Source organism: Pongo abelii, chromosome 8 (genome assembly GCF_028885655.2).
Source record: "Pongo abelii isolate AG06213 chromosome 8, NHGRI_mPonAbe1-v2.0_pri, whole genome shotgun sequence".
In the NCBI taxonomy this organism is placed as follows: domain Eukaryota; kingdom Metazoa; phylum Chordata; class Mammalia; order Primates; family Hominidae; genus Pongo; species Pongo abelii.
Window position 1 is genome coordinate 47,341,437 of NC_071993.2, and position 72,089 is coordinate 47,413,525.

The 72,089-nt window shown below is 38.4% G+C and overlaps 1 protein-coding gene and 1 non-coding gene across 2 annotated transcripts; both read left to right on the forward strand.

Moving 5' to 3' along the window:
• The first annotated feature begins 32,535 nt into the window (after positions 1-32,535).
• On the forward strand, positions 32,536-58,804 carry LOC100443300 (putative ankyrin repeat domain-containing protein 30B-like). Its single transcript, XM_063727536.1, has 7 exons — positions 32,536-32,994; positions 43,057-43,171; positions 43,334-43,507; positions 45,698-45,804; positions 46,774-46,911; positions 49,478-49,542; positions 55,740-58,804. The coding sequence occupies exons 1-7, from the start codon at positions 32,777-32,779 to the stop codon at positions 55,844-55,846; spliced, it is 924 nt and encodes a 307-aa protein (XP_063583606.1). The 5' UTR covers positions 32,536-32,776; the 3' UTR covers positions 55,847-58,804.
• Positions 48,107-48,213, forward strand: LOC112131503 (U6 spliceosomal RNA). Its single transcript, XR_002913559.1, has one exon. It is a non-coding gene; the product is annotated as a U6 spliceosomal RNA (small nuclear RNA).
• Positions 58,805-72,089: the final 13,285 nt, after the last annotated feature.

Genomic DNA, 72,089 nt, shown 5'->3' on the forward strand with positions numbered 1-72,089 from the left:
ACGGTTGGAAACATGACTGCTGCACAAGTGTAGAAGTGCTTCCAGAGACAGTGGGCTAAAGCAAGGCTGTTGCTGACTTATGCTGTCTGAGTCAGGATATCTACATTGCAAATTTCCTTGGTCATTAAAATCCATTATCCCCACATCCTAACCCCACCACAGCACACACATATTTGTCCAAACAGGTTCTTCATACCAGCACTTCCAAAATTCCCATGAGCCTCTCTTTTCCAAGGGGAATCTTAGAAAAGGAAGTTTAATGAGACCAACTCTAGCCCATGCTATAGCAGTTGGTCTCAGAACTGCCTTTGAATTCCCAGTTGTGTGAGGGGGAGAGAGAGAGAGTATGGGAGTGAGGTGTGTGCGTGTGTGTGTGTGTGTGTGAGAGAGAGAGAGAGAAATTATCTCTGCTTCTTTTGTAGAAAAGTATCCCTACCTCCTCCTGATAATCAGTGTGTATTCATCCTGCCCCAACGCTGATATATTTCTTGTCTTTTGGTTACTGGACCTAAGGAATCTAAAGCACCCAACAGATAACCTTCTTTAGAGAGCAGGACTTGCCTGCCTTCCAGATCTCAGAGCTGCAGTGATAAGAAGCACAGGAAAACCTTAGAAGATTATTGGGAACGCTTGTAATTAGGGACATTCCTCTTTCTACCTCTTGTTTTCTGAACCTGTAGATTCTTCCTATGGAAGATGAACTACTATATAAAGATCTGTGATAGAATATGAATAAAAGATGTTGCCTCCTGCATTCAGAATGTCTCCTTTAGCATAGTGCCTTAGTTGCATCTTTAGAATATTTCTCCAGGGCTCATGAGTCTAGCTGCTCCTTGAAGAGTGTATGTAACACGAATAGTAGATTACATGGTCATGGACCCACTTCTGCACATACTTTGCTGTGAACAAGGAACCCTGGTCAGATGCTGTACCATGTGGGATTTTATGCCTGCGGATCAGGAATTCTGGAAGCCTCAGAAAAGTGGTCCTGGCTCAGGCTCTGTGAACAGAAGTGCCAAACCCAGCCCTGGAATAAGGATATATCCCTCTGAGGATGAAAAGGTGGTCATTCAAGGTCAAAAGACTTGCCATATAAGAGTCTCATTATTGATTTATGCTGCTGAAAAGTAGGACAGTCAGAGGCAGCAGTAGTTAGATCAACCTTTATGCATAGAAGTCCAGGCTGTGGGGCCCATATGTATCATCCATCTCTGCCAGCGTGGTCATATGAGTGACTCCATACGTGTGACTGTTGTGCTTGTTGTGGGAAAGCCAATCTCCAAGGCTGGCAGCTTGTCAAGTCATTTTGTCTGATTGGTTATTGAGTGCCTCTTCTCTGGTGAGTGCTTTCTTGTGAGTGTTAACGTGCAATACAAGATTCTTTACACTCCATGCCTGCTCCTGCATGTCCACTCATATGCTTCTAACCCAGCTTCCTTGTCTCAGATATTTCAGTTCTTTTCTATCTAAGCCTCTGACCAGATGATTCACCCACTGACCACGGCAAAGAAATCTGTTTATATTCCTGCCTTAGGCCATGTTTCTTCTATGTAAAGTAGATGGCCAGGGCCACTGCTCCCAGTGCTGCTAATTGGGAATATTTTAATTTCCTTCTGTCTTTCAGAGTCACTCTTGCATTGGGCTGCAACACAACTATACCTTTAAACAGAGATTGCCCCTTTCTCCCTCCTTCAGTTGGCCACAGGGACACAAACTCAGTCACAGGTGTGAGCTGAAGGAAGGTTGCTAATGCAAACATGGTGGGTGACATGAGGATCTGGGTTACCTGCTATTCAACTTATCCACTTGCTCTCATCTTGCTTGGCCTTTGTCTCATATTTACTATTTCCACCTCGTGATGAACTACTTCTTGTCCCTTCTCATGTCATGACTTGGTGGTTCCAATAGAACTGAGACTGCAAGAGTTAGCGCCAGATGCATGGTCACTTATCAAGCACAGCATCACTCCCAGGTCCAACATATAATTCTCTGCTATGGAGGGCATGGCTTTGTTTCAGAGTCCCAGGAGCTGGTGTTGTAATTCTTTCACTGAGAATTGCTATGTGTGCCACACTGTGACCACCACTGACACCTTCAAGAATACAGGTCCTGCAAGATCATATGGCCCAAGCAGCAGGGCTGTTCAAAATGCAGCCCGGACCTGCCGTGGAGCCCTGTCCTGCTCTGCACTCTTCAAACCCTGCGGTCTTCTGATCTCCCTGACTTGTCTTTTGGCTTACTTGTGTTGTGTTGCTTAGGGTTTCTTGAGTTTTATGAGTTTGTATTTTTATAACTGTATAGATATAGATGGATAGATATAGATATGGTCAGAGAGGAAGAGAAAGGGAGAAAGAAAAAGAATTTTACAAAAGACTTTACTGGACATGCATAAAAAAAATCAAACTCTGCCTGTAATCCCAGCACTTTGGAAGGCCAAGGTGGGTGAATCACGAGGTCAGGAGATCGAGACCATCCTGGCTAACACGGTAAAATCCCATCTCTACTAAAAATATACAAAAAAATTAGCCAGGCATGGTGGTGGGAGCCTGTAGTCCCAGCTACTTGGGAGGCTGAGGCAGGCAGGAGAATGGCATGAACCCGGGAGGCAGAGCTTGCAGTGAGCTGAGATCTCGCCACTGCACTCTAGCCTGGGTGACAGAGCAAGACTCCATCTCCAAAAAAAAAAAGAAAGAAAAAAAATCAAATTCCATAGTGAGAAGTCAAACAACACAATAACAAAATGGGCAAGAGATCTGAGTAGATGACAATAACCAAAGATACATGAATGATCAATAAACACTGAAAAATGCATCATTAACCACCTGGGAATGGAACTTAAAAATCAAAATGCAATAAAACTGCACAGAAAGTATAATGGATCCAAAAAAATGTCAATTCTGAATGTTTGAGAGGACATACAACACCCTGAATTATCATATTTAGGTGGGAGTATAAAGTGGATAATTAATTTGGATTGTAGTTTGGCAGTTAAACATACACTTACAATTTGACCCAGAATTCTTACTTAAGAGAAATGAAAACATGTGCATACAAATGAACGTAGCAGCTTTACTTGCAATAATCAAGGAATAGAAACATTTGTAAATGGTTCACCAACAGGCTAAAGGACAAACATATTGTGGTATTTCCATACAATAGAATAAAATAAAATAGAAAGAAGCACTGATTTAGCAACATAGGTGAGCCTAAAATATATTGAGAGAATGAAACAACAGAAGGCATATTATAAAAGTTTATTATTAAAAAATTCTAGAAACTGAATTTATAGTGGTAGGTTACAGATCAATGGTTGCTTGGAGCCAGAGGTTTGGGTAAGGAGTACAAAAGAACTTTTGAGGCGATAGACAGCTTCAATATCTTCATTGGTGGTAGCCACATAACTTTACATGTTTGTACTTAATTTGGATGTATTTTATTGTATTGAAAGTAAACCTCTGTTAAGTTGACTTTTAAAATTTATTAGATTCTAAAATATTAATTTGCTTCCATCCATTATATTTATTCACAAATCCTACAATAGTATGTTTTGGAAGACCTGTAATAGACACAGTTAACTGGCACATTCATAAAGGAAATTTCCTTATATAAGATAGTTTTTAGGGGATATGCCTGAAACAAAAAAATCTGCATCTGCTTATCATAATTCACTGCACATAAGATCTAAATGTGTAACTAGCAATCAGCGTTAGCTTTGATTATCTTTCATAGCAGCATGGGTCAATTATGTTTACCCAGTTGGCTATCTCTCCATGCTAAACTCATATTGCATACATGCCTCTGAAATTCCAGTCATGTATAGTCTATAATTTATACCTATATTACACAATTTGTATACTTTTCCACTTTGAAAGGGGGATTTATACCTGGAAAGGGACTTGACCTACAACTATCATCCAATTCTGTTCCAAATTTTGGATACTATGACTCTATTCTCAGAAACGATTCAATAGTTTTGTTTCATTTAACTACAGACATAATGTGTTGAAGTAAACCTGTTTTTTATGTTTGGAAAGTAGCCTTTTGACTGGAGTTTTCTAGCTTTTGGAAAACATGTACTCAAAGCAGAAGTAACTAGTTGTTGAGGGAATAGAACCACAGCCTTTCTGACCTAGGCAAATTGAGACCTTGTCATCCTTAATGACAAACATGACATGACACATGATTGCCTTTTTCAGGGAGTTCTTACATAACATATTTTACCCCCAACTAGTTGGTATCATTCAAATCAAATTTTATAATTTTACTCTGTATTAGGATGCAGTTTTATAATTTCCAAAGCATCTTTAAGCACACTTTTTCTCAAATAAATCCTACAGCCACTGTGTGAGATACTCAAAGGTGAGAATATTATCCCCATTTTACAACTGAGCAAGCAGAGTCCAAGATTTGCTAACTTTTTAGAGCTGAAGTTTAGTCCACTATTTTATGTTATCAACCTTTGATTTGCTGTGCTATACCCACCAATTTAGAAAAGAATTTACCCAAGGTTGTAACATATAATACAATTAATTTATTTTTTTCTCTCCACTTGAAAATAGAAACAGTGGTGATTATGGAGTATCTACTGATTATTTTGCTGGGACAAGTTGATGTCACTGAATTTATAAATTGAACTGAACTGATAACCTCAGTTACTTTGCCAAAATTCCTTCTTTTAATATTACATAAACTGTAGAATGCAGAAGAGGCACTTTTGATTTCTAATTATTTAAGTAGAGAAAGACTCAACACTTCCTTTTAGGTTCACACATAAAATTTCTTGTTGATATATCACCAGCGATTGTGTCTCAGCATGTATGTAAATGCAGCTTTCTGAATAGGCAAACTTACAGGAAATATGGAATATCATTGTATTTACATACAGCAGTATCTCAGACATCATTCCGAAAACTAAAGGACAATGAGAAAATATTTCCAAAAGCCATATTACAGTGCTTTGGGGGAGGGAAAAGAGAGAATGCTGCAATATTTTTTCCTGTTTGACTGACTCAAGCTACATTCTAGGAGATATTTTAAAAAGTGAATAAAATCTCTGTGTCATAGTCAAAAGATGTAAGGCAAACCACAATTATCCAAGGAAATCTGAAATGAATATTACTACATACAACCTTCTGGATTTGGTTTTACTTACCTAGTATGTTGATTATGTCTGCTTATGGTTTTCTTACTTATGCCTACCTACACCACCTTTTAATTAAATGTGCCGATAAAATTTCATCTAAGTGCAGAATTTCCTTTGCTTGACAGGAACCCTTTGTTCTACTGTGAATCAACTGCTGAGGCTTTCTATTGTATGGATGTCTACAAAGGGATGTGCTGTAACTCAAGTATAAGCAGATGGTTCTTTCATTGTTATAAATCAAATTGGTATAAACTGTGATTGGGTTCGATGTGGCCCCAGCTTTCTGAGGCCTGTGAAAATTGCTAGGTTGCTTGTTTTCATTTTTTCTTATCACCTTAACTGGAGTTGGAGGCCCTTGCAAGTCCAGGACAAAGATGTCCTAGGCAACCTCAGTTGTCTAGTGTGACTTAATAAGCCTGATGTATGTAGCAGAACCAATCTTTGCTTTTATATATAATGCCATTTGAAGTGATCTGAACCTTATTCTCTAGGTTGCAGGTATTGGATTACTTTAGTTTTTTTATTATAATAAGCAAGGTGTTAATTTGTTTTTGTTTTTTTTTTTTTTTTTTTTTTTTGTGAGACAGAGTCTCGCTCTATCGCCCAGGCTAGAGTGCAGTGGCGTGATCTTGGCTCACTGCAACCTCCACCTCCTGGGTTCACACCATTCTCCTGCCTCAACCTCCCGAGTAGCTGGGACCACAGGCACCTGCCACCATGCCCGGCAAATTTTTTGTATTTTTAGTGGAGACAGGGTTTCACCCTGTTAGCCAGGACGGTCTCGATCTCCTGATATCGTGATCCGCCCACCTCAGCCTCCCAAAGTGCTAGGATTATAGCCATGAACCACCGTGCCCTGCCCACTAATTTGATTTTAACTCCTAAATTCTACCATTTTCCTTACTCGCTTTCTAATGAAAATTGATGGAGAAAATAAACTGAAAATATCACAATTCTAAACATTCCACTATTTTGAGATTCTAAAATTATTGGCTTTTGGTGTTCACTGATTCATGTCGGATTTTTAGTAGCATAATCAAACCTTTTTTTGGCAATGGTATAGAGTGCAAAATGCAAAGCCATTTGCCATGGTGTAGATGCTCACAGTATGCCCCTGCATCTAAAGAGATACTATTCTCCAACATAAATCAGACATATAGAGAATAGTTACAGCACAGAAAATATGAACTATGGCATAGAAATACATTAAATTAGCTGAATGACATCCCTAATAAACATCTGAATCTGGCCGGGCACGGTGGCTCATGCCTGTAATCCCAGCACTTTGGGAGGCCAAGGCAGGTGGATCACCTGAAGTTAGGAGTTCGAGACCAGCCAGGCCAACATGGTCTACTAAAAAAAAATACAGAAATTAGCTGGGCATGGTGGCAGGTGCCTGTAATCCCAGCTACTTGGGAGGCTGAGGCAGGAGAATCGCTGGAACCCAGGAGGCGGAGGTTGCAATGAGCTGAGATTGTGCCATTGCACTCCAGCTGGTGCGACAAGAGCAAAATTCCATCCCCCGCAAAAAAAAAAAAGAATCTATTCTAAAACTGGAATTTTTATGTTTAAGTAGATTTAATTTTTTCCTATAATCTCCTGGGACAAATAAATGTTTTCAACAGTTGCACTTAACAAACTGAAGAATTGGAAGGAGAAACAACATTATTAATAATTACTTCCAGAGCAGGGTGTGGCTCACATCTGTAATCCCAGCACTTTGGGAGGCCGAGGTGGGCTCATCATGAGGTTAAGAGATAGAGACCATCCTGGCTAACATGGTGAAAACCGCCTCTTCTAAAAATACAAAAAATTAGCCGGGCGTGGTGGCGGGTGCCTGTAGTCACAGCTACTTGGGAGGCTGAGGCAAGAGAATCGCTTGAGGAAGGCTGGCCAACATGGCTAAACCCCATCTCTACTAAAATTACAAAAATTAGCCGGGCATGGTGGCGCACGTCTGTAATCTTAGCTACTCCCAGAGGCTGAGACAAGAGAATTGCTTGATCCCGGGAGGTGGAAGTTACAGCAAGCTGAGATCACGCCACTCCACTCCAGCCTGCTCTACAGAACAAGACTCTGTCTCTCAAAAAAAAAAAAAAAACTTCCTACGATGTATGATTATAAAGTTTTCTATTCTTTTCTTTTTAAAATAAATATCTTAGCTGCCTGTTTTCATTCTGGCCATCTAAATTACCTAAAGTCTTTGTGGGCAATATCATCAACCCTTGAGGGAAATTTAAGATATTCCCAACACAGAGATATTCTTAGCTGAAGAGTATGGGATGACAATTTTCAACCTGGCACATATAAAGAGAAGAAAAATGTTGGGTAAATGAACAGCAAAAGAAAGATGACATTCATATGTCCTATGCAATTCTGAATACTTATTTCAGGTAGGTGAATATTTTAATGAAAGACATTTATTGATTCAAAATATTTTTTAACTTAACGAACTTTGGCAAAACAATGCCCTTCAATCAGTGACTATATTATCAAGTTTCACCTACCTCTGATCAAGGAAACAAAAATAATAGTAATTCTATACTCAGTATGTGTGAGAAAATAAGAGCTGTGTTTAGTTCTAATTATTTTGAGTTATGCCACATAACACATAACAGTATTCATTTATTTTGAGTTCATATGTAGAATTAGACTACTTTTTAATTTTGGGAACATGGAGAACAATATTATAGGATTATATTAGTAAGGCTATGGTAAATACCAACATTAAGCTCTCCTTATGTGCCACACACAGTTCCTTCACCAAAATGGGCAGAATTTTTGCTGAAGACTTAAAATGAAGCCTAGATATTCATGAAGAAATTAAACAACTTGACCATTCTTAGAATATAGTAAATATATACATGTTCAATATTAGCCTCTTTTTTTCTCACTTTATGTTGTTTGAATGTCATTAGATTTACATATCCTGCTAACATAACATAAAAAAAAATCTTAAGTTTCAAGAAATTAACAATTCTAGTTATGTACTATTTACATGTTTTTATTATTAACTATTAGTTATTTCAAAACTTACCTTTTATGTTTTGAGATGAAAAAATATCTAATAGAATGGTAGTTTTTTGAGGAGAATGCCTTTTTTATTATTTTTATTTTTATTTATTTTTTATTTATTTATTTTTTTTGAGACAACGTCTTGCTCTGTCACCCAGGCTGGAGTGCAGTGGTGTGATGTTGGCTCACTGCAACCTCTGCTTCCCAGGTTCAGGTGATTCTCCTGCTTCAGCCTCCCCAGCAGGTGGGATTAGAGTAGCATGCCACCATGCCCAGCTAATTTTTGTATTTTTAGTAAACATGGGGTTTTACCATGTTGGCTAGGCTGATCTTGAACTCCTGACCTCAAGTGATCCGTCCTCCTCAGCCTCCTAAATTACTGGGATTACAGGCATGAGCTACTACACCTGGCTCTTTTTTTAAATTATTTTTAAAGATACTTTAGTTTTCCTAGTAATCCATGTGAATGTATTCTCTATGAACTATAGTGTGTGTGTTTACTTTTTATATATAGAATACTACTGAGGAGCAAGCTGTTTCTGTAAATGAAATGGAACTGAACCTCTACCTTGGTTGTGTTCTACATGTTACAGAGACCTGGACAGAGACAGTATGATCAGCTCATGAACATCACATAATCTCCTGTCACAGTCCCAAGATAAAACATTTCCTTAAAATCAAGACTTGCTTTAATAACCATCACGTTTATTACAATAATACCTTCCCACTATAATCAATATGGATATAAACAGCCTTTGTTCTATTTTTCTCATACTTGAAAGACTTTTGCTTTCATTCCATGAAAATCTTGTATTTCTCTTCAATTATTCTAATTAGAAAAGTGGTGCTGGGAGAGAAAAAATAAAACAGCAGAGAAAGGGAAGGGGCTCCTGCAATGCACTGTTTAGACAGCTAAGGTAGCCAGGCCAGGTGATGGTCAGGTAGGGACTGCTTTCTTCTCTCTGGTGGTGAGAATTGAGAATTGCTGAGAGGTGTAGAAGTGGAGCTGATGGAACCAGAGCACAGTCCGGCTTTCTTCCATGTTCTGTACATAAAATAATCAATCATCTTCAGCATTAAGACCACATGATCTCATGTTTTGAGAAGGAGAGTTGAGAAACACCTACTAGTCTTATGATAGGTTGAGTACTTTAAAGAGTTTTGGGCCAGGTGCAGTGGCTCATGCCTGTAATCCCAGCACTTTGGGAGGCCGAGGCGTGTGGATCACAAGGTCAGGAGATCGAGTCCATCCTGGCCAACACGGTAAAACCCCGTCTCTACTAAAAATACAAAAAATTAGCCAAGCATGGTGGCATGCACCTGTAGTCCCAGCTACTCGGGAGGCTGAGGCAACAGAATCGCTTGAACTGGGGAGGTGGAAATTGCAGTGAGCTGAGATTGTACCACTGCCCTCCAGCCTGGGTGACAGAGTTAGACTCCATCTCAATAAAAAAAAAAAAAAGAGTTTTGAAGCTTCTTAATTCCATTTATTTAAGACATTCTTCTCATTGGGATTAGAGGGGAATCCCTGAATTTTGGTAAAAACAAATCCAAGTCACAAAATCAGAAAAAAAAAGGGAAGATATAGGATGATGCATTTCATTCTTCATATGAATATGCATTTTACACATACATAAGACCAATTTCAGATTTATTTCCAGGCTTGGGGATAACTTATGGAAACTTTTAACATTAAAGTTAAATTTGCAATTCAGAATTAATCCATACATTATTTCACTGTTTTCTTGTTGATATTAAATGCTGCTGACTCAGTAAAGTTTATTATTTGAATATAACAAAAATGTGTGAATTGTAAATTCCATGCTAAAGCCTGGAACATGTCTACAAAATTCAGTTTAGTAAATATTCATTAAGACTTCAGTCAAAGCCATTTACCACTGCACTGCTCTAGGTTTTGGGGACTCAAAATAATCTCTGCTCACAAACCAGACATGCAGACAAATAAGGTTCTATGTATTAAGGTCAATAGTAGAATTTTGCTGAAGACAAAATATTATCGCACGCACAAAAAAATTAGCCAGGCATGGTGGCAGGTGCCTGTAATCCAAGCTACTTGGGAGGCTGAGGCAGGAGAATTGCTTGAACCCAGGAGGTGGAGGTTGCAGTGAGCCAAGATCACATCACTGCACTCCAGCTTGGGCAACAGAGTGAGACTTCATCTCAAAAAAAAAGGAAAATCTTGATTCCTTAATCCCCTGTGCTTCATAGCATTCAGAGTCTTCCATATTTTCTGGGAGTTTCTTGGTTAGTTGGGCTTGGCCTCTCCTCACTTACTGTTGGTGCCTGCCCTTTTCTTTGTGCTCCAGAGCAGATCATGTTTTCTCTACTCAGTTCCCTCTAGTGAGGAGACTCATCCCACTTTCACTCCCACCTTAGCACCTAGCACCATTAATTCAAGAGAATCATATGGAGGAGATAAGGGAGAATTACATCCCATGAAGAGCAGCAAAATGCATAAACATGCATATATATATATATATATATATATATACATATATGCATGTATATGCACATATACATGCATATACATATATATGAATATATGCATACACACATATATAATATACACATATATACACACACACACATATATATGCATATATTGCTGCCACTATCCTGAATCTCCTCATTTAATCCAATCAGAAGGAATTTCTCCACCCCACCCTACCATTTTCTTGGAACTTCTAGTCTCTCTCACATTATTAACTCTACACCTGGGGCTGCCTTGCCCCCTCTTGCTAACTGCCTAGTGGTAACTTGGCACTCCTCTTTGTTACTATTTAATGTTACAGCTCACTCTTTTTTACATCATATTTATGAAGCATTAAATATTCTAAAAGTGGTCGGGCACAGTGATTCACGCCTGTAATCTCAGCACTTTGTGAGGCCAAGCGGGCGGATCACGAGGTGAGGAGTTCAAAACCTCCTGACCAACATGGTGAAACCCTGTCTCTACTACAAATACAAAAATTAGCTGGGCATGATGGCACGTGTCTGTAATCCCAGCTACTCAAGAGGCTGAGGCAAGATAATCACTTGAACCTGGGAGGCGGAGGTCATAACGACCCGAGATTTGCACCACTGCACTCCAGCCTGGGTGACAGAGCAAGACTCTGTCTCAAAAAAAAAAAAAAAAAGAAAGAAATGAGCTCTTTTGTCTAGGGTACCCTATTATACCAAGGAATTTAGTGCCTCATGAAAAAAAGGCTCTCAAAGATGTTTTTCTAAACAATAGAACCTTCTACCTTAGAAATCATTTATATTATCCAACATTGTTATTTTTTACTTTATATATATTTTTCACTACAATAAAAATCTTTCAAATATATCAAAATACAATTTTATTAAAATAGAAAAGTTGTTTATTAGACCATCTTTTAATTTTAACATATTAATTTATCTATCGGGGTTCTATGTCATTCACTCAGGAAGAGAATTCAATGAATAAATGTGGTAGCTTCACATATCAGTAGAATTTTTTCACAAAAATGGACAATTTTTCATTTTTCAGAGTGAACACTGAGCCACCACCTGAGGAAAAATAAATGATCATTTTTAACAATTAAAGTTACTGTTTTTTTAATCATCTGGTCTCTTAAGATGTTTTTAGTCTTATAGTTCAAGAGAAGAAGTTAGCATGCATTTATCCTTCTTTCAATTTGTATTCATCCCTAACTTATTTCTTCCTGTTGTGCAATAACTCATTATTAAGTTGAGCTTCCATTTTACTCATTCATGTTTATTTATGGGTCAGGCAAGTCAATTGCATACAAATTCACAAATTTTCTTTTTTTTTTTTTTGAGATGGAATCTCGCCCTGTCACTCAGGCTGGAGTCAGTGGTGAGGTCTCGGCTCACTGCAAGCTCCGCCTCCAGGGTTCATGCCATTCTCCTGCCTCAGCCTCCCGATTAGCTGGGACTACAGGTGCCCGCCACCACACCCGGCTAATTTTTTGTGTTTTTAGTAGAGACAGGGTTTCACCATGTTAGCCAGGATGGTATGGATCTCCTGACCTCGTGATCCACCCACCTCGGCCTCTGAAAGTCCTGGGATACAGGCTTGAGCCACTGCAAACGGCCTACAAATTTTCTTTGTAACTGACCTTATTGTTAAGTTGTTCTTCCTAATTTTTATTTTTTTATTTTTTATTTTATTTTACTTATTTATTTATTTATTTATTTATTTATTGTTTTGAGATGGAGTCTCGCTCTGTTGCCCAGGCTGAAGTGCAGTGGCACAATCTCAGCTCACAGCAACCTCCTCTCCTCTGCCTCCTGGGTTCAAGCCATTCTCCTACCTCAGCCTCCAGAGTAGCTGGGATTACAGGCATGCACCACCATGCCCGGCTAATTTTGTATTTTTGGTAGAGACGGGGTTTCTCCATGTTGGTCAGGCTGCTCTCAAACTCCCAACCTCAGGTGGTCCACCTGCCTCGGCCTCCCAAGGTGCTGGAATTACAGATGTGAGCCACCACACCCAGCCTCGTCTTTTAAAATGTGACCTAAACAGTTCATCATGTCACATTCTTCATGAGAGATGAAGGTCCACTATTTTTCTCTTGTTATTTTAATAAAAACAACTATTTACCTTGAATATACTGAGTATACACAAAATACATATTCCTTTACACACCTTGGCTTTTTAAAAGGGTTGTTCTTAGATGTGGCCTCCAGGGATAGTTAAGCTGTAAATGGAAGGCTTCATATGTAAAGATATTTTCCTTTTGACCTTGTCTCTTATAGTGTATGTGTGTGTCTGTGTGTGTGTCTGCTTTTATTGGTAGAAGTTAAGGGGAATCTCTATGATTGTTTCTTTCTCTCCATTTATCCCTCACTTTTTCTTTCTTTTTTTTTTTTTTTTTTGAAACACAGTCTCCCTTTGTCAGTGCAGTGGCACGATCTCGGCTCACTACAACCTCTGCTTCCTGGGTTCAAGTGATTCTCGTGCCTCAGCCTCCCAAGTAGCTGGGATTACAGGCACCTGCCACCATGCCCAGCTAATTTTTTTGTATTTTTAATAGAGACGGGGTTTCGCCTTGTTGCCCAGGCTGGTCTCAAACTCCTGAGCTCCGGCAATCCGCCCACATCAGCCTCCCAAAGTGCTGAGATTACAGGCATGAGCTACCATGCCCAGCGCCATTTATCCCTCACTTTAATATTTTTTTAAATTTTATTGTTTTTCTTTTTTTGAAATGGAGTCTTGCTCTGTCACCCAGGCTGGAGTGCAGTGGCGGGGCGGGATCTTGGCTCACTGCAAGTTCCAGGTTCAAACAATTCTCCTGCCTCAGCCTCCCAAGTAGCTGGGACTACAGGCGCCCGCCACCACACCCGGCTAATTTTTGGTATGTTTAGTAGAGATGGAATTTCACCATGTTAGCCAGGATGGTCTCGATCCCCTGACCTCGTGATCCACCTGCCTCAGCCTCCCAAAGTGCTGGGATTACAGGCATGAGCCACCTCGCCTGGACTATCCCTCACTTTATAACGTGAATCAAGTTCTTTTTTAATTTCATGTTAAAGATTTCTGAATTTTGTTAATCTATTTTATTTTCCTTCATAAAATGATCAAAACTAGAAATAACATTACAAAGTGTATCATAATCATTAATAGAGCTCTATAATCAGCTTAAATTTCTTTTCTCTCTTTTCTAGTTGTGTGATCTTAGGCAAGTTGCATAAATTACCTGTGTTCAGTTTATTTATTTGTGAAATGGGGAAAATAATGGTGCCTGTCTCTGGGTAAGATTGTAGTGAGGGTGAATAACAGGTTTATCAAGCATACAGCAGTGCCTGGGACACAGGAATTGCCCTCTCTGCATACCCCTGCATATGTGTGCATACAGGCATGAATCACTTGATGATGGAACAAATTTGGAGAAATGTGTCATTAGGCAGTTTTGTTATTGTGCAAATATCTCTGAGTGTACTTACACAAACATAGGTGGGATAGCCTGCTACACTGCTAGAGCATATGGTATAGCCTGTTGCTCCTAGGCTACAAATCTGTACAGCATGTTACTGTACTAAATACTACAGGCAACTGTAACATAGTGGTAGGTATTTTTGCATCTTATCATAGAAGATGTGCAGTAAAAAAAAAAAAAGGGTACACTTGTAGAGGGCACTTACCATGAATGGAGCTTGCACAGCTGGAAGTTGCTCTGGGTAAGTGAGTGAGTGGTGAGTGAATATGAAGGCCTAGGACATTACGGGCACTGTTGTACACTTTAGCAATACTGGGTGTACACTTAAGCTATGCCAAATTTATTTTTTAAATCGTTTTCTTTTATCAATAATAAATTAGCTTTAGTTTACTGTAATTTTTTTATTTTATATACTTTTTTTAACCTTTTTGGCTTTTTTGTCACAACTCTTAGCTTAAAAGATAAACATATTGTACAGCTCTAAAAAATATTATTTTCTTTATATCTAAGTCTATAAGCTTTTTTCCATTTTTAATTTCTGTGTTACTTTTTAACTCTTTTATAAAAACAAACACAAACTCACACATTAGTTTAGGCCTATACAGGGTCAGGATCATCAACATCATTGTCTTCCACCTTCATATCCTGTCTCAATGGAAGTTCCTTGGGGCAATAACATGCATGAAGCTGTCATCTCCTATGATAACAATCCCTCCTTCTGGATACTTCCTGAAGGACCTGCCTGAAATTGCTCTACTGTTCAGTTTTCTTTTTCTTTTTTAATAAGTAGTACCCTCTCAAACCGTGATAAAAAGGGCCAGGTGTGGTGGCTCATGCCTGTAATCCCAGCAATTTGGGAGGCTGAGGCAGGAGGATCACTTGAGGGCAGGAGTTCGAAAGCAGCCTGGCCAACATGGTAAAACCCTGTTTCTACTAAAAATACAAAAATTAGGCAGGTGCGGTGGTGGGAACCTGTAGTCCCAGCTACTTGGGAGGCTGAGGCAGAAAAATTGCTTGAAACCAGGAGGTGGAGGTTGCAGTGAGCCGAAATTGCACCACTGCAACTCCAGCCTGGGCAACAGAGCAAGACTCCATCTCAAAAAAAATAATAAATAAATAGAAAGAATAGAGTACTAAATATATAAACCAGTAATATTGTCACTTATTATCATTATCAGGTATTATGTTCTGTAAGTAATTGTATGTGTTAGAGGCCTGGCAGCACAATAGGTCTGTTTACACCAGCATCAGCACAGACATGTGAGTAATGAATTGTGCAATGATATTACATTGACAATGACATCACTAGGAAACAGGAATTTTTTAGCTCCATTACCATCCTACAAGACCAATATGTGGTCCACCGTTTACTGAAATGTATTTACATGGTGCATGACTGTAAAATTACTAGTCATCAAAAATCAGTTGTATCTTCAACATTTCCTACCTCTGCAAAATGCATCACCATTCTCCCAGTTACCCAAGCTTAAAACCTCAGAATTCTATCAAATTATTTTATTTCCTTACATCTCATGTTTAATTAGTCACTGATTCCCATCAATTTTCCTCTATCATGTTTAATAGTACCAACACATTATTTCTCTTAGAAAAAATATTTTTCTAGTTTAGGCTCGTAATTTAGCCTATTTTTAAAATATCTCAAAGTTTACCATACAGCCTTTACTTCTTATTTCTTAAAATTTTTCTACATTTTGATACAACTAACCTTTCTAAAGCATAAATATCTCATTTTGACACTTGTCTGCTCAAAAAAAACATAAAATATCTTCTCAGTCTAGAAAGTAAAATTATAATACTTGGCATGATGTAGACAGAAATTCCCATTTCTCCTTTTTCTCCTTTGCCCCCACATTTTCTTCCATGTTCACACCAGTACCCAATGTCCCAGACATATGGAATTCATTGTTTCATGAATAGAGCCAACACGTTCTAACTACCATCCATTTAGTCAAACCACCTGGCCACCTGGAATTTCCTACCATCCCCCATAAAATTTAAATTAAAAAAATTCCACTGTTCTGTCCTCTCTGAAGATGTCCCTGAACCTTTATTGAAACTCATTGACATATCCTTTGGTTCCCTTTATTGCATATGTCAAAATTTAGCACATACAATACTCTGCCATACATTTTAGTAAGTTAATGACCTGTCTATTTTCACTGATAAAATAGTGTCAGATTTTTTTCATTTTTGTATTCCCTACTGGTCCACAGAGTGCTATGAACATATAATTTGCTAAGTTAATTTTAAATTGACTTAAACTTACTGGTGAATTCACCGATTAACTGTTTTCTTCCAGTATTACTCTTAGAAATGTCCTTGCCTTGATATATTTTATGTTCTTAAAAAATTAATTTCATTTTAAGAATCACATCCTCCAAAACAAAAGAAACAAAAACTCCTATACAATTCTAATGCTAGTTATAGGTAACATTAAAAATGGCATACCAATTGTAAAAAACAAAAACAAAAAAACAAACAAAAACAAACAAATGAAAAAAATTCCCATGAAAGCCAGAGGCAAACAATGCACAATTTTATTGTCAATATTGTCATTTTTTTCGTAGGTTAGGGGACAATATAACCACATTTATAAACTTGTTCTTTTTGTCTGTCCTCATGTTGACCTCACACATAGCATATTATGCCATTAAAACAACAAAAAAAGGAGAAAATGTTATATTGAAATTCAGTATTTTCTTACAACAATTCCTTACTGTGAATTGTGAATGAAAATTAAATTCTTTAATCACTAGGAAAGACTCTGATTGTGCAAGTGTTTCTTTCAGCTGATATAAACATTGATAAGATCAAAGCTTGCTCTAAATTATCTGTCTTACCAGGTCTTGACTGAATCTCAGAACAAAATCCTGTAGTTTCTCTTTATTTCAGATAAACCTTTGATCTTTTAAAAATCTAGGCACAGCTGGACACAGTGGCTCAGGACTGTAATCTCAGCAGTTTGGGAGGCTGAGGAGGGCAGATAACGAGGTCTAGATATCGAGACCATCCTGGCCAACATGGTGAAACTCTGTCTCTACTAAAAATACAAAAATTAGCTGGGTGTGGTGGTGCACACTTGTAGTCCCAGCTACTCAGGAGGCTGAGGCAGGAGAATTGCTTGAACCCGGGAGGCTGAGGTTGCAGTGAGACAAGAGCGTGCCATTGCACTCCAGCCTGGGTGACCAAGTGAAACTCCATCTCAAAAATAAAAAAGTAAATAGGCATATCTGGCTAAGGAAATGGCAAAAAAAGGGAAAAAGATAGCACAAAAAAAGTTAGCCACTACTTGTATTGAAAATGGGTTTAAGTTTAAGGTTTTGGCAAGTGTTTGAGAAAAATATGAATTAAGCTCATTTTCTGTGGAGACAAGTCTCTAGGCATTTAGTTTTGGTTAAGGTAAGTACTTAAATCTATTTAAAATTTTAAAGACCTTAGTAATGTAAACAAATGGTGTTGAGTTTGGACTTCTCTACAATATCTATGTGGAATCTTAGGAAAGGAAGCATGAAAGGATACAATAAAGACAATTTAAGTGGTAGTTCTGCCTTAATCCTAAGAATAAGCATAATACGTTGCTGCATTTTTTTTTTTTTTTTTTTGACAGAACCTAACTCTGTCTCCCAGGCTGAAGTGCAGTGGTGCCATCTTGACTCATTGCAGCCCCAGTCTCCTAGATTCAAGCTATTCTCCTGCCTCAGCCTCCCGAGTATCTGGGATCACAGGCAGGCACCAGCCAAGCCCAGCTGGTTTTTTGTTTTCATCTTTTTTTTTTTTGGAGTCAGAGTCTTACTCTGTCTCCCAGGCTGGAGTACAATGGCACAATCTCGGCTCACTGCAACCTCCGCTTCCCAGGTTCAAGTGATTCTCCTGCCTCAGCCTCCTGAGTAGTTGGGATTACAGGCACGTGCCACCATGCCCAGCTATCTGCCTCCCAGGTTCAAGTGATTCTTCTGCCTCAGCCTCTTGAGTAGCTGGGATTACAGGCATGTGCCACCATGCCTGGCTAATTTTTGTATTTTTAGTAGAGACAGGGTTTCACCATGTTGGTCAGGCTGGTTTTGAACTCCTGACCTCCTGATCCACCCACCTTAGCCTTCCAAAGTGCTGGAATTATAGGCGTGAGCCACTGTGCCCAGCCCGTTTTTTGTATTTTTAATAGAGATGAGGTTTCACCATGTTGGCCAGGCTGTTCTCGAACTCCTGACCCCAGGTGATCTGTCCACCTCCACCTGCCAAAACGCTGGGATTACAGACATGAGCCACGATGCCTAGCCAATATGTTACTTTTAAAAAATAAGTTATTCGTTTTAGTTTTCTTCTGTTGCTAATGATCATTTCTATTTTGTAGGGAAAAGGAAGAGGGATCAGACTGTTACTGTGTGTATGTAGAAAGGGAAGACATAAGAAATTCCATTTTGACCTGCACCTTGAACAATTGCTTTGCCCTGAGATGCTATTAATCTGTAACTTTGCCCCAATCACTTTGCCCCAACCTCTTTGCCCCAACCTTGAGCTCACAAAAACATGTGTTGTATGGAATCAAGGCTTAAGGGATCTAGGGCTTGCAGGAGGTGCCTTGTTAACAAAATGTTTACAAGCAGTATGCTTGGTAAAAGTCATCACCATTCTCTAGTCTCAATAAACCAGGGGCACAATGCACTGTGGAAAGCCGCAGGGACCTGTGCCCTGGAAAGCCGGGTATTGTCCAAGGTTTCTCCCTATGTGATGGTCTGAAATATGGCCTCATGGGATGAGAAAGACCTGACCATCCCCCAGCCCAACACCCATAAAGGGTCTGTGCTGAGGTGGATTAGTAAAAGAGGAAAGCCTCTTGCAGTTGAGATAGATGAAGGCCACTGTCTCCTGCCTGCCTCTGGGAGATGAATGTCTCGGTATAAAACCCGATTTTACATTTGTTCAATTCTGAGATAGAAAAACCATGCTATGGCAGGAGGCAAGATTTGTTGGCAGCAATGCTGCTTTATTATTCTTTACTCCACTGAGATGTTTGGGCAGAGAGAAACACAAATCCGACCTACGTACACATCCAGGTGTAGTACCTCCCCTTGAATTTAATTATGACACAGATTCTTTTGCTCACATGTTTTTTTTGCTGACCTTCTCCCTATTATCATCCTGCTCTCCTACTGCATTCCTCTTGCTGAGATAATGAAAATAATAATCAATAAAAACTGAGGGAACTCAGAGGTCGGTGCCGGTGCAGGTCTTCAGTATGCTGAGCGCCGGCCCCCTGGGCTCACTTTTCTTTCTCTATAATTTGACTCTGTGTCTTATTTCTTTTCTTAGTCTCTCATCCCACCTGACTAGAAATACCCACAGGTGTGGAGGGGCTGGCCACTCCTTCATATTTTCACTTAATTTACTCTGAATCCATGCCACTTTTGCATTTGAGGCTAATGTTTGTATTGAAGGAAAGGATAGCAAGTCAATTTACAACTGGATTTTTTCAATGTAGAGAGTTACATGTTTACCAAAAGGAGTAGCCCTTTATTCTTTTTAAAAAGCCCATAGCAAGCAAGATGATTAACAATTTTTATATGAACAAATGTCTTACAATATTTTAAACATCTAGAGAACACTGATACCATCTTCACTTATTGACAATGGCATATTATCAATTCACTTTTCCAAAGAGATAGAAGTTACTTCTTTTGACTTAGATCTGACTTTTTAAACTGTCAAATGAAGTAGCTGAGTACAACTCACCATTGATAACTTTGATATTTAGCCTCCTCTCTTCATTTGCTTTGTATTATATGTACTGTAGCCCTTACTTTAATATTTCTATATCTTACACATCTTTCTTTCTTAGAAATGTGTTTTCATTTAGATGAGAAATACAATTTTAAGGGAGAAGTTGACTCATGCCTAGTTCTGTATTTTTTTTAATTGCTGACCTGTCCTGAGGAAATTAATGTTGCCCTACTGTGTATGATGCTGTCCCTCTGGAGAGATTCCTGCAAGTTATGACCACTGGGGATTTTATAGGTGTCCACATTAAGCCCTTCACTGAGAGTAGAGATTAACTTGCAGTTGCCTCTCTGACACAAATATATCTAAGAAATCAACATAATCTTTCAAAACCCCTCTGGCTAATACTAGTTTGTAACCACTATTAATATAGTGGTTCTAAGTTTGTTCCAGGGTCTCAAAGCCTTAAATCATTTCATAAAAGCCTATTGCAAATGTCAACATATAATGCTTATGAGGACATAACTGGGTGTTTCACACTATTATTTTAGTTTTAACCCACTTGATCCATCAAGTTATCTGTCATAGAACAAATGAAAGGCCCCTTTAGAGAAGTCTCAGAATAAAAAATAGGCCTAGTTATGTTCCTTGGGAGAGGAGTAAATAAAACATGGGTTTACATTCTCTGTCTATAAGAACTTGTCATTGTAACTGTTGTTTGTTTCAAAATCTATGTACAGTTCTGACCCACCAATTGACATGGCTGCCTGACTCTAACATTCAGGTGTGTTATTGTAAATTTCCTGAGTCTTCTTTATAGGAAGAGAAAATATCAGGACGTTCTGAAAGTAATACACTGTGAATATTTACATGGCTAGAGTATAATTTTCTCTGCTTAATAATAAAACTTAATAATGAGCTTAATAATAAAACTTGCATACAAATACAAAATAAACCTCTGTCAAAATTTATTTCACTTATTCCTGAGGAAATCAGTAGGTGGGAAAGCTGGTTCCAAGAACAAGTGAAAACAAATAATTACAGATATTTTTCCCCAAAAACAAGAAATGTTAGAATAAGATAACTATGTTAAAAGCAAAACTGGGCCAGGAGCAGTGGCTCACACCTGTAATCCCAGCACTTTGGGAGGCCAAGGCAGGCGTATCACGAGGTCAGGAAATTGAGACCATCCTGACTAACACGGTGAAACCCGGTCTCTACTAAAAATACAAAATCAAAATTAGCCGGGCGTGGTGGTCTGTAGTCCCAGCTACACAGGACGCTGAGGTAGGAGAATGGCATGAACCCAGGAGGCGGAGCTTGCAGTGATCCAAGATTGCACCACTGCACTCCAGCCTGGGTGACAGAGTGAAACTCTGTCAAAGAAATAAAAAAGAAGCAAAATTGATTAATAACAACAAATAGTACTGGAAAAACTGGATATCTACAGGCAAAATATAAAGTTTGGGCCCTCAGCTTACATAATATACAAAAATAGACTGAAATAGATCAAAGACTTAACAGTAACACCTACAACCCTTAAACTCTTAGAAAAAAAACATAGGAGAAAATATTCTTTATGTTAGATTTAGCAATGATTTCTTAGATATGACATCAAAGGTACAGGGAATGAAAAAATAACAAAGAAATTAGTTTCATCAAAAGTAAAACTTCTGTGCATTAAAAGTCACCATTGGCCAGGTGTGGTGGCTCACGCCTGTAATCCCAGCACTTTGGGAGGCTGAGGCAGGTGGATCACAAGGTCAGGAGTTTGAGACTAGCCTGGCCAATATGGTGAAACCCCATTTCTACTAAAAATACAAAAATTAGCTGGGCATGGTGGTGTGCACCTGTAATCCCAGCTACTTGGGAGGCTGAGGCAAAAGAATCACTTGAACCTGGGAGGCGAAGGTTGCAGTGAGCTGAGATTGTGCCACTGCACTCCAGCCTGGGTGACAGAGCAAGACTCCATCTCAAAAAAAAAAAAAAGTCACCCTCAAGACAGTGGAACAACTCAAAGAATGGGAGAAGATAGCTGCAAATCACATATGTGGTATGACATCAGTATATGTGGATATAATGTGTATAACAGAATAAAGAACTCCAGCAACTCAACAACAAATAATAAATGGTTCAATTTTTTAAATAGGCAAAGGACTTGAATAGATAATTATCTAAAGAAGATATATGAATGGCCAACAAGCACATGAAAAGAGGCTCAATATCACTAGCATTAGAAAAACACAAATAAAAATAATGATGATATCATTTCACACCCATTAGGATGATTACAAAAAAGAAACCCCAGAAAATAACAAGTGTTAGTGAGGATTTAGAGTCAATGGGAACCCTTGTGCATTGCTGGTGGGAATGTAAAATGGTGTAGCTTCTGTGACAACAGTTAGTTGGCTCCTCAAAGGTTAAACATAGAACTACTATGTGATCCAGCAATTCTATGCCTATATACATGCCCAAAGTAATTGCAAATAGAGACTCCAACAGATATTGACCACCAATGTTCACAGTACCATGATTTACAGTAACCAAAAGCAGGAAACAACTCAAATGTTCATCAATAAATGAATGAATAAACAAAATACACCATATTCACATAATGGAAACTTATTCAGCCTTATTAAGGAATGAAAGTCTGATACACACTACAGAATTTCAATGACTACAACATACATAAACTTTGAAAACATTATGCTTAGTGAAATAAGCCAGATGCAAAGGATAAATATTGCTTGAAGTACTTAGAATAAGCAAATCATAGAGACAGAAAGAATAATCATTCCCAGGGACTAGTGTGGGTGAGAAGTTATTGTTTAATGGGTACAGAGTTTCTATATGGGATGATTAAAGAGTTCTGGAAATGGACGGTGGTAAACATTGCAATATGGTGAATGTAATGCCCTCTGAACTGTTCATTTAAAATTCATTAAAGTGATAAATTTTACAGTATGTGTATTTTACCACAATTTAAAAAAGAAAATTAAAAGAAAAAAGCATGTATTCCCAATTGCACTGTATTTTTAGTTATTAAGTATAAAATTTAAACTTTATTAAGCTTATTAGAAAAAGGGAATTGGAAATGTGATATAATGCAGTAATTCACAAAAATGTGTACAGTAAATGCACTCAAGAGCAGTTTTTCTGATGCTTGATGAACTCCTATCAGTTGTGAATTAAAACTGATTAATATCCTTTATGGAAACAGATCCATAAGATCTGGCATTGTCTTTTTCTACTAGAGAGAAACCTACAAGTTATCACATAATTGCATAGCGTCTAGGATCAAATCAACTAATACATAGCCAAGTCAAAAGAAAATGAAGTAATCTTTGGGTCGGCCTTTTAGATGATAGCTTTTAATAATGTAATATTACACTAAAAATACATGTCTTACGTCAGAGATACTTTTCCTTAGCAGTCCCCTATCACAAATATGTCCTCTGTTAGTGCTAATCCATAACTAATTCAGTTCCTTATTTTCATTTCAATAATTTCAAAGTTTTATTCTTTTTTTTTTTTTTTTTTTTTTGAGACGGAGTCTGGCTGGCTCTGTCTCCCAGGCTGGAGTGCAGTGGTACGATCTTGGCTCACTTCAGGTTCTGCCTCTGGGTTCACGTCATTCTCCTGCCTCAGCCTCCAGAGTAGCTGGGACTACAGGCAGCCACCATGCCCAGCTAATTTTTTGTATTTTTAGTAGAGATGGGGTTTCACCGTGTTAGCCAGGATGGTCTTGATCTCCTGACCGCGTGGTCCGCCCGCCTCAGCCTCCCAAAGTGCTGGGATTACAGGCGTGAGCCACCGGCTCGGCCTCCAAGTGTTATTCTTAATCAAAAAAAGAAAAAGTTTATCTGACTATATTTGACCCTGATTATTTATGTAGCTTCAGAAAGAGGAGTTAAACACATAGGTGAAGTCTTCCCTCCACCAGGTTCTAAAATGTAAGATTCATGGCCTTCTGAAAAGACTCCCTTACCAATGTGAGGCTGGAACCATAGAACAGGTGGAGGACTTAGTAGATATTGGCTCAACATTTAAAGTACAATCTTGTTCCTTAATAGGTATTTTCATGCCTTATAAACAGATGTATGGCCTTGGATGTCCAACTAAATCCCAAGAAAAAAGGACAGATTCTTGATGAAACTATGCAAATAATGAGACAGCAAGTAAAAAGGGCTCACCGGCAGAACCTCCGACCAGCTTGCACACTGGCAGGAGTGCACACTGAGGTGGAGCCTTGGGAAGTTTGCAGCGGGGAGGAGCCTGGCCTCTTCTGTTCCAGGGCGGAGGCTGGGATTCAATCTATGAGTCAGGAAGCTGGGTAGCAGGACTCACTTTACTGACAGTCTCTGTTTCCCCTTTTTTCCCTTTCGCCCAATAAATTCCATTTTTCTCACCCTTCAAAGTGTCTGTGAGCCTAATATTTCATGGCTGTGTGACAAGAACGCAGCTTTTAGCTGAACTAAGGAGAAAGTCCTACAATAATAATATGTTGTCCTACAAGCATGGAGAGTCAGTACAAATATATTGTTCTGAATTCTCAGAGAAAAATAGAAATTAGTGTTTGAATGATGTATTTCACTTACAAGGTGTAGTGTATAAAACTGAGGATCAGAGATAGAAAAAGAAACTGTAATTAATACTCCTTCTACTGGATGTTGTCAGTTTTTTGCTTTGATAAAATTATCTACCAATGAGGCAAAAAGATAAATCCTTAAAACAATGAGATTTAAAAGTAAGTTGTTATGCTCAGTACTTTATAGGAGAACATTCAAGTAAGTGTCAGAGGAAAACAAAAACCACCTAGAGATGCAACTAAATGGCTGTGTTTAATTTATATAGTAAACAATAATATAAAAATAGAGATGAATAAAATTCTGCATTAAGTTCAATACTATCTCATAAAGACCAATGTTTCACCTGGGGGCATATACCTCTTCAATTTCCTATTACGGTCTCTAATCTATGAGTTAAATGTCTACAATTCCTAAGCCATTCACCTCTTTTTTTTTTTTTTTTTTTGGAGACAGAGTATCCCTGTACCACCAGGCTGGAGTGCAGTGGTGCCATCTGGGCTCACCGCAACCTCTGTCTCCTGGGTTCAAGTGATTCTCCTGCCTCAGCCTCCTGAATAGATGAGACTACAGGCATGCACCATGATGCCCAGTTGTTATTGTATTTTTAGTAGAGATAGGGTTTCACCATGTTGGCCATGATGGTCTCGATCTCTTGACCTCCTGATCTGCCCACCTCAGCCTCCCAAAGTGCTGGGATTACAGGCGTGGGCCACCGCACCCTGCCACCATTCATCTTAATATATAAGATTATGTAAAATGAACTGAGAAGGCTGAGCCCTCTAGAATTGACCTCATGCAACTCACACAGATGTGTGGAACTAATGAAGAAATATGGGGCACACCAAAGAAGCCCAATTTATTTTAGCCTCACTCATTTTATAAGGCAAAAATTGTCACAGTTTTTCTAGAGGTCACCTAGGAAATCTAAAAAATACTTATTTTTCCCTAAAAATCAGAAAATATTTACTTTTTGGAATTTAAGATATAATTTCAGATGGGCAAAAATCAAGTGTTATCAGAGGAGATTTGGTCACTGTGATAAAGATAGGAATACAGGTGCAGAGAAGAAAATGGTGGCAATAATCCCAATGACAATGCAATATTCTAAAATAAGCATAGAAAAATATATCATAATTGTTAGAAAATGTATCCCTTTCATAATTAATTACTTATGCTGTACAAATATGTTTTTTCTTATTTTTCTTTCTAGCTTCATTGGAGTATGACTGATAAATAAAAATTGTACATATTTAAGGTATATAATATGATGTGATATATATATACATTGTGAAGTAATAGCCACAATTAACATTTTCATCAACTTACAAAGTTACACTTTCTCTGTGTGTGTCTATGTATGCTTGTATGGAAATATGTAAAACCCATCCTATTAGCAAAATTCAACTATACAATACATTCTTATCAGCTGTAGCTACTATGCTATATATTTTAGGTATCCAGAATTTATTCATCTTTTAACTGAAAGCATCTCCCCATTTTTCCTACCTTCTAATCCCTAGCATCTAATGAGTTTAAATTTTTTAGATTTCACAGATAAGTGAGATTGCGCAGTATATTTGTCTTTCTGTGTCTGGCTTATTTTAGTTAGCATTATGTTCTCTCAGTCCATCAATGCTATCACAAATTTTAGGATTTCCTTCTTTTTAAAGGATGAATAATATTCCATGTACGTATATGCCACATTTTCTTTATCCACTAATCTGTAATAAAGGCTATTATTCAAAATACACAAGAAACACTTCAAATTTCACAAGAAAGCAAACAATTCAGTTAAAAATGGGGAAACAATATAAATGGATACATCACCAAAGGAAATATAAAAATGGCAGAAAAGTATTTGAAAATATATTCAACAACATATGACTTTAGGGGGATAAAGCAATTCTGTATATTGAAATTTCCTTTAACAAAGAAAGCAAATAGAAAACTTTCTCAGAAAAACAAAATTTAAGTGACACATTGTTAGCTGACCTGTCTTGCAAGAAATACTAAAGGAAGTTCTTCAAGAGGAGAGAAAATGATGCAAGTGAGAAATTCAGATACAAAATAAAGAAGCAATAAATGAAAAAGAATAAATAAAAGTTAAAAACCTTTTTTATTCTTATTGATCCGTAAGATAACTGTTTAGTAACAAAAAATGGGTAATTATAGAATGTGGACAGATGAAATGAACAATAGCAATGTCATAAGGTACAGGAGGTACAATCTGGTAGTATTTTTATGAGATACCTACACTACAAGTGAAGTAACAATTTTATTTGAAGATAGACCTAAAATATATATAATCAATTCTAATTAATTTAAAGATAGACTTAAAATGCATATAATAAATTCTAAGAAAACCACCACAAGTTTTTAAAGAAGTGATGAGATCACATCTCATGAGGTGATGAGATACACCAAGAACTGAGAAAAAAATGCAATCATAGAAGATGCTCAATTAAAATAAGAGGAGGCAGGTCAGGCATGGTGGCTCATGCCAGTAATCCCAGCACTTTGGGATGCCAAGGTGGGTGGACCACCTGAGGCCAGCCTGACCAACATGATGAAACTCTGTCTCTATTAAAAATACAAAAGTTAGCTGGGTGTTGTGGCACACACCTGTAATCCCAGCTACTCTGGGCTAAGGTGGGAGGATCACTTTAACCTGGGATGTGGAGGTTGCAGTGTGCCAAGACCACCACTGCACTCCAGGCTAGGTGACAGAGTGAGGCTCTATCTCAAAATAAAATAAAATAAAATAAAATAAAAATAAATTAATATAATGAATGTTTATATTCTACTTCAACAAAAGTACAATACACATTCTTCTCTAGTTTGTACAAGACACACTGCATTATTGGCTATAAACATCTTAAAATTTTTCAAAGAATAAAGTTCATACAAAGTACCCACTCAGACCACAATAAAAATTAAAGTAGAAATAAATAGCAGGAAGAACTGAAAAATTTTTCAAACATTTGAAGACTTAACAAAACATCTAAATGCATCCCAAAAGAAGACTAAATTAGAGTAATTAAAATATTTGGAATTAAATGAAAATGGAATCACAACTTATTAAAATATATGAGATACAGTAGAACTAGTACATAAATTTATAGCATTAAATGCATATTATTATGAAAAAAGATATAAAATCAATAACCTAAGCTTCTGCCTTAAGAAACTAGAAAAAGAAAATCCAAAGTAAGTAACAAGGGAAAAAATATATAAAATATAGCAGATATCAGTAAAATAGAAAACAGGAAAACAATAGAGAAAATCAATGAAACAGAAAGCTGTTTCTTTGAAAAGATCCATAAACTTGCTAATATTTAGACAAACTAATAAAGAAAAAAGGAGAGAATGCGCAACTTACAAATATTGGAAATGAAAGAGGGGTATGGGTTATAACTACTGATTTTGTGGACATTAAAAGGATAATATATTTACTATATTAAAAACTCTATACTCACAAGTTCAATAACCTATATAAAATGGACAAATAACCTTGAAAGACACAACATGCCAAAACTCACAAAAGAAAAAATAGATAACATGAGTACTCATATCTATAAAAGGAATTGAATAAATAGTTAATAAACCCCCCCTCCACAATGGTTCCAGGCCCAAATGGCTTTAATGGTGAATTCTATCAAGCATTTAAAGGAGAAATTATACCAATTTTCCACAGACTTTTCAAGAAAATGGAATTACAGAGAACACTTCCTAATTCATTCTATGAGGTAAACATTACCCTCTTACCAAATAAAATAGACATAACATGAAATAAAAACAATATATCAATATGTCTCATGAACAAATATTCCATAATCCTTCACAAAATACTATACAATTGAATCTAACCGTATATTTATTCTAGGTAAGACAGTATGCAAGACTGATTCAATATTAGAAAATTATCTGCAGAATTTCCTAAATCAACAGGTTAAGGAAGAAAAATCATGTGACTGTATCAACTAATGTAGAAAAAGCTTATGGCAAAATCTATCACCCATACATAATTTGAGAAACTCTCAGAAAACTAGGAATTGAGGTGAATTTTCTTAACTTGACAAAGAACATCTACAAAACCCCTAAAACTGTCATACTTAATGATGAGAAATGGGATGCTTTTTTCCCAAAAACCAGGAGCAAGAAGAATTTTTTTTTTTCTTTCACCACTTGCAAAATGAAACCACCACTTTGGAAGACAGATGGGCAATTTCTTATGCCCATAGTTGCTATGCTATATGTAAAAAAAAAGTCTTACATATAATATAGCAATTGTGGTTTTTTTGTTTGTCTTGAGATGGAGTCTTGCTCTGTCACCCAGGCTGGAGTGCAGTGGTGCAATAGAAGGATACTGCAACCTCCACCTCCTGGGTTCAAACAATTCTACTGCCTCAGTCTCCAGGGTAGCTGGGACTACAGGCACCTACCACCATGCCCTGCTAATTTTTTTTTTTTTTTTTGGATTTTACTAGAGACAGTATAACCTGTTGATTTGGGAAAGTTTACCATGTGGCCCAGGCTGGTGTCCAACTCCGGAGCTCAGGCAATGTGACTGCCTCAGCCTCCCAAAGTGCTAGGATTACAGGTGTGAGCCACCGCGCCTGGTTGCAAATGTGTTTTTAGGTGTTTATCCACCTTATCTGAAAACTATGTCCACACCAAAACTGGCACATGAATATATAGAGAGCAGCTTTGTTTATAATTCCCGAAACTGGAAGAAACCAAGAGGGCTCATAATTGATGAATGGAAAAAAAAAAAAACGCTGTGATACATCATATAAGGGAGTTTTACTTCCTAAAAAAGTAAATGATCTGGCAAAAGATTCAGTGAGGAGATTTAATAGGTGAAGCACGTGGGAGTTATTTGGACCGAAGTATTCTGTATGATACCACAAGTGTGGAAACATGATACTATGCATTTGCGGGTTTTTTTGTTTGTTTGTTTTTTGTTTGATTGTTTGTTTGTTTTTTGTTTTGTTTTGTTTTGTTTTTTGAGACGGAGTCTGCTCTGTCGCCCAGGCTGGAGTGCAGTGGCACGATCTGGGCTCACGGCAAGCTCCGCAACCCGGGTTCATGCTATTCTCTCGCCTCAGCCTCCCGAGTAGCTGGGACTACAGGTGCCTGCCACCACACCTGGCTAATTTTGTTTTTGTATTTTTAGTAGAGACGGGGTTTCACCATGTAGCTAGGATGGTCTCCATCTCCTGACCTCGTGATCTGCCCGCCTTGGCCTCCCAAAGTGCTGGGATTACAGGCGTGACCCACCGCACCCAGCCTGCATTTGTTAAAAAACAAAGAATCTCACAGCACAAAGAGTGTCACTTAATATATGCAAATTTTAAAACAACAACAACAACAAAGTAGGTGATGGAATGCAGAATGTGATTAAAAAATCTAAAGTACTACAAATGTATAAAGCCACTTCACTCTAGGGAGTGGGAGAAACGTGCTGACATAAGCATCTTAGAAAATGGATGGGCTTTCAGTGGTAGCTCACACCTGTAATCCCAGCACTTTGGGAGGCCAAGGTGGGTAGATCACCTGAGGCTGGGAGTTTGAGACCAGCCTGGCCAAAATGGTGAAACTCCGTCTCTACTAAAAAGACAAAAATTAGCTGGGCATGGTGGCGGGTGCCTGTAATCTCAGCTACTCAGGAGGCTGAGGCAGGAGAATCGCTTGAACCTGGGCTGTAGAGGTTGCAGTGAGCCGAAATCATGCCACTGCACTCCAGCCTGGGCAAGAAGAGCAAAACTCCATCTCCAAAAAAAAAAAAAAAAAAAAAGAATCAAAGAAAATGCATGGAGACTGAAAAGAAGAGAAACTGCAAACAATTCATGTGATCTGGTTGGTATAGCTGTTTCCTACAGGAAATAGGACAGCGATTCTGATATTGATAGAGAATAAATGTATATTGGAACTAGACAGTTAAGCAAACAGATGACAAATAACAGGAGCTTGGTTTGTCCCTATTAAAGTGAGAGGTTACGTGTAAGCAAGGGGAGAAGGCCAGAATGATCATGTGATAAATTGAGTCGTAGACATCAGTATGAACTAACACTTACACACATTACATTTAGAAATATTTATAGTTATGTGCATACACAGCTTTGTATACACACATTTATTTCTTTGCTCATAAGCTAAGATGGTCTAGAACCAATGATATCCCAGCAGAAATGAGCATATCTAACACTCAAGTCTTCAATTCTTGGGTTTTTGTCCATGACCCGGGAACTAGGAGTTGGGCCCTGGGGCTGGGCATTGTGTAGCCTCCGGGGTGGTGCTGAGCATCCATTCCCACCCTCCTGCAGCTGGGGACCCATTCCTTGACTTGGGCCCCCTGGAGGCAAGAACATGGTCACCCACTTTAATCACATGGTCCCTATCACATAATCAGAGGGCGCTGTGGGTTTTAACTCTTTAAGCTTGATGTGTAAAGAATTCGACATAGATATGATATAGTGACTAGAAGTCTTGTATTTATTTTGAGAGAGAGTCTCTGTTGCCTAGGCTTGGAGTGCAGCGGCACAATCAATCAAACAATAACCAAAATCCAGAAGACTGAAAAAGTCAAATGCTGTCAAGGATGTGGAGCAACAGGACCTCTCATTCCTTGTTTGTGGCACAATCAGTTTACTGTACCCACGAACTCCCGGGCCCAAGTGTTCCTCCCACAATCAATCTCCCAAATAGCTGGGGCCACAGGCATGCACCACCATGCCTGGCTGATTTGTTTTATTTTTATAGAGATGAAGTTTCCCTGTGTTGTCTAAGCTGGTCTCAAATTCCTGGGATTCAGTGATCCTCCTATCTCGGTCTCCCAAAGTGCTGTAAGTACAGGCATGAGGTCCTGCACCCAGCCTGGAAGTCTTTATAGATGAGTTCAATTTAACTGTTTCTCCGTCTGCTCTACTCAGCAAAGTTTCCCTCTCAGTTCAAGGGAGAGAACTGCAGCTCAGCCCCATCCAGGATGGCTGCAGATCACCCAGCGCCAACGCCATACTCCAGATGCTGTTCAACGAGGAAGGGATCCTGAGGCCTGGCAGCGGGCGCTCTCAGCAACCTTGAAGCCCTCTAAACGGGACCCGCCATTCGTGCCTGTCAGAATTGTAGCCGCTACCTGCACTTGGCGCACAGGCAAATATGGCCAGCAACCCCAAACTCCCCTCTTCCCCTCTGGGCCCAGGCAGCGCTGAACCTGCCGCTCAGCCCCATCCTGGCGACTGCACAGTGCCCAGAGCCTGCAAACCAGCGCTCTGGGCGCTAGCCAAGGAAGAGCAGGGCTTAGAGTGGGAGGGCGTGTGCCACACGGCGACTCTCAGGCCGTCGGGCCCAGCCCTGCAGCCTCTGCCGTGGGCTCAGCTGCAGCTGGCATTTGAAGGTGGCAGCAGCGGTGGCAACCCCAGAACCTGTCCGCGCCACCAGCAAGCGAACCCCAGGGTCGGACACCGCCACTGCGTCTAAGTCAGGCAGTGGGACCTCCGCTGCGGGAGAGTGGGAACCTGCCGCAAAGCCTCATCGCCGCAGTTGTACAGGGCCCAGTGGTCGCGAGCCCGCGCTGCCAGCGCGAGCCGAGGAAGAGCAGAGCCCTGGATGGAACGGCGGTGTACTCGGCGATGCTCAGCGGTCTGGGCCCAACCCTGTAGCCTCCACCATGGGCTCAGCTGCAGCTGCCACTTGAACATGGCACGTGGCAGCAGAGGCTGCAACCCCGACCCTGCCAGCGCCACCAGCAGCGCGGATACTTGGGCCGGAAGCCTCCAGGGCGCCTAAGTCAGGGGTTGGGTCCCTGGCTGCAGGAGGGCGGGAACCGACGCTCAGCGCCACCCCGGAGGCTGCACGATGCCCAGGGCCAGGGCCCAGCTCCTGGATCTCAGGTTGAGGAGGGTCCAGAGTCGGCTTTGTCAAGCAGGCCGTGTGGCAGGGAGCCCCCCTACGTTCCGCTCCAGGGAGCCCCGCCAGCCCGACAGCGCCTCAGTGGCAGGTGCCACCTGCACGCGGTGCTGGGCGAAGCGCAGCCAGGGCGCTTTCCCGCCTCTCGTGTCTCCCTGGTCTGCTGAGTTGCGCATGCGCTGTTGCCTAACGGCTCTGCTCAGCTGCCTAAAGGTTCTGCTTAGCTGCCTAACGGTTCTGCTCAGCTGCCTAACGGTTTTGTGCAGCCAGTTTCTCCCGGGAGAGGCTGGAGTGTCCAAAAGCTTGGCCCGACTGCGATTTCTACTGGTGTCAGGGCGGGTGCGGGGACTGAAGAAGGGCGAGGGCGAGGGCGAGCGGCGGGGACTGGGGAAGGGCGAGTAGAGGGAGGCACGGGCTGTCTCTAGCAGGTGGCCGCAGCCATGGAGAGGCTCTCTGCCGCCGCTGTCAAGGGCGAGACGGGCCCGGAGCGCCCGAGCCCCTTCAGTCAGCTGGTCTACACCAACAGCGACTCTTACGAGATTCACCATGGGGATCTCAGGAAGATCCACAAAGCTGCCTCCCGGGGCCAAGCCTGGAAGCTGGAGAGGATGATGAAGAAGACGACAATGGACCTGAACAGAAGAGATGCGAGGAAGAGGTACCAGGCCCTGCCTGAGGTGGGGCTGCAGGAGGAGGAGGTGGCTGTGAGAAGATCGCCCCTTCAGAGCTGGGGCTGGGAGGCCTGGGGACGAGGGGAGCAGGTGGAGGAGTGGCGGGCGACGGGGCGGCCGTCCTGGGCTCCGAGGTCTAGGCCTTCTTCCCGAGCAGTTCCCCCAGGCCTGGGATGGGGGCGCCCTGCAGGGCGGAGGGCCCAGGCCACCTTAAAATCAACCCCAAACTTTAGCTGCTTTCTCCTTCACTCCCACTTCCTCTCACAGAGCACTGTGTAGAGAATTTTAAAGTGATTTAACTTACAAAATTAAGTACATACAGGGTTTTACTTTTAATGTACAGGTTTTAAAATATAGTGTTAGATACATTATGAAATGGTGCATAATGAAATAATTCCCATAATATATTAACTTCTTGGCTAAAAATTTTTTGGATAAAGTCCAGTATCCATTTCAATATCAATGAATGTCTATATAAATGTATTCTTTGCTGAGGGACCTTAGAAGGTAACTTTGAGGTGGGAAGATGGTTTATGTTTTCGAATTTAAGAAGACTCATTTTTCTCAAGATGCAAGTTCTTTATCAGTTTTACATAAACCTAATAAAGTTACCAACGTTTTAAAATTTTTTAAATTACACACGCTGTCTTTTACTATTGTGATGACATTTAAAAATTTTTGTAACGGGGTAGAAAAGGCTTGTCCTTCTAGATTTCAAAATGTGCTATTAATTTGCACAAAATGGGCCACGGCCAGGCGCGGTGGATCATGCCTGTAATCCCAGCACTTTGGGAGGCTGAGGTGGGTGGATCAGGAGGTCAGGAGATGGAGACCATCCTGGGTAACACTGTCTCTACTGAAAATACGAAAAATTAGCCGGGCGTGGTGGTGGGTGCCTGTAGTCCCAGCTACTAGGGAGGCTGAGGCAGGAGAATGGTGTGAACCCGGGAGGTGGAGCTTGGAGTGAGCCGAGATCGCACCACTGCACTCCAGCCTGGGTGACAGAGCGAGACTCTGTCTCAAAAAAGAAAAATAATAATAATAATAATAATAATAAATAAATAAATAAAATTTGGAAAAAAAAAAAAAAAAGGGTCGGGTGTGGTGGCTCACGCCTGTAGTCCCAGCACTTCGGGCGGCCGAGGTGGGTGGATCACCTGAGGTCAGGAGTTCAAGACTAGCCTGGCCAATATGGTGAAACCCCGACTCTACAAAAATACAAAAATTAGCCAGGCACAGTGTCGGGAGCCTGTAATCCCATCTACTTGGGAGACTGAGGAGGGAGAATCGCTTGAAACTGGGAGGCGGAGGTTGCAGTGAGCTGAGATTCTACCACTGCATTCCAGCCTGGGCGACAGAGTGAGACTCTGTCTCAAAAATAAATAAATCACAAATTGTTTGATAACAGCTGAAAAGACAGGTAAATGAATACAACAGAATAGAAAATCCAGAAACACCCAAATATCTAAGAATTTAGAACTTGGTAATGCTCACACTTTATACTAGTAGGGAAAGAATTAGTTTCATAGTGAAATGCCTGCTTTTTGGAGAAAACTAGGTTTTTATGCCACAAACTAAATTTCTGACAGAATATAGATTAAAATTTTTTAATATACAAAATGATAAAAGCACCAGAAGAAAACATAAATGCCTGTTTACACAGGTACATTTTTATGTTGACAACACCTAAGAAGCTCAGAAGCAAGCAGTCTGAAGGATATTTAAGCAAAACAAAATTAAATTAACCTGTAATGAGAAAAAATAAAAGGCAGCATACTTGTAAAATATTTACTACACATGTATGTGCGTGTGTGTATATATATTAGATTTAAAAATCGTCATTTTATAGATAATTCACTTAACTCAACAAAAAACTCTCTAATTTAAAATTGGGCAATTTAAATTAGAGATCTAAATTGCAGATCTAAAAATAGTACTTTGCCTGTAATTTAAAATTTGGCAAAGTATTTTCTTAAGATCTATAAGAGACCTATGCACACAGAAAACAATATTTAGTGTTCCTGGTTAGAGAAGGCATTTAAGTTAAAAGAGGAATCAAATACTGTTTTCTATCTACAAAGTTTGTGAGGATAAAGAGCAGTGATATTTATACTGCTGTTTAAAGTTTAAGTTGCAGATAACTTTTCAAATAGACAATTTGGTGGTAAGTACCATATTATTAGGAAGAATCCATATAATGGCTTTTATAAATACATTTCAGTGAATTTACAGCATGGGATATGTGACCACTGAAGGTAGAAATATATAGAGAAGTAGGTGACATTTGAAAATGTATTTTGGTATATCAAGTGAGGGTAAAGTTCAGTTTGATTATACGTACACACAGACTACAGTCTTGTGTTATCTGAAATTGTGTATGAAATATGATAAAATTTGTTATTAGAGGGCAAGAATTTGTTATTTGTTATTTTTGGGAAGAGCAGGAATATAATTTTGCACCAATAAAAATAATTTCTCACTTACCATATTTTGATTATTATTTTTTGTGGATTAGTATATACTGTGAACTTTTAGCATCTTCAAAAGACAATCTTTTTACCTGTGCTTGTTGATTTACATATACATCTTATTAGGCACATATTTTTATTTTTATATAGATTTATTACATATATGTCAATAATTATAGGTTAATTAGTGTCGTTTTATTATTAAGAAAATAAAATAGAAAATATAAGTGCTTTATTTATAGCAGTTTTTTTAAGATATTGAACTTCCCAACTCTATTTATCCTTTTAATCAATTTATCACATGTAAGCTGAATGCCTATTATTTAGAATATACATTAACTCTGAAGATCCTTTCATCCTTAAAAACTTCACATTTACCTGCTCAGCCTTAGCAAAGTGAGAGATTTAAAGTTGGAGTACTAGGACTGAATCTCAGTTGAAGCTTTTCCTCTCATTTTTAAAACAAAAACACTTCTGAAGTGAGAAACTAGTAAAAGATAACTACCAACCACGATTTTGGAAATTTATAACAGCTTTAAATAGTAATATTAATCATTGGAAATACCAAATTTACATGCATTCTATAAATTTAAATATGAATTTACATACATTCTGCAAATCTTTTTTTGTTTGTTTGTTTTTTCTTTTATTATTATTATTATTATTATTATTATACTTTAGGTTTTATGGTACATGTGCGCAATGTGCAGGTAAGTTACATATGTATACATGTGCCATGCTGGTGCGCTGCACCCACCAAATCATCATCTAGCATTAGGTATATCTCCCAATGCTATCCCTCCCCCCTCCCCCCACCCCACAACAGTCCCCAGAGTGTGATGTTCCCCTTCCTGTGTCCATGTGTTCTCATTGTTCAATTCCCACCTATGAGTGAGAATATGCGGTGTTTGGTTTTTTGTTCTTGCGATAGTTTACTGAGAATGATGATTTCCAATTTCATCCATGTCCCTACAAAGGACGTGAACTCATCATTTTTTATGGCTGCATAGTATTCCATGGTGTATATGTGCCACATTTTCTTAATCCAGTCTATCATTGTTGGACATTTGGGTTGGTTCCAAGTCTTTGCTATTGTGAATAATGCCGCAATAAACATACGTGTGCATGTGTCTTTATAGCAGCATGATTTATAGTCCTTTGGGTATATACCCAGTAATGGGATGGCTGGGTCGAATGGAATTTCTAGTTCTAGATCCCTGAGGAATCGCCACACTGACTTCCACAAGGGTTGAACTAGTTTACAGTCCCACCAACAGTGTAAAAGTGTTCCTATTTCTCCACATCCTCTCCAGCACCTGTTGTTTCCGGACTTTTTAATGATTGCCATTCTAACTGGTGTGAGATGGTATCTCATTGTGGTTTTGATTTGCATTTCTCTGATGGCCAGTGATGGTGAGCATTTTTTCATGTGTTTTTTGGCTGCATAAATGTCTTCTTTTGAGAAGTGTCTGTTCATGTCCTTCACCCACTTTTTGATGGGGTTGTTTGTTTTCTTCTTGTAAATTTGTTGGAGTTCATTGTAGATTCTGGATATTAGCCCTTGGTCAGATGAGTAGGTTGCGAAAATTTTCTCCCATTTTGTAGGTTGCCTGTTCACTCTGATGGTAGTTTCCTTTGCTGTGCAGAAGCTCTTGAGTTTAATTAGATCCCATTTGTCAATTTTGGCTTTTGTTGCCATTGCTTTTGGTGTTTTAGAAATGAAGTCCTTGCCCATGCCTATGTCCTGAATGGTAATGCCTAGGTTTTCTTCTAGGGTTTTTATGGTTTTAGGTCTAACATTTAAGTCTTTAATCCATCTTGAATTGATTTTTGTATAAGGTGTAAGGAAGGGATCCAGTTTCAGCTTTCTACATATGGCTAGCCAGTTTTCCCAGCACCATTTATTAAATAGGGAATCCTTTCCCCATTGCTTGTTTTTCTCAGGTTTGTCAAAGATCAGGTACTTGTAGATATGTGGCATTATTTCTGACGGCTCTGTTCTGTTCCATTGATCTATATCTCTGTTTTGGTACCAGTGCCATGCTGTTTTGGTTACTGTAGCCTTGTAGTATAGTTTGAAGTCAGGTAGTGTGATGCCTCCAGCTTTGTTCTTTTGGCTTAGGATTGACTTGGCGATGCGGGCTCTTTTTTGGTTCCATATGAACTTTAAAGTAGTTTTTTCCAATTCTGTGAAGAAAGTCATTGGTAGCTTGATGGGGATGGCATTGAATCTGTAAATTACCTTGGGAAGGATGGTCATTTTCATGATATTGATTCTTCCTACCCATGAGCATGGAATGTTCTTCCATTTGTTTGTATCCTCTTTTATTTCCTTGAGCAGTGGTTTGTAGTTCTCCTCGAAGAGGTCCTTCACATGCCTTGTAAGTTGGATTCCTAGGTATTTTATTCTCTTTGAAGCAATTGTGAATGGGAGTTCACTCATGATTTGGCTCTCTGTTTGTCTGTTATTGATGTATAAGAATGCTTGTGATTTTTGCACATTGATTTTGTATCCTGAGACTTTGCTGAAGTTGCTTATCAGCTTAAGGAGATTTTGGGCTGAGACAATGGGGTTTTCTAGATATACTATCATGTCATCTGCAAACAGGGACAATTTGACTTCCTCTTTTCCTAATTGAATACCCTTGATTTCCTTCTCCTGCCTAATTGCCCTGGCCAGAACTTCCAACACTATGTTGAATAGAAGTGGTGAGAGAGGGCATCCCTGTCTTGTGCCAGTTTTCAAAGGGAATGCTTCCAGTTTTTGCCCATTCAGTATGATATTGGCTGTGGGTTTGTCATAAATAGCTCTTATTATTTTGAGATACATCCCATCAATACCTAATTTATTGAGAGTTTTTAGCATGAAGGGTTGTTGAATTTTGTCAAAGGCCTTTTCTGCATCTATTGAGATAATCATGTGGTTTTTGTCTTTCGTTCTGTTTATATGCTGGATTACATTTATTGATTTGCGTATATTGAACCAGCCTTGCATCCCAGGGATGAAGCCCACTTGATCATGGTGGATAAGCTTTTTGATGTGCTGCTGGATTCTGTTTGCCAGTATTTTATTGAGGATTTTTGCATCAATGTTCATCAAGGATATTGGTCTAAAATTCTCTTTTTTTGTTGTGTCTCTGCCAGGCTTTGGTATCAGGATGATGCTGGCCTCATAAAATGAGTTAGGGAGGATTCCCTCTTTTTCTATTGATTGGAATAGTTTCAGAAAGAATGGTATCAGCTCCTCGTTGTACCTCTGGTAGAATTCGGCTGTGATTCCATCTGGACCTGGACTTTTTTTGGTTGGTAAGCTATTGATTATTGCCACAATTTCAGCTCCTGTTATTGGTCTATTCAGAGATTCAACTTCTTCCTGGTTTAGTCTTGGGAGGGTGTATGTGTTGAGGAATTTATCCATTTCTTCTAGATTTTCTAGTTTATTTGCATAGAGGTGTTTGTAATATTCTCTGATGGTAGTTTGTATTTCTGTGGGATCGGTGGTGATATCCCCTTTATCATTTTTTATTGCATCTATTTGATTCTTCTCTCTTTTTTTCTTTATTAATCTTGCTAGCGGTCTATCAATTTTGTTGATCCTTTCAAAAAACCAGCTCCTGGATTCATTGATTTTTTGAAGGGTTTTTTGTGTCTCTATTTCCTTCAGTTCTGCTCTGATTTTAGTTATTTCTTGCCTTCTGCTAGCTTTTGAATGTGTTTGCTCTTGCTTTTCTAGTTCTTTTAATTGTGATGTTAGGGTGTCAATTTTGGATCTTTCCTGCTTTCTCTTGTGGGCATTTAGTGCTATAAATTTCCCTCTACACACTGCTTTGAATGCATCCCAGAGATTCTGGTATGTTGTGTCTTGGTTCTCGTTGGTTTCAAAGAACATCTTTATTTCTGCCTTCATTTCGTTATGTACCCAGTAGTCATTCAGGAGCAGGTTGTTCAGTTTCCACGTAGTTGAGTGGTTTTGAGTGAGATTCTTAATCCTGAGTTCTAGCTTGATTGCACTGTGATCTGAGAGACAGTTTGTTACAATTTCTGTTCTTTTACATTTATTGAGGAGAGCTTTACTTCCAAGTATATGGTCAATTTTGGAATAGGTGTGGTGTGGTGCTGAAAAAAATGTATATTCTGTTGATTTGGGGTGGAGAGTTCTGTAGATGTCTATTAGGTCCGCTTGGTGCAGAGCTGAGTTCAATTCCTGGGTATCCTTGTTGACTTTCTGTCTCGTTGATCTGTCTAATGTTGATAGTGGGGTGTTAAAGTCTCCCATTATTAATGTGTGGGAGTCCAAGTCTCTTTGTAGGTCACTCAGGACTTGCTTTATGAATCTGGGTGCTCCTGTATTGGGTGCATATATATTTAGGATAGTTAGCTCTTCTTGTTGAATTAATCCCTTTACCATTATGTAATGGCCTTCTTTGTCTCTTTTGATCTTTGTTGGTTTAAAGTTTGTTTTATCAGAGACTAGGATTGCAACCCCTGCCTTTTTTTGTTTTCCATTTGCTTGGTAGATCTTCCTCCATCCTTTTATTTTGAGCCTATGTGTGTCTCTGCACGTGAGATGGGTTTCCTGAATACAGCACACTGATGGGTCTTGAGTCTTTATCCAGTTTGCCAGTCTGTGTCTTTTAATTGGAGCATTTAGTCCATTTACATTTAAAGTTAATATTGTTATGTGTGAATTTGATCCTGTCATTATGATGTTAGCTTGATATTTTGCTCGTTAGTTGATGCAGTCTCTTCCTAGTCTCGATGTTCTTTACATTTCGGTATGATTTTGCAGTGGCTGGTACCGGTTGTGCCTTTCCATGTTTAGCGCTTCCTTCAGGAGCTCTTTTAGGGCAGGCCTGGTGGTGACAAAATCTCTCAGCATTTGCTTGTCTGTAAAGTATTTTATTTCTCCTTCACTTATGTAGCTTAGTTTGGCAGGATATGAAATTCTGGATTGAAAATTCTTTTCTTTAAGAATGTTGAATATTGGCCCCCACTCTCTTCTGGCTTGTAGGGTTTCTGCCGAGAGATCCGCTGTTAGTCTGATGGGCTTCCCTTTGATGGTAACCCGACCTTTCTCTCTGGCTGCCCTTAACATTTTTTCCTTCATTTCAACTTTGGTGAATCTGACAATTATGTGTCTTGGAGTTGCTCTTCTCGAGGAGTATCTTTGTGGCATTCTCTGTATTTCCTGAATCTGAATGTTGGCCTGCCTTGCTAGATTGGGGAACTTCTCCTGGATAATATCCTGCAGAGTGTTTTCCAACTTGTTTCCATTCTCCCCGTCACTTTCAGGTACACCAATCAGACGTAGATTTGGTCTTTTCACATAGTCCCACATTTCTTGGAGGCTTTGCTCGTTTCTTTTTATTCTTTTTTCTCTAAACTTCCCTTCTCGCTTCATTTCATTCATTTCATCTTCCAGGGCTGATACCCTTTCTTCCATTTGATAGCATCAGCTCCTGAGGCTTCTGCATTCTTCACGTAGTTCTCGAGCCTTGGTTTTCAGCTCCATCAGCTCCTTTAAGCACTTCTCTGTATTGGTTATTCTAGTTATACATTCTCCTAAATTTTTTTCAAAGTTTTCAACTTCTTTGCCTTTGGTTTGAATATCCTCCTGTAGCTCGGAGTAATTTGATTGTCTGAAGCCTTCTTCTCTCAGCTCGTCAAAGTCATTCTCCGTCCAGCTTTGTTCCATTGCTGGTGAGGAACTGCGTTCCTTTGGAGGAGGAGAGGTACTCTGGTTTTTAGAGTTTCTAGTTTTTCTGCTCTGTTTTTTCCCCATCTTTGTGGTTTTATCTACTTTTGGTCTTTGATGATGGTGGTGTACAGATGGGTTTTTGGTGTGGATGTCCTTTCTGTTAGTTTTCCTTCTAACAGACAGAACCCTCAGCTGCAGGTCTGTTGGCGTACCTGGCCGGCCGTGTGAGGTGTCAGTCTGCCCCTGCTGGGGGGTGCCTCCCAGTTAGGCTGCTCGGGGGTCAGGGGTCAGGGACCCACTTGAGGAGGCAGTCAGCCCGTTCTCAGATCTCCAGCTGCGTGCTGGGAGAACCACTGCTCTCCTCACAGCTGTCAGACAGGGACATTTAAGTCTGCAGAGGTTACTGCTGTCTTTTTGTTTGTCTGTGTTCTGCCCCCAGAGGTGGAGCCTACAGAGGCAGGCAGGCCTCCTTGAGCTGTGGTGGGCTCCACCCAGTTCAAGCTTCCCGGCTGCTTTGTTTACCTAAGCGAGCCTGGGCAATGGCGGGCGCCCCTCCCCCAGCCTCGCTGCTGACTTGCTGTTTGATCTGAGACTGCTGTGCTAGGAATCAGTGAGACTCCGTGGTCGTAGGACCCTCTGAGCCAGGTGCGGGCTATACTCTCCTGGGGCCCCGTTTCCTAAGCCCATCGGAAAAGCACAGTATTCGGGTGGGAGTGGCCCGATTTTCCAGGTGCCGTCTATCACCCCTGGAAGGGGAACTCCCTGACCCCTTGCGCTTCCCGAGTGAGGCAATGCCTCGCCCCTGCTTCGGCTGGCGCACGGTGCGCTCACCCACTGACCTGCGCCCACTGTCTGGCACTCTCTAGTGAGATGAACACGGTACCTCAGATGGAAATGCAGAAATCACCCGTCATCTGAGTCGCTCGCGCTGGGAGCTGTAGACCGGAGCTGTTCCTATTCGGCCATCTTGGCTCTCTGCAAATCTAAATATGGAATAAAATGAGCCATACCTACTTGAATCCCAAGTTTTCTTTGGCTTGAAGTTTTAAAAATATTAAAGAAATACTTTGTTTTAACATTTTGTTTTTATTTCAACTCTCCTTTTGTGTAGCACTCTTAAAAGCTAAAATTTCTTTAAATGTTAATCCTGTGACTAGGACTGCCATCATCCTGTTGTATATACCATATTCCACTTCATGGAAGGCACCGTGAATTGTGTGATGCCTCCTTATTTATGTACCAATAAAAGATTGTTTAAATTTCTGCAAAATATACTTGTAATAAATAATGACTTATAAGTGGCATTTCAATGTCAGAGATGTTAAAATATGAGAAATAGAGTATCTTAGAATTATTAAAATAGTTTTATCTCTAGCCTTTAAAACAATCCACAAAGTAGGCATAATTGTACCATTTTACTTAAAATGTTTTCTTTGTTAAGTAGTAGAAATAATTACAATATCTAACAATTACTGAGCTGTTAAATGTGCTAGGAATTCTTCAAAATACTTTGCACAGATTCTCATGAGGCATCACAGTGATGTCCTGTGAGATAACTGCTGTATTCATCTTCACTTTATTGGTGAGAAAATTGAGGCACAGAAAGGTTAAGTGATAGCTAGGTGAAAGACTTTAAAGTAATATTCAAGCCCAAGTTGAATGGAATCCAAAGGCCAAACTCTTTCTATTCAAATAGGCCACTCTTTCATTAATGTAGTGAGTAATAAGAGTGAATGAATGTTGTACTTTCTTCAGGAGAATATTAAATATTTGTTCTGAAGGCAGAGAAAGAACATGGTATTTAATGTTGACAATTACATAAATCATTATATGTTTTGAAACAGTGGACTAAACTTTCCTAAAAAATCCTCTCACTCTCATAGGACTGCTCTACCCTGGGCCTGTGCCAATGGCCATGCAGAAGTAGTAACACTTCTGGTAGATAGAAAGTGCCAGCTTGACATCCTTGATGGTGAAAACAGGACACTTCTGATGAAGGTAAACGGTAGCCAGTTCTTTCAGCAGGAGATGGATTTGGTTTAAATACATAGAATAAAAATGAATTTATCTCATTGAAATATAACTAGTTTGTGAAACCTGTGGAATATTTATTTATATTTCCTATAATTTATAATTTACTTCTTTCTTGAATACTGACAGGCTCTGCAATGCCAGAGAGAGGCTTGTGCAAATATTCTCATAGATTCTGGTGCTGATCCAAATATTGTAGATGTGTATGGCAACACAGCTGTCCATTATGCTGTTTATAGTGAGAATTTGTCAGTGGTGGCAAAATTGCTGTCCTGTGGTGCAGACATCGAAGTGAAGAACAAGGTAGACATTAACCAATGTTATTTTCAAAATATTTGAAATCCATTTGTTTTAACATTAGCATATATAAATTGTTTTATATTTGGAAGCTCAAACATTCCCATTTTTCTATGAAAATAGTTTGACAAAACTTAATTGTCTAGGATTTTGCTTTAAATATTAATATTTTTACAAGAACTATTAGTATGGCTTTTCTGTGCATTTATGATAAATATTTGAATTTGCTAAAGGTAAAACTTTTTCAAATATTCTTTCCCACCCAAGTTTTTTTTTTCTTTCCAGTTAGTGTAAAACTACAGGAAAGTAAAATTTGCCTGCATAAATTGAGTCAACATGTAAAATTTAGGAGACATGCAGAAATCTGGATTTCCTCTTAAAGGATTGAACCTGGTGTCTCTTGAGCCCATATGACTCTTTGGTATGCTATGAAGACATTCTAGCTTTACATAAAGCATACGTTTCCAGTTTGCCACTGTGCCCACCTAGTTATATCACTTACTCAACTTACCTCTTTTGCCTCTGTAAATATTTCAGTTATCAATTCCTCTCTCATAGTATATTTTGGTAAAGATTTTAAGTTACTGAAGGCAGTTTATAGGTGTTTATAATATAGAGTTTATATTTTACATTAATTCATTAACAATGGGGTTGTCTTCTAGAATTTAGAATATTTTTTAAACGATGATTTTTCTTTATATATACCATAAATAATCATCTTCTATTAGAAGGCCTTTAAACCTTTTTAGATTAATCATGGTTATGTTTGAATAGATTATGCATATTGCAGAGAATATTATATCTTTCTCCACAGAATTGTCCCTTAAAATTCAAGTGATTTAGTGGCTTCTATTTTGCTAATCCATATACATGAGTTAGAACTTTCATTAATAAGCCATTTTATTCATACTTCTGATATTTTGCCAAAAAATAGTATCAATTACAATAGAAACCAGAATAAAAATGGATTACTGCATTTTAAGAAGTAGATATGCATTAGGATCCTAGGAGTATCATTATAATTGGGAATAAACTTTTATACTGAATTTCTTTTCTTTTTTTTTTTTTTTTTTGAGATGGAGACTCGCTCTGTCGTCAGGATGGAGGGCAGTGGTGTGATCTCAGCTCACTGCAACCTCTGCCTCCCTGGTTCAAGCGATTCTCCTGCCTCAGCCTCCTGAGTAGCTGGGATGCAGGCGCATGCCACCACACCCAGCTAAATTTTTTGTATTTTTAGCAGAGATGGGGTTTCACCATGTTGACCAGGATGGTCTCGATCTCCTGACCTTGTGATCTGCCCACCTTGGCCTCTCAAAGTGCTGGGATTACAGGCATGAACCACCTTCTCTGGCCTTTTATACTGAATTTCTAATAGCTGAGATAAAATCCTATTGTCTGGTAATAGGATAAACCCCATGGACTATTTAATAATAAGCAATCAAAGTTTATTTGAAGTCAATCTCTTTTAATTTAGAGCCACTTCCTTAGTGACCCATTTAGAGCAGGAGTGCCTGACATTGGCATCTGGAATCTTGGGATCATTAATAGAAGAGAATCAATGAGTTTGTATCACCCAGAGGAAACCTCCATTTTTGGGGGGAAGCTTTCAAAACTGCATCTCTGAAATTCTAATTTGTCAAATGTTAATGTGTGCCACAAAAATATACTGTCAAATAAGGATTAGGTAAAGTTCATTTCTTGAACAATGAACATTTAATTCACAGTTTTATAAATAACATTTCTTGAACATAAATAATAGTGGAATCTCTTGGGGTACAGTGCTTCTGGTAAGGTAATTATTCTTTGGAATATAGTTGAAGAAACACTGTTCTAGAGGCAATAATTTAGATTACTAATTTAGTAAAAAACAAAGTATTTACTACTATGTCTTAGGGTTTAAGGATATAGAGATAAAAGATACAGCCCCTGCCCTCAAGAAGCTCTTGGTTTACATGGGAAACAATAAAATCACTACAATATAATGATTTTTGGAGATAACCAGAGTTAATGTGATGATGCAGAGGCTGAATGTTTACAAGAGAAGGTGCAGTGCATGGGAAAGCACAGAAAAGTGAAAAAGAAGGGATTGCTATTGATTTACTTTCTGTTAAGTTCATAGGATATTATATAAAATATTCAGTTCAGCTGAGAAATATGTAATTTCATGAATTATAAATTGTTTTTGCTGTTTTACAGGCTGGCCACACACCACTTTTACTGGCCATAAGGAAAAGAAGTGAGCAAATTGTGGAAATTTTACTGACAAAAAATGCAAATGCAAATGCAGTTGATAAGTTTAAATGGTACAGTAGTTTTTTTAATTAAAAAACACTTGAGTAGTGTGCTAGAGTAATAACACTCAAGTCAGAAATATTAAATTAATAACATTTACTTAAAATTATTAGATTATACAGAAAAATACCAACACAAATTATCAGTTGGGAAGAAAAGCAATTATTTGGACTGGTCAACATAAAGAACAGTATATAGTAGGACTTTCTTCTTTTATTACATTGACTGATTCTTATTTGTAATCTGATGCTTTTGGTTGCATTATCTTCTATTAGCTAAAGTGGTTCTATATTAGTTCTAAGAAGTATGAATTTTTAGTTTACTTTATAATTCAATGTTGAATGATTAACACCTTTATTGTATTTTTTTAACTTCTGTTTTTCATACACTTTTAAAAAATGCAATATTTGCTGGGCATAGTAGCTGTTGTCTGTTATCCCAGCACTTTAGGAGGCCAAGGTGGGTGGATCACTTGAGGCCAGGAATTCGAGACCAGCCTAGCCAACATGGTAAAACCCTATCTCTATGAAAAATATAAAAATTAGCCAAGCACGGTAGCACAAGCCTGTAGTCCCAGCTACTCTGGACAATATTATTCCTAATATTGTTTTAAGCCTTCAGATTGCTCTCACTTGTCTGACTTCTAGCTAATTTTGAAGTACAAAATATTATATCAGACTAAGGAGGAAATAGATAATTCTTCACTTAAAACTTTGCCTCTTTTAGATTAGTGAACAGAACATATTTTCTTGCCCCTCAGTGGACTTTATGTTAGCCAATTCTACTATGCCATATCCCAGTGGGACATGAGTCTTTTTGCCCCTTCCTTTTAGCCTTGGTCGTGATTTACAAGGATAAACACTTGAGCACTCAAGATACTTAACGTTTGTTAATACATGCAAATTGTTAATTCTACACTGACAGGCACATATTAAATTGGTTCTGTTCCTAATGATGAAGTTATCTTTTTGTTATTTTAGCACAGCTCTCATGCTTGCCATATGTCATGGATCATCAGAAATAGTTGGCATGGTTCTTCAGCAAAATGTTGACATCTGTGCTGAAGATACGTGTGGAATGACTGCAGAATGTTATGCTGTTGCTTGTGGATTTAATCTGTAAGTGTTTACATTTAAAGGCTAGGTGAGATTTTATAGTTTGTTTCAGGTAGTTTTTGAATGACAGTGAGTTAGTTCACTTCTTCAGCCAGAAACTAGGCAAAAAGCTAGACTAGTTAGAAGGAGTAATGGCTCCAGGATTCTTTATGTTAGGGCTTTAGGGCCGCTAACGTTGTCTACTTGATTTGAAGTATAACCCCTATGCATGGGATAAACATAATGTCACAATTTTGGTTTTTCTAATTAGTTATTTGGGTCTCAAAATGTCCACTTTAAGCAGAAAACCTGATATTGTCCCCTGGGGGCTGTCTTCCGTACCTTCATTCTTGAATTTTTTAAAAGAATCTGAACCTAAGTCCAAGGAAGACCTTCGTTTTGTACAAATCAGAAGGATTGGGGGGAAATGGTCATTCTTTTCATTTTGTTGTTTCCATTGATTCTGTTGCTGCATTGTTGCCATTGAAACTACTTCTGCAGTCTGGTAATGATTGACCTTTGTGACCAGGTTGCCCTTACTAACACAGATCCCTCAGTCTTCATGGTGTAGACTTCGAAGTTATTACATGTTTTTAAAGTTCACGTACATATTCTCAGCCATTGTTTCCAAAGTACCAGCACCCCGCTGTGGCAGCTGGAACTTTTAGCTTTAGCCACACACATAGTGAGCAAATTGACCCTTCTCCTCACACTCAAAACCTGATGTGAAACCCACATCTTAGCCTGGACATGGCCTAGACATTCATGGTAAGTTATACTTTGAGTGGCTTTTTTCTATTTTCTCTAGCCAATATTAGTTGTGGTAGTTTGAAACTGTAAGTCAGGTTGAAATAATGTTACGGGAAGAAATTAGAGATCCATTTTGTCTTTGTTACCAGATCTATATCCCTCGCTCTTTAAATCCTGTGTAGCATCATTTTATAGGTAGTGGAAGGTCTCATCTTATTCTGTAATGTCATCTTTCCCAAGTTGTAGTGGGTTCCAACTTGTGGTTGTCCCCTCAAGTGATTCTTTTTTCCTAAAAGTAAAAATCTCCCATGCTACTTACATCTCTACCTCGAGTTTTTAAAATATTTTCCAATGCTGCATCACCATGAAGCCATTCAATAGACTTCACGAAATCTCAAGTAAGTTGGTAAGATTTAACAGAGCTAAGCATCCATCACTAATCAGTCTTCATGTATAAAAGTAAGGATTTGTGCTGGCTTCAGTGGTACATATAGTAAAATTGAAACAATGTTGAGAAGATCAGCATGGTCCCTGCACAAGGATGACACACAAATCTGTAAAGTGTTGCATATTTCTTACAGTCCCCAAAAGCACATTTTACTACTTTCTAACTAGCTCCAAGGAAATGATGTGAGTCAAAGCAAAATGGGTGACACCCAGTACTGCAATTGTGATTTTCATACAAAAAATTATTTATGTAAGGTGATCTATGAAATGAGATGTGGTAACACATAGGATCTTGTGTGCAATATTTTGTTAGTAGGGATCTCAGTAATGAGAAAATACCAACTTGCATCTTCTTTGTGGAACTTACAAAAAATAAAGGTAGGGTTTTGTCTTCCACAGCAGCTGGAAATGAACATAGTGACTAAGCATCATTCTAACAAAGATTTGTTGGTTCAGAATTTAAGGAGGTAGATAAAGAGTAGTAGTAGTCCAAGCCAGATACTGACATCTATTAGTTTTCTGCCCTTGGTGTGACTGATGAGCTCAGTAATAGAACATAATTAGGTTAACTGATTTAGTGATTTAATATATTTATAAATAAATTTCATTACAAAATATAAAATAGCTTAGATGCTCTGAATTACAAGCCACAAAGAATAGAACATCTAATATCCAAAAGTAGGAATTAATAACAGAAAATTGCAATATTTGAATATTATAACCTATGAAGAAACACATTTGTTTATTTTTTTTTTTGTAATTTATTTTTTGTAGAGACATGGTCTTCCTATGTTGCCCAGGCTGGTCTTGAACTTCTGGACTCAAGCAATCTTCCTGTCTCAACATCCCAAGGTGCTTTCATCACAAGCATGAGCCACTGCACCAGTTCAATATGTTGGGTTTTATTGGGACTTTTAAAATAGTTTCAGCAATAAGGTTCAAGAACAAATTATTTTTTTGCTTCACTATTTCTTTAAGCATTTTTAAAATGTTATCTTGTTAAATCTTTATAATAACCTAGTGAAATAAGGCCCTAAAATCCTCATTTTTAGAAGACATTGAATCTAAGAGAAGCAACTTATTCAAGTAAAAATACCTGTTGGTAGCCATGCTAGGACTTATTCTGAGTTAAGGACATTTTCCATATGTCAAGCTAACTCTGGTTAATTTATTGTTATACTGCCCTCAATTCATGAGTGTTTTATCTTTCTTTCTTCTTTAATTAGAAGCTTAATAAGTTCATAGAGCTTACAAACTTAAAGTCTATGGAAAAAGTGATGTTCTGATGTTAGCTCTAATATTGTCTAAAATACTCTAAGAACTTAATAAGTTTGGTAAATTTTTTATATCAATGTTAAAATAGTAATTTTATTTATTTCATTTTTATACATAGCATTCATCAACAACTTTTGGAATATAAACAAAAGATATCTAAAAATTCTCAAAATAGCAATCCAGGTAAGACCTCTGATAATAAACTACTCTTGGTGGTGCTACCATAAGATTATAGGAGTGTTGATCACAAAAGAGCTATTAAAAAAGCAATGTGTAAGTAGCATGTGTTTACATATATACCTATATGTAAGTGTTTGTATATATATACATAGCTTTGATTTAATTTTTTAGTTTATAATTCAGAATTCATTAAGAATTTAGTTTAGGTGGTTTATAATCTTAAAAATATTATCTGAAAAAATATTTGTTTAATTGTGGTCCCTAATATCCTGTATAATACTTTTGTATAAATAAGTAAAACAATTTTTAAGTTTATATATTGTATCTTTCCTCAACTCTCATAACAATTTATGCTTGTTATAAAATGTATAATCCTTGGTGTGATTGATGAGCTCAGTAATAGGGGATTATCAGCTTATCCAATTTAATGAATTAATATATTTATAAATAAATTTTATTACAAATTATAAAATAGCTTAGATGCCTTGAATTACAAGCCACAAATAGTAGAACATCTAATAATGAAAAGTAGGAATTAGTAACAGAAAACTGCAACATTTGAATATTATAAACCATAAAGGAACACAGTTTATTTATTTGTTTGTTTGTTTCTTTATTGTAGAGACATGGTCTCCTTAGTTGCCCAGGCTGGTCTTGAACTTCTGGGCTTTATTTAATTTTTACAATAAATTATTTGCATTTAGAAAATTAGAATTAATTACAGTTGAGTCTTGAGCAACATGAGAGTTAGGGTGCTGATACCCCCATGCAGCTGAAAATCTGCTTTATGTGAAAATCTGTTTATTTTGACTCCTCCAAAACTCTACTAATATTCTTTTTTTTTGCCTTTTATTTATTTTTATTTATTATTATTTTTTATTATTATTATACTTTAGGTTTTAGGGTACAAGTGCGCAATGTGCAGGTTAGTTACATATGTATACGTGTGCCATGCTGCTGTGCTGCACCCACTAACTCGTCATCTAGCATTAGGTATATCTCCCTGTGCTATCCCTCCCCCCTCCCCCACCCCACAACAGTCTCCGAAGTGTGATGTTCCCCTTCCTGTGTCCATGTGTTCTCATTGTTCAATTCCCACCTATGAGTGAGAATATGCGGTGTTTGGTTTTTTGTTCTTGCGATAGTTTACTGAGAATGATGACTTCCAATTTCATCCATGTCCCTACAAAAGACATGAACTCATCATTTTTTATGGCTGCATAGTATTCCATGGTGTATATGTGCCACATTTTCTTAATCCAGTCTATCATTGTTGGACATTTGGGTTGGTTCCAAGTCTTTGCTATTGTGAATAATGCCACAATAAACATACGTGTGCGTGTGTCTTTATAGCAGCATGACTTACAGTCCTTTGGGTATATACCCAGTAATGGGATGGCTGGGTCGAATGGAATTTCTAGTTCTAGATCCCTGAGGAATCGCCACACTGACTTCCACAATGGTTGAACTAGTTTACAGTCCCACCAACAGTGTAAAAGTGTTCCTATTTCTCCACATCCTCTCCAGCACCTGTTGTTTCCTGACTTTTTAATGATTGCCATTCTAACTGGTGTGAGATGGTATCTCATTGTGGTTTTGATTTACATTTCTCTGATGGCCAGTGATGGTGAGCATTTTTTCATGTGTTTTTTGGCTGCATAAATGTCTTCTTTTGAGAACTGTCTGTTCATGTCCTTTGCCCACTTTTTTGATGGGGTTGTTTGTTTTTTTCTTGTAAATTTGTTGGAGTTCATTGTAGATTCTGGATATTAGTCCTTTGTCAGATGAGTAGGTTATGAAAATTTTCTCCCATTTTGTAGGTTGCCTGTTCACTCTGATGGTAGTTTCTTTTGCTGTGCAGAAGCTCTTTAGTTTAATTAGATCCCGTTTGTCAATTTTGGCTTTTGTTGCCATTGCTTTTGGTGTTTTAGACATGAAATCCTTGCCCATGCCTATGTCCTGAATGGTAATGCCTAGGTTTTCTTCTAGGGTTTTTATGGTTTTATGTCTAACATTTAAGTCTTTAATCCATGTTGAATTGATTTTTGTGTAAGGTGTAAGGAAGGGACACATTTTCAGCTTTCTCCATATGGCTAGCCAGTTTTCCCAGCACCATTTATTAAATAGGGAATCCTTTCCCCATTGCTTGTTTTTGTCAGGTTTGTCAAAGATCAGATAGTTGTAGATATGTGGCATTATTTCTGAGGGCTCTGTTCTGTTCCATTGATCTATATCTCTATTTTGGTACCAGTACCATGCTGTTTTGATTACTGTAGCCTTGTAGTATAGTTTGAAGTCAGATAGGGTGATGCCTCCAACTTTGTTCTTTTGGCTTAGGATTGACTTGGAAATGTGGGCTCTTTTTTGGTTCCATATGAACTTTAAAGTAGTTTTTTCCAATTCTGTGAAGAAAGTCATTGGTAGCTTGATGGGGATGGCATTGAATCTATAAATTACCTTGGGCAGTATGCCCATTTTCATGATATTGATTCTTCCTACCCATGAGCATGGAATGTTCTTCCATTTGTTTGTATCCTCTTTTATTTCCTTGAGCAGTGGTTTGTAGTTCTCCTCGAAGAGGTCCTTCACATCCCTCCTATGCTGGATTCCTAGGTATTTTATTCTCTTTGAAGCAATTGTGAATGGGAGTTCACTCATGATTTGGCTCTCTGTTTGTCTGTTATTGGTGTATAAGAATGCTTGTGATTTTTGCACATTGATTTTGTATCCTGAGACTTTGCTGAAGTTGCTTATCAGCTTAAGGAGATTTTGGGCTGAGATGATGGGGTTTTCTAGATATACAATCATGTCATCTGCAAACAGGGACAATTTGACTTCCTCTTTTCCTAATTGAATACCCTTGATTTCCTTCTCCTGCCTAATTGCCCTGGCCAGAACTTCCAACACTATGTTGAACAGAAGTGGTGAGAGACGGCATCCCTGTCTTGTGCCAGTTTTCAAAGGGAATGCTTCCAGTTTTTGGCCATTCAGTATGATATTGGCTGTGGGTTTGTCATAGATAGCTCTTATTATTTTGAGATACATCCCATCAATACCTAATTTATTGAGAGTTTTTAGCATGAAGGGTTGTTGAATTTTGTCAAAGGCCTTTTCTGCATCTATTGAGATAATCATGTGGTTTTTGTCTTTGGTTCTGTTTATATACTGGATTACATTTATTGATTTGCATATATTGAACCAGCCTTGCATCCCAGGGATGAAGCCCACTTGATCATGGTGGATAAGCTTTTAGATGTGCTGCTGGATTCTGTTTGCCAGTATTTTATTGAGCATTTTTGCGTCAATGTTCATCAAGGATATTGGTCTAAAATTCTCTTTTTTGGTTGTGTCTCTGCCCGGCTTTTGTATCAGGATGATGCTGGCCTCATAAAATGAGTTAGGGAGGATTCCCTCTTTTTCTATTGATTGGAATAGTTTCAGAAGGAATGGTACCAGTTCCTCCTTGTACCTCTGGTAGAATTCGGCTGTGAACCCGTCTGGTCCTGGACTTTTTTTGGTTGGTAAGCTATTGATTATTGCCACAATTTCAGCTCCTGTTATTGGTCTATTCAGAGATTCAACTTCTTCCTGGTTTAGTCTCGGGATGGTGTATGTGTTGAGGAATTTATCCATTTCTTCTAGATTTTCTAGTTTATTTGCGTAGAGGTGTTTTTAGTATTCTCTGATGGTAGTTTGTATTTCTGTGGGATCGGTGGTGATATCCCCTTTATCATTTTTTATTGCATCTATTTGATTCTTCACTCTTTTTTTCTTTATTAATCTTGCTAGCAGTCTATCAATTTTGTTGATGCTTTCAAAAAACCAGCTCCTGGATTCATTAATTTTTTGAAGGGTTTTTTGTGTCTCTATTTCCTTCAGTTCTGCTCTGATTTTAGTTATTTCTTGCCTTCTGCTAGCTTTTGAATGTGTTTGCTCTTGCTTTTCTAGTTCTTTTAATTGTGATGTTAGGGTGTCAATTTTGGATCTTACCTGCTTTCTCTTGTGGGCATTTAGTGCTATAAATTTCCCTCTACACATTGCTTTGAATGCATCCCAGAGATTCTGGTATGTTGTGTCTTGGTTCTCGTTGGTTTCAAAGAACATCTTTATTTCTGCCTTCATTTTGTTATGTACCCAGTAGTCATTCAGGAGCAGGTTGTTCAGTTTCCATGTAGTTGAGCGGTTTTGAGTGAGATTCTTAATCCTGAGTTCTAGCTTGATTGCACTGTGATCTGAGAGATAGTTTGTTATAATTTCTGTTCTTTTACATTTACTGAGGAGAGCTTTACTTCCAAGCATGTGGTCAATTTTGGAATAGTTGTGGTGTGGTGCTGAAAAAAATGTATATTCTGTTGATTTGGGGTGGAGAGTTCTGTAGATGTCTATTAGGTTGGCTTGGTGCAGAGCTGAAAAAACTCTACTAATATTCTACTGTTGACCTGGAACCTGAAAAAAGATGAAAGCATAAGCAGTCAATTAACCCATAGTTTCTATTTTATATGTACTATATACTGTATTCTTAGAATAAAGTGAGTTGGAGAAAAGAAACTGTTATAAAGAGGAAGAAATATATTCACTATTTATTAGATGGAAGTGAATTATTATACATAAAGGACTTCATTCTCATTGCCTTCATGTTGAGTAGGCTGATAAGGAGTAGGCAGACGAGAGATTTGTCTTGCTATCTTGCAGTGGCAAAGGAAAAGAAAAATCTGTCTATTAGTGGGCTCTTAGAGTGAAAACCCTTATTCAACGATCAACTGTGTGACATAGTGACTTGTGTCACTAAAAAAGTAACTTATCTTTAGAATTTGGAACTCAATAATACTTTTCTTGCACCATAAATGAATGTGAATAAGAATTAACATAACTTAGCCAGGATGCATCAGTATCAATAGGGTATTATTTTTCAAAGATACCTACTGGGTGCAGAAGTCAGAAAAGCAGTTCTTTGTTGAGAAGCTCAGGTTATGTTACATAGTCTTGTACCAACAAGGTCTCATGATTATCAACTTCATTCTCTCTAAGTTGAAACCAAATAAGATATATTTACTTCATTAGAACAAAATGTGTTGTTCTATCTGCTGGATAATTAGTGTATTAATAGTAATTTTGTTACAACAAGATACTCTGTTCCTACTAGCCAAAATATTATCATTATGAATATTCAACTAGCTCAACTCTAGGCTCAACAAATTATAATAAAAGTGGAAAAAATTTTCCAAATAATAAAAGTGCTACTGTGATACCTAAATGTGACACAATACATTGTAAAATATGAACTGTATGAGCACATCTTTAATTTATTATATATTTATCAAAGGACTTCTATAAGTTAGATTTTGGAAGTTGCAGGAGACCAAGATGGAATATACATAGTCTGGGCCTTTAAGGTGCTCATAATACATTAGAGCTGTCTCTATTGAATTTCTGCATTTTTCCAACAGAATTTCCTAACTATGTTTTTTATTCCTTTATCTACTTGTCCATTTAACAAATAACTGTCAGGTGTCTTTAAGGTACTAGGCATCTTTTTTGTTATCATTGTCATTTTTTATTATTTACTACTTTATTAAGGTACTAAGCATTTTTCTTGTTATTATCATCTTTTTTATTATTTACTACTTTATTTAGTGCTTACTCTGTGCCAGAACCCCTTTGGGAGCTTGTAATTATCACTTAGTATGTCGTTACCATATTCAGTATGTGTCAGATATTTTATATCCAACGTGAAGAATTAGAGCTTTAAAAAGTTTGGTAGTGTCCAGGAGCGGTGGCTTACTCCTGTAATCCTAGCACTTTGGAAGGCCAAGGTGGGTGGATTGCTTGAGCTCAGGAGTTTGGGACCACCCTGACTAACATGGTGAAATCAGATCTCTACTAAATACAAAAAATTAGCTGGGCCTGGGTGGCGTGCGTATGTAATCCCAGCTACATGGGAGGCTGAGGTAGAATTTCATGAACCCAGGAGGCGGAGGTTGCAGTGATCTGCTGAGATCGTGCCACTGCACTCCAGCCTGGGTGACAGAGCGAGACTCTTGTCTCAAAAAAAAAGAAAGAAAGAAGAAAAAAAAAGGAGAAAACAAAAATTTGGTGGTATTTAAGGAAAGCAAGCTGAATGAGTAGAAGTTTTCCAGGTAAAGAGTCAGAAGGATGATATTTAGCAGAAGGAAAATTTAACCAGACTGTGTGTTTGGCAGAAGGAACATCTGAAGGAACAGGAGATGAGGCTGCATCCTTGGCAGAAAGAACACCTGACAAGGCTGAATGCTTGGTGAAAAGTACACCGACGGATAGGATATGGTGAATTCCTCTTCAAAGATTTTAGCCTGTAAACATACTTTAAAATTCAAGAGGGGGAAGATTAAGACAGTGAGTTCTGAGTTCCTCATCAAAGAACAAGTATGTCAGTATGTTCAGCTTCTCTGTTCTTTGTTCTCCGTTTTAAAGTTTAACTTCCTCGTTTTTTATGCCTCCTTGCCCCTAGTTTCATTAAACAACCCCCTTCTAGCCTCTAACACCTGCCTTTGTCTTTAGTCGTTCTTAGTCAGCTGCTCTGTCCTTAGTCATCCTTAGACACCTGCTCTGTAACTGTCTTTCCTGCTGAAACTACTCACCCTGCCACTCCAGCTCATACCCCTGCCCTCTTTGAAATAGCCAATCTGAATTAGCTTAGAGTGTGCAGTCCAACCCTATCCAATAGGGAAAAGACACAACAGTAGGGACTAGCTGCGTTAAGAATAAGAACCCTTTCTCCTCCCTTGTCCGGTGTGATCTTGCCATTACTCCACATGCAAGACCACTCTTCTATAGAAGTAAATTTGCCTTGCTGAAAAAACTTGTTGCTGGAGTGCTGACTCTTCTTTGAGGCACAGAAAATTTATTTTGCACAAATTTGGGGGCCCACCCAGCATTCCCATTCTCCTCTGGGGGAGGGTCCAGTCCTCTCCCGTGAGGAGGCACACCTCGCTGCCTCGTTGCAGTGGCCATAAAGGTAAGGAATCAAGACTCAACTGGTGCAATTAATAAACCCGGGCTCTCAGCAATGTGGAAAGAAACAGGCCAGCAACTTGGGGGAAAGGATCTTCACATAACGTGGTGACCAGGTAACTGTGCACAGACCGAGGTAAGAAATATCGTAGGGGTGACAAAGTATTTCCTTGGTGGTCGGGATATTCTGGAGGTTGAAAGTGTGTGTGAATGATCACAAGCACTACTGCTTGCGGTGCTGTTTGTGTGGATGATACTAAGCATTATTGCTGTGAGGAGTGAGTGGGTCCTATCTGCGGTTTTTTATTTGAATAAAAAACCTTTGAAGAGGAATTCACTGTATCCTTATAGGGCTCAGGGCAGATCCTGATATGGGGTTTATACCATGATGCCAATGGTTAGAGGGACCTAAATTTCCTGGGCGAGAAGCAGCCAGAGTGGATGAAGTGAAAGAAGCGTGCAAGGAGCCTCCAGCAGATGGGGCTAAAGGATAGGGAAGAAATCTCTAGCATGCGGGATTGAGCCTAACCAGGACCTAACATGGGAAAAGCCCCAAGAAGACATGGAGCAAAAAAGAAGAGGATAGTAACAAAGACATGCCCCCTGATAGTCCCCTGGGTCTCATGTTAAAATATTGGAAGGATAATGAGAGGACTAAACCTAAGAAAAAGCATTAGATGATAAAATACTGCTGTTTCATTTGGACCCAAGGTCCCATTTTCAAACCCTCAATCTTCTGGCCAAAGTTTGGGTCAAATGAGGATGTAATGTGTCAACTTCTAATTCAATATGTTAATGATAAAAATCTGCTTTCTCAAGAACTAGACTATGCTCTTTGTTGGAGACAGGGACCAGTCCTTATTCCCTTAAAGACAAGTAGGGAAGAAGCCGATCCAGCATCTCAAATTGAAAAGTCAGACGAACTGACTCCCACACCTAAAGCCAGCACATGAGATCCCGTATACCATTTTGCCCTACTCAGTGCCTCTGACCCTTCCCCTCGGGCAGCGGCTGCCACCCCAGATCATACGCCAGATCCTTCCCCTGCTCACGCTGTTCCTCCTCCTTACAACTCTAATTCTTGGGAGTTATCATCCCATGAGACTGTTCCCTTTCAGCCTAAATACCTCTCCCTAAAGGGACTCCAGCATGAGGTACAGCAATGTAAAAAGGACATTCAGAACTTCCCTTTTCCCTCTGCACCTAAGGAGTCAGCCCCAACTCTCTTCCCCTTAAAAGACATGCCACAAGGAGGAGGAGCCATTGTATTTGTGAATGCTCCCTTGACCAGTTCAGAAGTTTGAAGTTTGAAAAAGGAAATTAAGCCATTGTTAGACGACCCTTATGAGGAGGCAGATAAGGTTGATCAGTCCTTGAGACCTCAGTTTTACACTGGGGTTGAGTTTATGTCCATCCTAGGCATCCTCTTTTTGGAGGAGGAAAGAAGCATGATCTGATCCGTAGGGCTGCTATGGCAATTTGGGAATGTGAACATCCTCCTTGTCAAAACTTTCTTACCACAGACCAAAAATTCCCTGCCCAAGATTCCCGGTGTGATAATAACACAGCTCACCAAGAAAACATGCAAGACATAAGGGAAATGATAATGAAAGAAACTAGGGAATCAGTACCCCAAACTCAAAATCTCTCTAAAGCATTTGATATACAACAGGAGAGGGATGAGTGGACTATGAAATTCTTAGACAGACTAAAGGAGCAAATGAGACAATATGCAGGCCTAAATTTGGAAAATCCCCTGGGACAGGGAATGTTAAAGCTCCATTTTGTCACTAAAAGTTGTCCAGATATTTCTTTTTATTTTTTTGAGTTGGAGTCTCTGTCACCCAGGCTACAGTGCAATGGTGCAATCTTGATTCACTGCAGGCTCCACCTCCCGGGTTCACTCCATTTTCCTGCTTTAGCCTCCTGAGTGGCTGGGACTACAGGTGCCCACCACCACGCCCAGCAAGTTTTTTCTATTTTTAGTAGAGACGGGGTTTCTCCGTGTTAACTAGGATGGTCTCAATCTCCTGACATCATGATCCACCCACCGCAGACTCCCATAGTGCTGGGATTACAAGCATGAGCCACTGCACCTGGCCAACATTGTCCAGATATTTCAAAAAAGTCAAAAAATTAGAAGATTGGGAAAACTGACTTCAAGTGAACTTCTCAGAGAGACTCAAAAAGTATCTGCGAAGAGACACAAAGAAAAGCAAAAACAAAAGACAAAACTTATGTTATTCACCTTCCAACAGATGCCTCCAAACCCAAGTACCCCTAAACAGAGCTTCCACTGGGCCAGAAACTATAAAGGTTCCAAACCCTCCTTTAAAGGACCCAAGCTTCCATAGGGAGGATCAAGGCTCTCATCTACCAGGCCCTCTAAATAGTATAGGGGAGTAAAATCAAAGAATCCCAGAACTGAGAGTGGGGAAGGGCAAGGTAGACACTACAAATGTGGAAGAACAGGCCACTTCAAGAGAGAATGTCCCAAATTAGAAAAGGAAAAGGAAGCCCTTCCACTCATGGCTTTTGAGGAAGAATAATGGGATCAGAGGTTCTGTCTCTTTTATCTTGAGTCACACCAGGAGCCGTTGATAAGTCTAGAAGTGGGAACTCACCATGAGTTTATAACTTTTTAGTCAATTCAGGAGTGACTCGATCCTCTGCTTGTTTTCCTCCCATCTAATATTGCCTGCTTTTCAGAGGAACTTTTGGTTTCTGGGGTAAAGGGAGAAGGATTTAAAGCAAAAATTTTAGAAAACACGGAAGTCAGATACCAGGCTCAATCAGCTCATATTCAGCTTTTGTTAATACCTAAAGCAGGGACTAATTTACTAAGGAAGGATTTAATGTTGAAATTAGGCATAGGCCTGCAACTCAGCCCAAGAGGATTCCTCACCTTATTAAAGCTACTCACCACTGCAGATGAAAAATATATTAATCCTAATGTCTGATCCAAAGAAGGAAACTGAGGGAAACTCTGAGTCCCTCCAACCACATAAAGCTAAAAGTCCCCAGGGAAGTAGTAAGGAGGAAACAATACCCCATTCCCATAGAGGACAAGATAGGATTGAAACCTATAATTGAAGGTCTTATTAAAGCTGGGCTTCTTGAGCCTTCTATGTCCCCTTATAACACCCCAGTATTGCCATTCAAGAAATCAGATGGGTCATACCAGCTGGTACAGGATCTTAGGGCTATTAACCAAATAGTCCAAACTACCCACCCCATTGTCCTCGATCCTTACACCATTCTCAGCAAGATTCCATATAATAATCAATGGTTTACTGTAATAGATTTGAAGGATGCTTTTTGGGCATGTCTCCTGGCCGAAGATAGGCAAGATACATTTGCTTTTGAGTGGAAGGATCCCCATTCAGGGTGGAAACAATAATATTGATGGATAATTTTACCCCAAGGGTTCACAGACTCCCCTAACCTTTTCAGTCAAATTTTAGAACAAGTATTAGAAAAAGTTGTCATCCCAAACAAATATGCCTACTCCAATATGTTGATGATATTCTTAGATCTGGTGAAGATATAGATAACGTAGAGCTGGCTTCTCTACACATATTCTCAACCATCTGCAGTTCGAGGGGTTGTGAGTCTCAAAGGGAAAGCTTCAGTATGTAGAACCTGAAATTAAATATTTAGACCACTTGATAAGTGCAGAGAAGTGAAGAATAGGGCCTGAACGAGTTGAGGGAATCATGTCCCTACCCTTGCCTCAAACTTAAACAAGAACTCAGGAAACTTTTGGGTTAGTTGGATACTGCTCCTTATGGATTAACTCACATGCACTAAACAGTAAACTTCTATATCCAAAACTTGCTCAGGTGAAGACTGACCATTTCCTGTGGACTTCTGAGGAAGTTGATCAGGTTGAAGAGCTGAAAAAAAGGCTTATAACCACCGCTGTCTTAGACTTACCTTCCCTAGAAAAGCCATTCCACCTTTTTGTCAACGTGGATAATGGGGTAGCTTTAGGAGTGCTCACTTAAGAACACAGAGGCCATCAGCAGCCCATGGTGGACTTCCTGTCAAAAGTCTTAGATCCAGTTACTTGTGGGTGGCCTCAATGCATCCAATCCCATTGTGGCTACAGCACTAATGGTCAAATAAAGCAGGAAGTTAACCTTTGGAGGAAAATTGACAGTAAGAACACCCCACCAAGTTAGAAGTATCTTAAACCAGAAAGCAGGGAGGTGGCTTACTGACTCAAGAATCTTAAAGTATGAAACTATTCTGTTAGAAAAAGATGATTTAACATTAACCACTGATAATTCCCTTAACCCAGCAGTTTTCCTAATAGGGGATCCAAATCTAAAGAGATAGCACACATGTTTAGATTTAACTGATTACCATACAAAGGTCTGACCAGACCTAGGAGAAACTCCCTTCAGGATGGGACGACACTTATTTATACATGGTTCCCCCTAGGTGATTGAGGCAAAAAGATGCAATGGGTATTCAGTAATTGATGGAGAAACTCTTGAAGAAATAGAGGCAGGAAAATTGCCTAAGAATTGGTCTGCCCAAACCTGTGAGCTGTTTGCACTCAGCTGAGCCTTAAAGTACTTGCAGAACCAGGAAGGAGCCATCTATACCAATTCTAAGTACGCCTTTGGAGGGGCTCATATACTTGGAAAAATTTTGACTGGACGAGGTCTCATTAATAGCAAACATCAAGATATTGTTCATAAGGAGCTAATCACCCAAGTATTGAATAACCTTCAGTTGCCAGAAGAAATAGTGATTGTCCATGTCCCCAGACACCAGAAAAGTCTTTCTTTTGACAGTCTAGGAAATAACCTAGCAGATTACATAGGTAAACAGGCTGCCATTTCTTTTAAAACATCTATTTTTCACAGAATTCTTTACCTTCCTCCTCCTACCATCATCTCCATTCCATTTTCTCTTCCACTGAAAAGAGAAACTAATAAAAATAGGTGCTAAGAGAATTCAGAAGAAAAATGGATATTGCCAGACCAGAGGGAAATGTTGTTCAAACCCCTTATGAGGGAAAACTTGTCCCAACTGCATCAAGGGACCCACTGGGGGCCCCAAGCCATGTGTGACACAGTTCTGAAAGTTTTTGGGTGTATAGGAATATATACTCTTGCCAAATAGGTTACAGACAGTCCCTTAGTATGTAAGAAAACTAATAAACAAACTATAAAAAGATTACCCCTTGGGAGAAGGAGTCCGGACTTAAGGCCATTTCAAAGTATCCAGATTGATTACACAGAGATGCCTCCAATACGTCATCTAAAATATTTACTAGTGATAGTAGTGATAGTAGATCACCTTACTCACTGGGTCAAAGCTATTCCCTTTTCAAATGTGATGGCCAATAATGTAGTTGAGGCCTTAATTGAAAATATAGTGCCCAGGTTTAGGCTAATAGAAAATATTGACTCAGGCAATGGAACCTATTTTGCCTCAAACTATTACATTTGATGCTTGCCTTGTTATACCTTGTGGAGACTTGTCAAGTCAAAGACAGCTCTCCACTTCAGAAAAGTACCTCTGTACTTCCTGGCTCTCCTCAGACTGGACATTAGTGAATTTGGATCATTTAGTCTGGGAAAGTCTCAATGAAGACCCCAGTGTCAACTGAGAGTCTTGCCCCATTGACACGGAGTTTTATGACGTAGTTGGTCCAACTATGTGCAAGTGAGAGCAAGGATGGACTGCCCCAATCAGTAGTTGTAATTCCTAAAACCATACATTCATTTTAATAAAGATATTAAACTTTCAGGTAAACTAGTGCAACCCAATGCAGGTTATTATTTCAAACCCTTAAAATTCTTCCCCTTCTCTAAGCTGATTCCCTTCTTTAAGCTGGTTTTATGATATGGGGTCTGAGTTTTCAGAAACAGACCCTATTGGATCTTTTGAAATATGCTTCATTGCTCCCCTACTGCCTACACCTTCCCCTAAGCCTTCTTCCAAAAACTCTCACAATGAAACTGTTGTTCCTCCTCCATCTAATGACAAGACCAAGGTAGGTATTGTAGAAGTTAAAGACCTAAAACAAACTTTGGCAACTCAGACAGGATATCAAGATGTGAATGCCTGGTTAGAATGGATCAAGTACTCCATTTTTACTTTAAACAAAAGCAATGTTATGCTTGTGCACATGGCAGACCAGAGGCACAGATTGTCCCCTTTCCACTAGGATGGTCCTTCAGTTGACCAGGCATGGGCTGTATGGTAGCTCTTTTCCAGGGTTCCACAGCCTGGGGTAACAAGTCGTGTCAATCTCTGTCTCTGCTATAACCCAAAGTTCAACACCCTGAAGGTCAGCCCCCAAGGGCCATCCAGCTTCTGTCTCCCGACACTAAGTTCACATCATGTCTCTCACAACAAGGAGGAAACTTAGCATTGCTTGGAGACCTAAAAGGATGCAGTAAGCTTAAGACTTTCCAAGAGCTTACCAATCAGTCAGCCCTTGTACACTCCTGAGCAGATGTATTGTGGTGTTGTGGTGGACTTTTACTGGACACTCTGCCAAGTAACTGGAGAAGCCCTTGTGCTCTAGTTCAGTTGGCTATACTTTTCACTCTGACATTTCATCAACCACAAAAAAAAAAGGGAAAACACAACATCATAAAGCAAGGGAAGTCCCTTATGGGTCTTTTCACTCCCACATTTATTTAGATGCTATCGGAATCCCACGAGGAGTACCAGATACATTTAAGCCCAGGATCAAATAGCTACAGGATTTGAATTGATATTTTGGTGGGTGACAATAAAAATGTAGATTGGATAAATTACATCTATAATAATCAACAGTGGTTTATTAATTACACCAGGGATGCTGTCAAAGGAATAGAAGAACAATTCAGTCCCACTAGCCAGATGGCCTGGGAAAACAGAATGGCCCTAGATATGATATTAGCTGAAAAAGGTGGTGTTTGTGTTGTGATTAAAACTCAGTGTTGTATCTTTATCCATCGGGGGCGGACAACACTTCCCCCAGTGGGAGCATAACAAGGGCCCTACAAGGATTTACCACTTTATCCAATGAATTAGCTAAAAATTCTGGAGTTAATAACCCTTTCTCAAGATGGCTAGAAAGGTGGTTCAGTAAATGGAAAGAAATCATAGCCTCAATTCTTACTCCTCTTACAGCAGTAACAGGTGTACTCATTCTTGTTGGGTGTTGTGTCATACCGTGCACCCATGGGCTAGTGCAAAGGCTTATAGAAACAACACTTTCTAAAACCTCCCTTAGCTGTCCTCCACCTTATTCAGGTAGGCTTTTCCTTTTAGAGGATCAAGTTGAAAAACAAAGCCAAGACATGTTAAAAAGGTTTGAAGAGGAAGGGCTATACAAATTGAAAGAGGGAATTGTAGAATACAGTGAATTCCTCTTCAAAGGTTTTAGCCTGTTAACATCCTTTAAAATTCAAGAGAGGGAAGATTGTTAAGTATAGTGTGTTCTGAGTTCCTCTTCAAAGAACCAATATGCCAGTATGTTCAGCTTCTCTGTTCTTTGTTCTCCATTTTAAAGTTTAACTTCCTCATTCTTTATGCCTCCTTGCCCCTAGTTTCAGTAAACAACCTCCTCCTAGTCCCTATCACCTACTCTGTCCTTAGTCATTCTTAGTCACCTGCTCTGTCCTTAGTCATCCTTAGTCACCTGCTCTGTAACCGTCCTTCCTGTGGAAACTACCCACCCTGCCACTCTGACTTGCACTCCTGTCCTCTTTGAAGTAGCCAGTCAAAATTAGCTTAGAGTCTGTGTTCCAACCCTAGCCAATACGGGAAAGACATAGCAGTCGGGACTAGCTGCGTTAGAAATAAGAACATTTTCCCCTCCCTTATCCAGTGTGCTCTTGCCATTGCTCCATCTGCAAGACTTACCCTTCTATAGAAGTAAATTTGCCTTGCTGGAGTGTTAACTTGTTGCTGGAGTGCTAACTCTTCTTTGTGGCACCAAAAAGTTATTTCTAACACAAAGCTGCACCCTTGGTGGAGGGAACATCTGATGAAATTCAATGTTTGGGGAAAACAATATCTGGAAAGATTGAACAGTCAGCAGGAGAAACACCTAGGAAAATTACAAGGCCTGTGAAAGAAACATCTGAGAAATTTGCATGGCCACAAGAAAGACCTACGAAGACCACTTGGGAGAAAAAAGAAACATCTGTAGAAACTGAATGTGTGCCAGGAGTAACATCTAATAAAATTGAAGTTTTGGAAGAAGGAACATCTAAGATGATCACATGTCCTACAAAAAAAATAGCTACAAAAGCAAGTACAAATGGTAAGATGCTTGAGTGAACTTTGTAGAGTTTATTGGCATTTTGGATTCCCTAGTGGAAATAGTGGGGTATGGGAGTAGTTGGGAATGACTTGAATGTCTAGATAAGGCAAGCTTAGGCAACACATTTTAATAGTGTAGAAATGAGTAGAGTTTATTCTGTAGGCCCTGGAAAAATTCTCAGAATACTTCTGGCTGTAAATATTAGATGAACTGACTAACAATTGCTAAAACAATAGAAATCAAAGTTGTTTTGGTGGTACAGGGATATTATAGGATCTCACTCCCCCCCCCCATTATTAGTTGTGCTATCGGTAGTGTTTTTTTCATGTCTCCTTTCTTGGTTGGCTAATTAGAAACAGCTCCAATCATCATGCTATCTCAAGACAATATCTGAAGGCTGGGAGGGCTGCTTTTGTTCACATTTTTTTTTAAATAGGAAGAAAACTTGGAAGCTTGCAGTAATCTTCCTGTAACATTTTATTGGCTGGATTATACCACATGCTTATTTCTATACCGATCACTAGGAAAGCAAACATAATCACTGTGATTAGCTTAGAATAATGATTTTTCTTTTAAGATTGGATGGGGGTAATGGAATAATAAATATATAAATGAACTTGTGTTTCTGCAGCAATAAAGAATAAATAATGACTATGCATAGGAAGCCAGCAATGTTTTCTGCAGGAATTCAGTGGAAAAGTTTGAGCAGGGGAGTCACAAGGTTAGATTTGAGTATCAGGGAATTCTGGTCATGGTATAAGGCAGAGATTGGCAAACTTTTCCTGTAAAGTGTCAGATAGTGAATATGTTGGGCCATGTGGTCTCTATTACAGCTATTCAACTCTGCCATTGTAGGGTGAAATGAGTCATAGATAATGTATGGGCAAAGAGGCATGATTGTACTCCAATAAAACTTTGTATAAAAAACGATTTAGTAAGCTGAATTTGGCCTGTGGCCTATAGTTTCTGGTCCTTCATATAGAAGAAAGATGGAGGATAATCACATAAAGATTTAAAGACGAAGCTTTTGTAGTAGTTCATGCGATAGTCTTTTTTTTTTTTTTTTGTAACCAATCTGTGGCCTAGTATCAATCTATTATGAAAGTTTGACCAATCAAGGGTAAAATGAATCAAATTCAGAAGCTCCATTTACACATTTAAACATGTAGGTCCTTCTTTGGCATTATTTTATTTTGATTAATTTTTTTAACTTAAAAAATAAGAACAGTAATTTGTAGGGTTTCTTTTTCCCTGTGAAAGCCATCAGTTAAGGGGCCACATTTAACTAGGAAATATAAATATAAAATAAATAAGTTTGTATTTCCAGTGGCACTGGAAAGATAAAGCAAAGGTAGAAAATAGGTGCAGTTAATATGGCTTAGTGACAATTGAGTTTAAAAAGCTAGGGGACAGATACAATCTCAGGTCATTCATAAGTTTTCAGATTGTGCACAAGCATTTACAATGCTCTTGGGGAAGGAGTAGGAAATTGTCAGGTTAACACAGAAGTGCAAACAGTCATGGGACAGACCAACAGTTTTCTTTACATATTGAGTTCAATGAAACATTCATGTGGGATACTTTCAGTAGGTAATTGGATTATATGCATTTCTAGCTGGAGATAGAACTCTGGTTGAAGATGCAGGCTTAGAATACTTTTATTATAATTATTAGGCAAAGCCGTAGATCTCAATGAGCTTATCCATGATGCAGAAGATGTAAAATAAAAAGAAAGCCATTGACAAAACCCTGGGAATATCAACATTTCACAAGAGTCAAAGGACTTGGTAAAGGAGACTGAGCAGTGGTTAAAGAAACATAGGAGAGGAGTCTGAGAAAGTGATGTTGCAAATTTCTTTTAAATGTGAGAATTTCAAGCAGTAAAATTACTGAAAAGTCTACTGGATTTAACTTACAAGTTCTTCAGTGGTAATCTGTTCAAAAGAATTATTTTAGAGTTGTTGGGTATACTGTTGATGTGGTTGATATTTCTGGTATCCAAGAAGAAATCTCCCAAGATCCTGCCTAACTTTTTGTAACTAAAGCAGCATACATACACAGGGTGTGGGAAAATGTCTAGACTGGTGAGTACACATTCCAACATTTTTCCAGAATTTTCTGCCTCCTTATTATACCACTTGAGTAAGGGGTTTGGAAATTTTAGACTATACTTGGGAATTTGTCTATTTCTTTTGCAGTTCTATCAATTTTTGTATCATGTATTTTAAAACATTTATGTTATTATGTACATAAATATTTAGGACTGTTATGTTTTCTTGATTAATTGAACCATTTGTCACTATAAAATGACCTTGTTTATTGCTGGTAATATTTTTGCTATGAAATGTACTCTGGTATTAATACAACCACTCTTCCTCAGCCTTCTTTTGTCAAGTGTTAGTGTGGTATATCTTGTTTCATCTTTTAACCAATTTTTATCTTTATATTTAAAGTTTATTTCTTATATGCATTATACAGGTAAGACTTGCTTTTTTATCCATTCTGACAATCTGCCTTTGAGCAGAGGTTTTTAGACCAGTTTAATTTATAATGTAATTATTGATATGATTAGTTGTCTGTCATCACACTGTTTGATTTCTATTAGTCCCAGATCTTCTTGGCTTTGCTTTTTTCCTTTTTCTGCTTCCTTCAGACTAGTTTAGTAATTTTTATGATTTAGTTATATGTCTGTATATGCATAACTTTTTAAGTTGTTAATCTAGTTTTACATTTCTTTATGATTTAGTCGTATCTTTTTTGGTATAAGTTTATTTGGTATTAGGTATAACTCTTTGCTGCCTTAGTAGTTGCTTTAGGATTTATAGTGTATGAATTTACCTCATCACAACCCACCTTCAAGTAATATTATATCATAGATGGTATAAGAAATTACAATCATATATTTTCATTTCTTTTCTATCAGCGAGATCCCAGCCTAGATCTGTGGGATTATGGCTTTCGTTAAGTTTAGAACATATTTAGCCAATTTTTCCTCAAATTTTTTATTCTGCCTCTCTTCCTACCTCTTTGGGGACTTATATATTACCTGCTGGAAGTTTGCTCATAGTTCACTAGTGTCTCAAATTTGTGAATCTTTTCTTTCATGATGGCGAATTAATTCATGCTCATATCTACTCAGTGCAGCTTTCATCTCCAGCATTGTAACTTGTATCTCTACAAGTGCAATTTAGTTTTTAAAAGTATCTTCTATTGCTTTACTTATCTTCTTGATTTTTATAGTAGAATAGAGTTGATCCTTTCATTTTTGCTTTTTATGATATGAGCTAACTCCCCACACCTGAGGCAAGGTCTTTCTGAGTATTCATTTTCCTGTGAAGTCTGAGTTTTCCCAGGCAAATCTATAAAAGTAGCCACTCTTCTTGGCACTGTGTGAGCACCAGGTGTGATTTCCTCTAATTTTATAAGCCATCCCCCACCCCCACCTGGTTTGTTCTTAGGTAGTTTTCTAGCTCACATGCAATTTTCAAAATTTTCCTAAATAGTGACAGGGGGTTTCCAGGGGTTTCTTGCCATTGCTTCTGTATCTCTCTCTCCTCCTCAGGGTTTGTTCTGTAATATCTGTCTGTTTTGGTTTTACCAGACTCTAAGCTTCATCAACGTAACCAAGAGAGTCTGGTAGATCCCACCTCAGTTTTTTCTTCCTGTGTCATGTCTTGGAATCTCTGTCAAGGCAGGAAGCTGAAACATTCATAAGGTTTGCTTTCTTTTGTTTTTTTTTTTTTCCATTTTTCAGGGATTATTATCTTCTTTGCCTAATGTCCAGTGTCTGAAAAATTGTTTAATATATTTTTTTTTGATTTTAGTTATTTTAGCTAAGAAGAAAATCGTACCTGTTGCTCTCTCTTGGCTAGAGACAGACTACACTAGAGTTTCAGCACATGCCACAGACTGGCTAAAATGCTTTCCTTCCATTTGCTCAACTGCTTCCTTTTCATTCTTCATTCCTCAGTGTAGCTATATGTTCCTTGGGGGAATTTTCCAGGAGCCTAGTATAGATCTAATTCTTAGCAATCTGTTTTCTTACAGCATCTATCTGAATTTATAACTGTCACTTTTCTGGGGCTTTGTCTTTTAGCACATTTTAAGTTAAACAAGGGCAGAGGTTTTTTGTTTTTTTCTGTTTGATCTGCAGAGCTTCCTATAATGCCTTCCACGTGGTAAGCAATCAATATATATTTGTTCAGTATATGAATTAGTGATTGTTAAAATATGCAGTTCTTTATATCCCAAAAGTACTAATATATTTTACTTCTATCTCCTCCTTGAGACAGATTCAACTAGCCTATCAAAAATCTTGGATGCAGTTCTTTCTTGTGAAAGAGCAAGGGAACTTAAAAAATATCCCTGTGGGCCAGGCGCCGTGGCTCACGCCTGTAATCCCATCACTTTGAGAGGCCAAGGTGGGCAGATCATGAGGTCAGGAGATCAAGATCATTCTGGCTAACACAGTGAAACCCCATCTGTACTAAAAATACAAAAAAAATTAGCTGGGCGTGGTGGTGGGTGGCTGTAGTCCCAGCTACTCAGGAAGCTGAGGCAGGAGAATGGCATTAACCCAGGAGGTGGAGCTTGCAGTGAGTGGAGATCGCACCACTGCACTCCAGCCTAGGCAACAGAGCAAGACCCCATCAAAAAAAAAAAAAAAAAAAAGGAAAAAAAAAATCCCTGTGAACAACTTACAGCAAAAATGAAACAAATGAAAAATAAGCTTCATGTACTACAAAAGGAACTATCAGAAGCAAAAGAAATAAAATCATAGAGAATCAAAAAGTTAAAAGAGAGCAAGAGCTCTGCAGTGTGAGGTATGACATACTAGTATATAGGATACTTTTCGTACTAGCTGACTTACTGAAGTTTAACTGGAGAAAGCAATCTCTGTATTATAGAGTGTCAAATTCATTTAAATAATACAAGTTCTTAACTGTGAATACATCTCCTGAAAATTAAATGCATATTTATTTAAATCACAATTTTAATGGCTATATAGAAGGCCATTATTTGGAAGCCCCATTATTTACTTAACAAATTAATTTTTTTATTTTTAATTTTTTTGTGTTATAATAAGTGCTGCAAGGCATAACTGCATGTAAATCTTTTTCTACCATTCTAATTATTGACTTGGAATAAATTCTTCAATATAAAAATATTTGGTTAAATTATAGGAAGTTTTTAAGAAGTTCTTTGTTCATTACTTCTAAATTGTTCTCAAGAAAATTTATATTCATTTATAGTTCAACAAAGAGAGGGTGAAACGGCCATTCCTCTACCCCCAATAATCGTTTTCCTTTAATTATACACTTGTAATCTTAATATACATGGAGTATAAAGAAAAACATAGAGTAATTTATGACTAGTATATTCAACATCTCGCTCTCTCCTACATAAATAAAATTAATTCAGAGTTCTATGTTAAAAATACTTATTATTTTTATTCCTTAATTAAATATTATATTCTGCCTTATTCTAAAAGAGATTCAAAATTTGTTGATAAAATATATAATAATCAACAAGATACATTTAAAGTATTACTAAAAAAAGAAACAAAAGATATATGGGATAACAGATATTAGATTCTTCAGCCTAGTTTCAGATTTTAATATTATAATTATTTTTAGGGATACTTGCCTTATTTTATAAAGATGAATATTTATGTCTAATGAATATGTAAACTTGTTTATAAAATGTAATGTCATTTTAATTAGTTAACTCTAAATAATCTGTCCTCATTGAGGAGTAATTTTGACTGTTATATTTTTAAAATAATAATTTTCAACTTATAACTTTACTGGATAGCTTCCAGTATTCTTTCCCATAACAGTTGTTGAAGTTACTAGTAACAGAATCTTTCTAACTAGAAGATGTTCTTTTCTCACTATTTTTCAAGTATGTGTGTCATTTGGAAGAGAGTTCAGTAATAAATTAAATACCTCAGAACTAGAAAGGAAAAACATATTCAACAATAGAGGAATTTTATTGGACTAATAAACCAATGTAGGAAGAAGTAGATCTCAAAGTGAATTCTATTTTCTAACAAAATGAATTTTAAGATAAGTATATTTAATGGCAGATTGACTTTAAACCAAGAAGAAGAGAAGAGAAGAAATGCCAATATATTAAATGAAAAAAATAGGGAAGAATTAGGAAAAATCGAAGAACAACAAAAGAAAAAGTTAGAAGTGAAGCAACTTGAACTGGCTCTCCGAATATACAAAATATGGAATTGAAGAGTGTAAGAAGTAATTTGAATCAGGTCAATCAATCTCTGGTAAAAATTTTATATTTCTAACTTTATTTCATCAATATTACTTTTCATATCCCTTCAATTTAGTACGTATTATTCAGAATTATGATAATGCCACTATAATATTTAGGTACAAACTTTTGTATATTTCATTCATAAGTTTTCATTTCTATTGGGTATGTACCTAGGAATGGAATTGCTGGGTCATAAGGTACCTATGCATAACCTTTTCAGCAATCACCTCACAGTTTTCCAAAGTGTGTACTATTTTCCTTTCCCATGGGCAATGTATGAAAGATCTCATTTCTCTATGGCCTCACCAGGCTGGAGTGCAGTGTCGCACTCTCAGCTCACTGCAAGCTCCACCTCCTGGGTTCACGCCATCCTCCTGCCTCAGCCTCCCGAGTAGCTGGGACTACAGGTGCCTGCCACCACGCCCGGCTAATTTTTTGTATTTTTTAGTATAGACGGGGTTTCACCATGTTAGCCAGGATGGTCTGGATCTCCTGACCTCATCATCCACCAGCCTCAGCCTCCCAAAGTGCTGGGATTACAGGCGTGAGCCACTGCACCCAACCATTTGCCAATTTTTATTGTAGGTACACTAGTGGGTGTTAAGTGATATCTCCTTGTGGTTTTGATTTTGCATTTTCTTGATGGCTTGTGATGTTAGGCTTTTCTTCATGCACTTATTGGACACTCTTGTATCTTCTTCACAAAAATGTCTATTTAAATATTTTGCCTATTTTTGTGTATTTTTCCTTTTTACTGATGAGTTGTGAAAGTTATTTGTGCATTTTGAATACAGATTTCTAATCAAATATATAAGTTGCAAACATTTTCTCCACTTTTGCAGTTGTTGTTTTATTTTCTTTGTTACCTCCTTTGAAACACAAATGTTTCTAATTTTGATGAAGCCCAGTACATTTTCTTTTATCATTGTGCTTTTGGTGCCATATCTAAGAAACTATTGCCAAATCCAAGGCCATAATGATTGTTATTGTTATTTTTTATTCT

Bases quoted from the DNA above. Each gene is read 5' to 3' on its own strand.
- LOC100443300 (XM_063727536.1), top strand. From the start codon at position 32,777: ATGGAGAGGCTCTCTGCCGCCGCTGTCAAGGGCGAGACGGGCCCGGAG. The intron at 43,172-43,333 runs GTAAACGGTAGC...GAATACTGACAG, and splicing joins ACAGGACACTTCTGATGAAG to GCTCTGCAATGCCAGAGAGA. The intron at 43,508-45,697 runs GTAGACATTAAC...GCTGTTTTACAG, and splicing joins ACATCGAAGTGAAGAACAAG to GCTGGCCACACACCACTTTT.